The following is a 72,089-nucleotide window of genomic DNA, read 5'->3' as shown; positions in this document are numbered from 1 at the left end:
CTTCAAGATGCTTCTTGACCAAGATTTTCATTGTTGGCTTGTGTGATTGTCTATTTTTGCTTGAAACTCATTCAATAACAAATTAATTGGCTTTCTGCTCTCCAACTAGAATCAATTGACTCTATCCAAACTTCATGCTGACTCGGCAAGGCTGCTAGCATGACCAAGGACCAATCTCACCCCGGTCACTCCCTTCTCCCATCAGGCAAGAGGTACAGAAGTTTGAACACACATACCTCAAGATTCGGGCACAGATTCTTCCCAACTATTATCAGTCATCTGAACGGTCCTCTCATCAGCTAGAGTCCTGGCCTCCCATTTACCTCATTGGAGACCTTTGTTCTACCTTTAATCAGATTTTATCGGACTCCAATGTTATACCTTGCTTTGAATTTTGTGCCCATTATCCTTTATATGTTCGCTGTGGATGGGTTGATTGTATTAATGTATAGTCTTTTCTCTGACTGGATAGAGCACAAACAAAAGCTTTCCCCTAAAAAAAAATATGAAGAGGATAATAGTCGATACTTTCGAGGGAGTTGAAAAATTGTGGGCTATAAATATAAGAGAGCTAATAATAAATCTAATGAGGAATTAAGAAAGACGTTAACTAGAGGGTGTTTTGATGTGTAACTTACTGCCACTGGAGCAGTTGGAGTAAATAGCAGTGATGCTTTTAAGGGCAAAATGGTAGAGAAAGGAACATTTCCCCAAACTCCAGCCTCTACCATCAAGAAAGACAAGGGAAACTTGCAGATGTGAAGATTACTACTTGCAAGTTCCCCATCCAAAATTAAACCTAAAAGACAGGTACATGGGTAGGAAGTGTTTAGAGGAATATGTTCAAAACGCTGGTAGATGGGACTAGTGTAGATGGGGCATCTTAGTCGGCACGGGCATGTTGGGCTGAATGGCCAGTTTCTGTGCTGTATGACTAAGTGCCACATCATACTGACATGGAACTACACCAATATTGCTTTACTCAGTCTACAAAGTGGAAGTTATTATTGAGCACCAAGGGAGTCCTCACACCAGAAGGACTGCTGCAGTTCAAGCCGTTGTCTCATTATGACCACCTTGAAGGCAATTAAGGATAGGCAATAAAAGTTGTCATTGCCAGCAAAACCAATATGAATAAATACAATAAAGAAAGAAATACAAATCCGCAAAGACCAGTCAGGTTTAATGACCCATTTTGTTCTCTAAATTCTCTGTTGCAATTCCATTTTGCTACCATATGAAACTCATTCTTGCTAAAAATGATCTTATTTCCATGTATTCACTGTCTGTATAAACCATATATTAACAAAGGTCAAATGAGTGATTTTCGCTTGTCAAGGATGTAATTTGCATTTTACACGTTCCACTTCAGTGAATGGTTTAACATACCGTAGGTTGTAAATTATTGTGCGAAACCATGGAAAAGCCATGCATGGTGTTCGTGGCTTTTAACAGACAGTTAATGTAAAAAGACTGCAATTCATCAGTAAACTTCAATACATTCAAAACTCCGCTGCCCGTCTACTCACCCACTCCCCGATCCGTGACCATATCACCCCCGTCCTTTACAAACTCCACTGGCTCCCCATCCCCCAGAGAATCCAGTACAAAATCCTCCTCATGACCTACAAAGCCCTCCATAACCTGGCCCCATCCTACCTGACTGACCTCCTCCACAGGCACACTCCCACCTGCACCCTCTGCTCTGCTGCTGCCAATCTCCTATCCCCCCCCCTCCGGACCAAACTCAGATCCTGGGGGGACAGGGCTTTCTCCATCGCTGCTCCCACCCTATGGAACTCACTACCCCAAACCGTCAGAGACTCCTCCTCACTTACCACATTCAAAACATCACTGAAGTCTCACCTGTTCAGTACTGCCTTCAACCACTGAAGGTCACCTCACCTTCTGTCTCCTTTCTCTGTTCGTTTACTTATTTATCTATTTATTCACTTCCCTATGTTCTTTAAATCCCTGTAAAGCGTCTTTGAGTGTATGAAAAGCGCTATATAAATGTAATGCATTAAATGTTGGAACATACCACAAAAGTCAAAAGGTGAGCTGGGTCCCTTCACTTACAAGATTTGCACTTGTGGGAACTCTGGATGCTTCAAATATCCTGAGTGTCCTAAATGTGCAAGAGGTTTGTATAGGAAGATACTGGTTTAAACCGAAGATAGACGCAAAAAGCTGGAGTAACTCAGCGGGCCAGACAGCATCTCTGGTCAGCCAGAAATCTCCCAACACCATTCTTCTGCCTTATCCCCATCTCAAGCAACAGGTGATATTTCGGGTCGAGACCCTTCTTCAGTCTGAAGAAGGGTTTCTACGTGAAACATCATCTATTTCTTTTCTCCAGATATTCTGAGTTATTCCATCTTTTTGTGTCTATAATATGCAAGAGGTTGGTTGAAATCAAAAATCAAAAAATTCACACAGGCACTGGAAATATGAAATAAAAACAAATAAGGCTGGATCTAGTCAGCAAGTCAAATTGAATCTATAGAGACAAACAGAGAACCATAACCAGGAAAAGTTATAATTAATTAGTGTTCGATTTCACTCTGAGCTTAGTTTTTTTTCCTCTCCTACTTTATTCCAATGATCAATATTTTCTGACTAAACACACGGCCAGGATTCGATATTGAATTCATTCATTTCAGTTACCAAAACCTTCAGCTTGTGTTTGACTTTACCAGTTCTGTAGACAGGTTATCAACCTGAAGAAGGGGTTTGACCCGAAACATTACTCATTCCTTCTCTCCAGAGACGCTGCCTGTACCTCTGAGTTCATGTTCATACGTGAAAGGAGCAGAATTAGGCCATTCGGCCCATCAAGTCTACTCTGCCATTCAATCATGGCTGATCCATCTTTCCCTCCTAACCCCATTCTTCTGCCTTCTCCCCATAACCCCTGACACCCAGCATTTTGTGTCTGTAATCAACCCGTAAGGTTGATTCAGACTCTTTTTCTCTGTGGATGCTGGTTGACCTGCTGGGCATTTCCAATTTTCTCAGGTCTCCAAACCTGAAGTATTTTATATCTCATAGTTCCCCCCTGTTTTATTTTTCCCTCTCACCTCTGTCCTCGTTCCAATTACGCCTCTTCCAAACAGACTATTTTCCATTGTCAAGCTTCACTACCTTTGCTCAACTGTCTCCAGCATTGCAGCGTCTTTCACTCGCTCTTCGCCTCCACTCTATTGCAGATAATCCCTTTTTTCATGCGATCGCTGTCCCTTTACAGAATCTCAAGTTCTAGCTTATTCAACATGATGAGAGATCGCCAACCTGTAGTCTTCACTCGGTTTCTCTTTCCATTGAAGCTGCCCCACCACTTGAATACATTGAGCACTTTAACAAACATATAACTTATAACTATGCCACTGCATCCCTGTGTGGTACCTCAGCGGCACGGAGGCAGAAAGGAAAGCTCTACAGTGGGTAGTCCATAGAGCTCAGAGGGCCATCGGAACACAGCTACCAGACTTGGAGGGCATCTACAACACACGATGCCTCAGAAAAGCCACCAGCATCCACAAAGACTCTTCACACCCCTGCAACAGTCTGTTCGAACTCCTTCCATCGGGCAGACGATACAAGGCCTTCTACGCCCGCACCTCCAGACTCAGGAACAGCTTCATCCCCAGGGCCATAGCTGCTATGAACCGGTCCTGCTGAGCCGGATGGCCACAACGCATAGATCAACTTGCACTTTACCCTGTCTAAAAACTGTTACAATTGTTTCATTTCATTGGGTTGCTGTTAATTACTTAAATTATTGCATCATATGGGAGGCGCATTCCCAATCTCGTTGTACCCCTGGGTACAATGACAATAAAGATATATTGTATTGTATTGTATTGTATTGTACTGCACCCCCATGAATTGGAATCAAGTATTTAACAACAAAATGGCCACAGGGTAGAAAGCTACTGATTAGATATAGGGGAGGGGCTGAGTAGATGGGATGATCTTACAGAGAGCCAGAGATAAGGTAGGAAACAGGCAAAAAAGGGACAGCGTAGGATTAAGGTGAAGGTCAGGGTGTACTGCATCACCTCCCCTTCTTCCTATTCATCCCATATCTCTGATGCCAAACTCTCTGAACTGTTCCTTCCCCGAACAGTATCTCATTCTCCCTCACACTTCCATTTCCTTCACATCCCCGCTCCACAACTTCCCTATCCTCCATCTTCTTCCAAATTCCCAATATCCACTTCTAAGGCACAAAATCATTTCTCATTGAAAGCAAATGTTTATTTCGTTTATTGTTGTGTACCGAGGTACAGTGAAAAGCTTCATCGCTGCATGCGATCCAGTCAAAGAAAAGACAATACATGATTATAATCAAGCCATCCACAGTGTATAGATACAGGGTTGCACTAACATTTAGTGCAAGATAAAGTTCAATTAAAGACAGTTCAAAAGTGTCCAATGGGGTAGAAGGGGGATCAGAACTTTTGTACTTCTTGCCGATGGGAGAGAGGAGACGAGGGAGTGACCGGGATGAGATTGGTCCTTGTTTACGCTGACTGAGGCAGTCTGAAGGAGGATCCCAAACCAAAACATCACTTATCCATGACGTCCAGAGCTGTTGCCTGACCCACTGAGTTACTCCAAAACTTTGTGTCTGTTTTTTGTAAACCAGCATCTGCAGTTCTTTGTGTCTTTGTCTTGATTAGCAGGCTGCTTGGTAAGTGACTTGCATACAGTATTGCCCAGAAGTGTGGAGGATTTAACATTTCTCTGAAGGGAATGTGAAGCTCATGTTTCATTCACTAGTTCATCCATCACAACTGAAGTAGAATATAATAGTCTATAACCAGTACAGAGGGAGGGAAAAAATACTTTCAAGAATGGTACTTCCTAATGTTTGAGTCCTGGAACCTAAAATGATCTCTATTACCCTGTAAGTTTCCTTGACTTTAATCTCTCCAGGTGCTTTCTTTTCTATAATTGTGCATGCATTCTTTTGATGGTTATTGTTAAACCTGGAGTAAGCACCAGAGACATTGTTATTGCCTGTCGTAAATACAGGTGCCTATTGAGAATGGGAGCAATGTCACCCCATGCCTTTGACAAGCACTCTGCAGTGAATATCAAAGGCTGCCTCAATTGCATTGATCAAGCTTATCAGATTATGTCAGGTTATTTGCAATTAGTTCACCGGTTTGCAGTTCAATCAGCTGCAAGCAGTGCAGAAGCGCTTTCTCTTCTTAACTCAGTGATATTCAAAGCCTGCTGTGACAAATATCCTTATAAATCTGGGGAAAAAAATTAATAGAAAGCGATTTTGTATTTGACTTATAAATGGTTAGATTTGTTCTGCCTATCTTCTCTGACCCTTTGATGTGTTTGCATGTCAGAGAAAGCCTCACGGGGAACTTAATTATATTATTTCAAAAGGAAAGGGAGGCACCTGCCCTGGCAGTTCTGAATACATTATTCATCACAAAGCAATAGCTGAGGTTTTTAATATCCAAGTGCTTCATTTCCTATGGTATATGTCGATGGCATTCAAACTATTGTACAGAATACATCCAAGAGGATACATTTTCCATTGTAACATTATCCCAATTTTTATCTTGTTTCATTGTCCGGAATAGGATAAAAATATCAAGAAAATCTTGACTGGAATGGACTCGAACAACATGTGTAGGAAAAAACTGCAGATGCTGGTTTAAATTGAAGATAGACACAAAATGCTGGAGAAACTCAGCAGGATAGGCAGCATCTCTGGAGAGAAAGAATGGGTGACATTTCGGGTCGAAGAAGGGTCACCCATTCCTTCTCTCCAGAGATGCTGCCTGTCCCACTGAGATACTCCAGCATTTTGTGCCTATCTTCGGACTATAACAACATGTCTGTATCATTCACATGGGCTGGGTATAAATCTTCATGTGCAAATGATATGTGATTTCCACCTCACTGAAACGCGAGCCGTCCCTATCATGAACTCTAGATAGTTTCTCTTTGTCATTCTCAATGACGGTGCTCTACGTGGTAGATTAGGTTGTGGAGCTATCAGAACAAATTGGCCGGCAACCTCTGTGTCTCATCTGTGCTAATCTCCAGGGAAGCAACTGATGAATACTTTTACTCTCCAGTTGTCATGTAATGACGTTGTTAGGTTTATCATCATCAATGTGCCCAGAATAATTTGCGATGTGCACAGAGAAATGAATATCTAAATCAGGTCGTGTTCATTTTAGATGCACAGGCTTTGTGTTTATTTCAACTACTGCTACATTATACTTCAAGCTGAGGCCCTTTCTTCCTTTCGTAAGATAACGTACAAGGTCTCATGGCATCGTATGCAGAAGACTGCCCGAATCATGACCAATATATAACCAGCATCACACACAATGATTATATAGTCATTTTGTTTGGTGGAGCTTGCTCTGTACAAATAGCCTGCTGCGATCCCTGATATTACAACAGCAACTACATTTAATTGGCTGTAAAATTCTGAAAATATGAAAGGCATTACATTATTATGATTCAGCTCATTCTGTTTTTTAATGTTTCATTACATTCAAATGATTCCAAGTATGAATTCAACAAGCCCTTTGACAATGGAAATTTCACAAGTCAAATATAATTCTCTCTGCACTCAATGTGCGCAGGTGCAAAACGGCAGTAGAAGGATAGTGATCGTGATTTGGATACAATGCTAGTGATCACATAGACTGAAGGCACAGTAGATCATTGCCAATACCTAGGGGCGCCACAAAGAAATAACTCCCAGATGCTGGGAAGGCAAATGTGGGTAAATTTAAAATGAAATACAGTTGGGTAGTGTGACTAAAGAAGTAAAAAAAATGTTAAGCATTCCACAGAATCTTGATTAAGGAACATTTTTTACAACAAAGCATTTCTGAGAAATGATAACCAAGAATCTTGATCAAATATTTTACTACATGCGAGTATGAAGAAGTATACTTTCATAAGACATGTAAAAGTATAAAGCAGAGCATTTTGAATTGGTAGAGAGGTTTATGAAATATTATAAACAACTCAAAGAGATAAGGGCTTGATAGCTGATGAACGTTTGGGTATGCATGGGAGCGGGTAAGATCACCCCTGACCCCTCTCACCCTGGCCAAAAACTCTTTGAAGCACTTCCCTCTGGAAGGCGATTCCGGACTGTCAAAACCGCCACAGCCAGACATAAAAACAGCTTTTTTTCCCACGAGCAGGAGCTCTACTCAATAGCCAAGTCTCCACAGCCAGACATAAAGACAGCTTTTTTTCCACGAGCAGGAGCGCTACTCAATAGCCTCCTTATGCTCTGGTATTTTATTTCATTCTTCACATGTATAAATTGTAATGTTTTATTTTTAATTGTCCACTGTATATCGCGTTATTACTTGCGAGCAAAGCACCAAGGCAAATTCCTTGTATGTATATATATTTGGCTATAACATTTATTCAATACAATTCAATTCAATTCAAAACGTAAGTTTGTGGATCTAAAAGTGAATCAATCTAAAACCTCAGTAATATTACATATGTGCTGCCTGTTTTGGAATACACACATTAGGAGAACTATCGTGATGTTGAACAAAGTATAAATGCAAAAAGGAATCATGAAAATATGTATGGGATAGAAATATATTCCATGCTGTTAATGCTAACACATGTGTACTAACATGCATGCTCTGAATTCTATTTCTGAAATTTGCTTCCATTAATGCCAACTTCATTACTCTTCGTCTGCACTTTTAAAGTGTTGAAGGTTAATCACTAATATTCTTTTCTCTATAAGACAGAGCCCCAGTGTCATCAATATTTCCAGAAAAGTATGCTCACTCACGTCCGTACTGTTCGATATCTCAGATCCTTAACAATTTGGACAATTTACCCAATCGCAAAACCATTGGGACAGGCTGCATCTTTATAAAAAAAAGCATCCAGATCTAAAATGTATCTCTCAGACATCGTGTTTCGTGCTGAGTTTAGAACAGAAAGAAAGGCAGCAACACTACCGCCGGGCCACTGTGCCACACTAATATTTGACAGTGTGGTACTTATGGTACTTCTCCTTGCCAAGTTCTGCAGGTGTACAGTAGAGATCATATTAAGATCATATCTTAATGCCCAGGTATGAAGTAGATTACACAAAGTGGTGGATACCGCTCAGTTCACCATCATCAAGTAGGAGAGGCTGCCTCAAAAAGGCAGCCAGCATCATTAAAAGATCCACACCACCCCGGCCATGGTCTTATTACACTCCTACCATCAGATGGAAGATATGGAAGGCTGGAAACCTTGACCTCCAGGTGCAAGAATAGCTTCTTACCAACAACCATCAGCTTCTTGAACTCTACAAAACACGAACTAAATTTGCGGCACGGTAGCGCAGCGGTAGAGTTGCTGCTTTACAGCGAATGCAGCGCCGGAGACTCAGGTTCGATCCTGACTACGGGTGCTGCACTGTAAGGAGTTTGTATGTTCTCCCCGTGACCTGCGTGGGTTTTCTCCGAGATCTTCAGTTTCCTCCCACACTCCAAAGACGTACAGGTATGCAGGTTAATTGGCTGGGTAAAAATGTAAAAATTGTCCCTAGTGGGTGTAGGATAGTGTTAATGTACGGGAATCACTGGGCGGCACGGACTTGGAGGGCCGAAAAGGCCTGTTTCCGGCTGTATATATATGATATGATATGATAAATTATGAACTGTAAACTGTCTTGGTTGTACGAGGAGGATTTGGATTCTTTTCAATAGTATTGCAGTTATTAATTTATTACATTTTCTTTTTGTTTATTATGCATCATCTATGAGTATTGTGTTCACAGGCCTGTAATGCTGCTACAAGTAAGAATTTCATTGTTCCATTGTCAATTAAACACTCTTGATTCTTGACAGTATTTATCTATAAACTAAAACTCTCGTTTGTTCGCTTGATTCTGAACTAGAGCCAAAATGGTACATGAGAGTGTGTCAATTTTAGGCCCACCTTACTCGCAATCATCCCATGGATGAGACGGTGGGAGGAAGGGTGGGAGGGAGGGAGGGGGAGAGGGGGGGAGGTGGGAGCGGGGGGAGGGCAGGGGGAGGGGAGGGGAGGGGGGCAAGGAGGAGGGAGGGGTGGGAGTGAGGGGGAGAGGGGAGGGGGAAGGGGGAGAGGGGGAGGAGAGGGTGCTGCACCAATGCAGGAGTGATTTGGGCCCAACGGGTCCACTTGGTCTAGTATTGATATAAAGACTGAAGTCCGGTGCTAAAAAAATTAACTGCTGTAGGTGAAACCACAAGTTTGTTTCCCTTAGACCTTCTATCATGTTCACTGAACTAAAATAATTGGTAATTATTTTTGAAAATGCAATTATGCATTTTGGTTGAAATGATGGCTTTGTGCAGGAATGGATGCTTTTTATTTCTATCTGGAGAGTGAATCCGTGGAGGTCTCATGGAAAGATTCTAAAAGGCAATTTTAAAAGAACTAACAAGTTTGGTAAAACAAAAAAAAATGAGGGTGCAGGAAATTTAAAGTAAAATTACCCAGATACAGCGCGGAAACAGGCCTTTCCGCCCACCGAGTCCGCGCCGACCAGCGATCCCCCCGTACAATTGGCCACATGCACTAGGAACACTTTTACAACTTACCAAAGCCAATTAAGCTACAAACCTATACGTTTTCGGATTGTGGGAGGAAACCGGAGCACCCGGAGAAAACCCACGTGGTCACAGGGAGAACTTACAAACTCCATGCAGACAGCACCCCTAGTCAGGAATGAACCCGGGCGGCACGGTAGCGCAGCGGTAGAGTTGCTGCTTTACAGCGAATGCAGCGCCAGAGACTCAGGTTCGATCCTGACTACGGGTGCTGCACTGTAAGGAGTTTGTACGTTCTCCCCGTGACCTGCGTGGGTTTTCTCCGAGATCTTCGGTTTCCTCCCACACTCCAAAGACGTACAGGTATGTAGGTTAATTGGCTGGGTAAATGTAAAAATTGTTCCTAGTGGGTGTAGGATAGTGTTAATGTACGGGGATCGCTGGGCGGCACAGACTTGGAGGGCCGAAAAGGCCTGTTTCCGGCTGTATATATATGATATGATATGATAAGGCAGCAACTCTACCATTGCAACATTGTGCTGCCATCTGTGGAGATGGAATCAGTTGATGCTCCAGGTCAATTACTTTTCATCAGAATTGGAAAAATTAGAAATGCAATGTTTTTAAACACGAGAAAAGGCTGAAGTAGGGGTATTTCAAAAGGCCCAGACACATGGCAAATTACAGAATAACGTCTGACTGATTGAAGTTTAGGATGATTTCAAAAATGTTATAGTCAGGGTTGGCCTCTCTAAACATGCTGCTCTGGTAACCTTAATCCAGGAACGGGAGTGCAAATCATTTAAGCTGGAGCATATGGGAACCTTTTAGATAGAAGTACATTGGGTAACTATAACAAATAACCGTATGAACGTTGAATTTTAGATAACTCCAACTATCCTGCCCCTCCCCCCCTTTTCTCCTCCACACCTCCACCACTCTTTCCCCCTCCTTCCCTCTCCTGCACCTTATCTGGGCTTCCGCCGATTTCTCCCCCTAACCCACCCACCCACCCCCCCTCCATTGCTACTTTCTTCCCCCTGCCTTCACAATCTGCAACTCTTCTAACTTGTCTCACACCTTCAGTTCTTATCTTTGTTGCGATCATCTGCCTGTCAAAAGCCCCCCCCTTCACCTGTGTCAACCTATTACCTACCACGCCTTGTTCTGCCTCTCTCCTTTTTCCAGCTTTCTTCTGCCTCCTACAATCAATCTGAAGAAGTGCCTTGACCCAAAAATGGCACCTATCCATGTTCTCCGGTGATGCTGTCTGACCCACTGACATAAAAGTCCAACGCTTTGTGTCCTTTTGTGCATTAACCGGCATCTATGGTTCTTTGTTTCTACATTTAAAACTACCTGGGGGTAGAGGTGACCGGGTCACATGTCTCCATTAAGGAAGGAGAATTGGGAAGATTGCCAAGGTGAGCATCTTTACACCTTGCCTATTTTTATCAATGGGCCTCAGGGTGAAAGCAAAGAGTGGGGATAAATGGGTCCCTTTCGGAATGGCAGGCAGGCAGTGACCAGTGGGGTACCGCAAGGTTCGGTGCTGGGACCCCAGCTATTTACGATATACATTAATGACTTAGACGAAGGGATTAAAAGTACCATTAGCAAATTTGCAGATGATACTAAGTTGGGGGGTAGTGTGAATTGTGAGGAAGATGCAATAAGGCTGCAGGGTGACTTGGACAGGTTGTGTGAGTGGGCGGATACATGGCAGATGCAGTTTAATGTAGATAAGTGTGAGGTTATTCACTTTGGAAGCAAGAATAGAAAGGCAGATTATTATCTGAATGGTGTCAAGTTAGGAGGAGGGGGAGTTCAACGAGATCTGGGTGTCCTAGTGCATCAGTCAATGAAAGGAAGCATGCAGGTACAGCAGGCAGTGAAGAAAGCCAATGGAATGTTGGCCTTCGTAACAAGAGGAGTTGAGTATAGGAGCAAAGAGGTCCTTCTACAGTTGTACCGGGCCCTGGTGAGACCGCACCTGGAGTACTGTGTGCAGTTTTGGTCTCCAAATTTGAGGAAGGGTATTCTTGCTATGGAGGGCGTGCAGCGTAGGTTCACTAGGTTAATTCCCGGAATGGCGGGACTGTCGTATGTTGAAAGGCTGGAGCGATTGGGCTTGTATACACTGGAATTTAGAAGGATGAGGGGGGATCTTATTGAAACATATAAGATAATTAGGGGATTGGACACATTAGAGGCAGATAACATGTTCCCAATGTTGGGGGAGTCCAGAACAAGGGGCCACAGTTTAAGAATAAGGGGTAGGCCATTTAGAACGGAGATGAGGAAGAACTTTTTCAGTCAGAGGGTGGTGAAGGTGTGGAATTCTCTGCCTCAGAAGGCAGTGGAGGCCAGTTCGTTGGATGCTTTCAAGAGAGAGCTGGATAGAGCTCTTAAGGATAGCGGAGTTAGGGGGTATGGGGAAAAGGCAGGAACGGGGTACTGATTGAGAGTGATCAGCCATGATCGCATTGAATGGCGGTGCTGGCTCGAAGGGCTGAATGGCCTACTCCTGCACCTATTGTCTATTGTCTATTGTCTATAAGAGTCTGCAATCACCTTGGTGCTGCTTCTCTGAGGCAGCTGACAAAGCCCACGGGAACCTCTCTTTGGTTAACACATACATTTACACGTCGGCATCTGTGCATTGCTCACTTTGTCACTAAGTACGCCTCTTGTGTCACACACATAACATCCTGCTAGCAAACTGTGCACCGCACATCCACGGACCTGCACAAGGTGCCAAGTAACTAGGAGGTCATTGGGTGACATTGTCTCTCCTCCTTTCAAATTCCAGCGTTTGTTTATTCCAATTCTACCCAGCCAGAGAGTGCCACACACAAAAAGATGAGGCCAAATACATACTGACAGCTATCACCCATTAACTGCCAACGAGAAGACTGCCACAGGCCAGTTGGGGATATAAGGATGTAGTTGTCAATTAAGTTGCAAGGGGCATAAATGATGTTGCACATAAGTAACTGTTGTGCGAAGATAAGAATGCACCTGTTGAGTGTTCGGGGAGCACCTACCCATAGGGAGCCCCCAGAGACTGACCTGACTATCTGTGAAGTGCCAGAAGCTGTTTGAAATCTGTCTTTTGAGAATTGAGGTCTGTGCCACCTGATAAGAGCATTTTCAAAAATGTGCATCATTCAGCCAGTTGTTTCTTTCCTCCAGATTTCAGACGTGAATATTTCACTAACTTTAAGTCCCGGCGATATGACTGTAACTTACATTAGTCACACTAATGAAATTCTAGCTACTGCAATAAAAACAATCTAGCAATATTTTTTTGGAACATATTTTAGAGCTGGACATATCATTTAAACATTGTTAATTTGCTTTTATAATAATTGAAAAGCATTAAAATAATTGATGCGATATTAAGAAAACGGATTTGAATACCTTGTGCAGTAAATTGCAGTAAACGGTGGCGCAGCGGCAGAGTTGCTGCCTTACAGTGCTTGCAGCGCCGGAGACCCGGGTTCAATCCCGACTATGGATGCTGTCGATATGGAGTTTGTACGTTCTCCCGGTGACTGTGTTGGTTTTCTCCCAGATCTTTGGTTTCCTCCCACACTCCAAAGACGTACAAGTTTGTAGGTTAATTGGCTTGGTATTAGTGTAAATGTTCCCTAGGATAATGTTAGGATAGTGTTACTGTGCGGGGATCTCTGGTTGGTGTGGACTCTGTGGACCGAAGGGCATGTTTCCGAGCTGTATCTCCGACATCTCCCTTCCGTTTCTGGACATCACCATCTCCATCACAGGAGACAGACTAGTGACTGACATCTACTATAAACCCACTGACTTGCACAGCTATCTGGATTACACTTCTTCCCACCCTGTCTCCTGCAAAAGGTATATCCCCATCTCCCAATTCCTCCGTCTACGCCGCATCTGCACCCGGGATGAAGTGTTTCACACTAGGTAATCAGAGATGTCCTCATTCTTCAGGAAACGGGGCTTCCCCTCTTCCATTATAGATGAGGCTCTTACTAGGGCCTCTTTTACATCCCACAGCTCCGCTCTTGCTCCCCCTCCCCCCTTTCATAACAAGGACAGAATCCCCCTCATTCTCACCTTCCACCCCATCAGCCAGCGTATCCAACAAATCATCCTCCAACATTTCCGTCACCTACAACGGGACCCCACCACTGGCCACATCTTCCCATCCCCTCCCATTCCTGCATTACGCAGAGACCGTTCCCTCCGTAACTCCCTGGGCCACTCATCCCTTGCTACCCAAACCACCCCATCCCCAGGCACTTTCCCCTGCAACAGCAGGAGATGCAACACCTGTCCCTTTACCTCCCCCCTCAACTCCATCCAAGGACCCAAACAGTCTTTCCACTGCTCTAGATGTCAACTTCTTTACATCGGCGAAACCAAACGCAGGCTCGGCGATCGTTTCGCTCAACACCTTCGCTCAGTCCGCCTTAACCAACCTGATCTCCCAGTGGCTGAGCACTTCAACTCCTCCTCCCACTCCCAGTCTGACCTTTCTGTCATGGGCCTCCTCCAGTGCCATAGTGAGGTCCACCGGAAATTGGAGGAATAGCACCTCATATTTCGCTTGGGCAGCTTGCAGCCCAGCGGTATGAACATTGACTTCTCCAACTTTAGATAGTTCGTCTGTTCCTCTGTTCCTCTCTTCCCCTCCCCCTTCTCCCTCTATCTTCCTGTCTCCACCTATATCCTTCCTTTGTCCCACCCCCCTGACATCAGTCTGAAGAAGGGTCTCAACCCGACAGTCACCCATTCCTTCTCTCCTGAGATGCTGCCTGACCTGTTGAGTTACTCCAGCATTTTGTGAAATAAATACCTTCGATTTGTACCAGCATCTGCAGTTATTTTCTTAAACTACAGCTGAAGCACTTACAAACCTTGAGCCATTTATCTCTGAACGAAAGATCTCATTATTGAAGGTTGCACAAATGTTCTGTGCTATTTGCACAGTAAATGCACAGGTTAAAAATGTAGAATCTATATACTAAAACTCTTATTTATTTGTTTGTTTGCTCCTGAACTAAAGCCAAAACGGTACACGATAGTGCGACAATTTTAGGCCCACCTTATTCACCGTCGTCCCTTTGGTGCTAATGGAAGGAGTTTCATTGAAATCGGTGTTATATATTTAAAGTTATTCACATTTTAAAGTTTAAATCTATCTCTCGGGAGGGGGAGGGAGGATAAGGGGGGGTTGAGGGGGATGGTGAGGGGAAGGGGGAGGGGAAGGGGGAGGGGAAGGGGGAGGGGAAGGGGGAGGGGAAGGGGGAGGGGAAGGGGGAGGGGAAGGGGGAGGGGAAGGGGGAGGGGAAGGGGGAGGGGAAGGGGAGGGGAAGGGGGAGGGGAAGGGGGAGGGGGAGGGGGAGGGGAAGGGGGAGGGGAAGGGGAGGGGAAGGGGAGGGGAGGGGGGAGGGGAAGGGGGAGGGGAAGGGGGAGGGGAAGGGGGAGGGGAAGGGAAGGGAAGGGAAGGGGAGGGGAAGGGGAAGGGGAAGGGGAAGGGGAAGGGAAGGGAAGGGAAGGGAAGGGAAGGGAAGGGAAGGGAAGGGAAGGGAAGGGAAGGGAAGGGAAGGGAAGGGAAGGGAAGGGAAGGGAAGGGAAGGGGGAGGAGAGGGTGCTGCACCAATGCAGGAGAGGTTTGGGCCCTACGGGTCCACTTGGTCTAGTATTAACATAAAGAGTGAAGTCCGGTGCTAAAACAATTAACTGCTGCAGGTGAAGCCACAAGTTTGTTTCCCTCTGCCAGTGGAACAATGTCCTTTCAGTTTTATGATGTTGGGCAGCACACAAAAAACTGTCCCATGCAACATGCCGTTTATTATCAGGTCCCCTGATTTCAGACGAACTGTGAAACAAAATTGTTATTTCCAGTTTCTAGAAGTACTCGTGCTGCACTTGGCCATTAATTCTGTAATTATTTGCACCTTCTCGTGGAAACTGAAGCAATGACCTTAACTCTAATTAAGTTTAATTAGCTATCTAATTTGTTTCATCACTTTTGTTTAAAGCCCAAGGTGTAGGGGAATTTGATGAGGGAGAGATATTCAACTTTATGTAGGATGGAAAGTAAGTAGCAGCAATAATTAATGCGGATGTTCTCTGGACAAACTTAAATTGGATTCATGTTAAGTTGGGCAAGTGAAACTCAGATGAAAGGGGCTGACCTAAAATGTTAACTCTGATTTTTGTCTGAGAGTGATGGCCTGACTGACCTGTTATGTTTTACCAGCATTTTCTGCTCTCGTTTTGTGGAAGAAGGTCCTTGTATCTTGTTGTGACAGAAGGACGAGGGCCATTGCTCTGAAATGCTGTTCCTCTCTTCAAATGTCATGCTCAGCTTCTGACTATATCCAGCAATTTATGATTTTTACACAAAGAGGTCATGAGTTTTTTTTTGGTCAAGTCTAAGAGCATCAAGAGTTCAAGAGTGTTTATTTGTCATATGCACTCAATGTGAACCGGGGTAATTACATTCTTACTTGCTGCAGCTTTAGAACCATAGAAACATAGAAAATAGGTGCAGGAGTAGGCCATACGGCCCTATGAGCCAGCACCATCACCCCAATATGATCATGGCTGATCATCCAAAATCAGTACCCCATTCCTGTTTTCTCCCCACATCCCTTGATTCCGTTAGCCCTCAGAGTTATATCTAACTCCATCCAATGAATTGGCCTCCACTGCCCTCTGTGGCAGAGAATTCCACACATTCACAACTCTCTGCTTGAAAAAGGTTTTCCTCATCTCAGTCCTAAATGGCTTACCCCTTATACTTACACTGTGACCCCTGGTTCTGGACCCCCCAATATCAGGAGCATTTTTCCTGCATCGAGCCTGTCCAATCCCTTATTAATTTTATATATTTCTATAAGATCCCCTCTCATCCTTCTAAATTCCAATGAATATAAGCCCAATCGACCCATTCTTTCATAGTTTCTTTACAGGAACATTAGATGCAAAAACAACAACAATTAATATACAGTAAATTATTAGTTATTCTAAGTAAACCTGACCATGATAGTGTAAACCTACAGAAGGTGGCAGTGCAAAGTCCATAGTGGTTCAGTGATGAGGTAGGTTTGCGCAGGATGGTTCAAGAATCTATTCTTCATGAATTCTTAATGATAGCAGAGTCAGGGGTTATGGGGAGAGGGCACGAACGGGGTATTGATTGTGGATGATCAGCCGTGATCACATTGAATGGCGGTGCTGGCTCAAAGGGCCGAATGGCCTACTCCTGCACCTATTGTCTATTGACTATAATTGATGGAAAGAAACTGCTCTTGATCCTAAAATTAACAGGTCCCAGGTTTCTGCACCTTCTTCTCAATGGAAGCAGCCCTAAGAGCCCATGGCTAGCATGTTGTAGGTCTTCAATATTGGATTTCTTCTTGAGGAACACTTTCTGTAGATCCCTTTAATGGTGAGGACTTCAGTACCTGTGATGGACAAGCTGCAACGTCCACCACTTTCTGCAGCCTCCTTCATTCCCGAGCTTTGTAATTACCAAACCAGGCCATGCAGTTAGTATGTTCTCCAACAGAACTTGTAGATGTTTGATAGAACATTACCCTCAGTAATGACTCAAGCCCACTTCAACTCGCCTACTGTCATAACCGCATCAGTATTCAGTGACATGCTGAATCTCCTAAAGCTGCTGGGGAGGTGGAGGTGTTGGCTTGCTTTCTTCAGATGTCACTAATGTGCTCAGCCCAGGACAGTTCATCGGAGAAGTACATGCTCAGGAACTTGAACCTGTTAACGCTTCCACTGCTGTCCCACCAATGAAGCCAGGTGCATGGTCACTCAGCTTTCCCTTCCTGACGTCAATAATCAGCCCCTTGGTCTTGCTAGTGCATCGAGCAAGATTATTTTTCTTTCACCACTCAACCAGATTATCAATGAGAATGCCAAGTGATCCAGTTACAAAGAGAGAAGCAGAGATCCAGCTCTCTGAGTTAAACAATGCGTTCGGAATTGATGTTGATGTTGAATGCCGAGCCACAGTCGACATACGTGTACCTATTGTTCAAGCGAATAGTGGAGAGCCAACACAATCACATTTGCTGTGGATCTGTTGTGGAGGTATGTGAACTGAAGTGAATCCAGGTCATGTTTGAGGCAGGAGTTGATTGCCTCTCAAAGAACTTCATCACCACCGACATGAGTACCACCATTTCAATATCCATTGAGGTATGTCACTTTGCTCTTCTCAGACATTGATATTATGGATGTTTTTTTAAAGCAGGTAAATCAGTCTGAAGAAAGGTCCAGACTCGAAACGTCATCTATCCATGTTTTCCAGAGATGCTTCCTGATCCGTTGAGGGTCCTGCACTTCACAAATACTCCAGCCAGTTGGTTCACACAAGTTTTGAGAATGTGGCTAGGTACACCATCAGAGCCCGATGCTTTCTGAGAGTTCACTCTCTTGAAGGATCTTCTGATGTCGGCCTCGGAGACTGAGATCACAGGGTTGTCAGGAGCTGTGGTGGCTTGTGAAGGCACACCATGATTTGTCTTTTGAAGAGAGTATGGAAGATATTGAGCTGATCTGGGAGTGATGCATTACTGTCACCTGAGCTGTCACTAGGATCAAAACGTAAGGAAAGGACTGTCATGATGTTTGACAGTGGTTTGAAGTTAGGAAAGTGGTGGCAGCGTCTGGGATGGCTGCTGAATTACAATAGTGGAAAGACTCCTGGAGTGTATGATCATTGTTAAATTACTGCCAGGGTGTCAAGTGTTGGGAGTTTATACACCAGAATAACAGAAGCAGAATGTAGAGGAAGTGGCGGAAGGAGTGGGGCAACAACAAGGCAATAAGTGAAATGCTGAGCATTTCTTTTTCTAGAGTCAAGATTTGCTTGAGGGCCAAAAATATAACCTGACATGTTTTAGTATGAATCCAAATAAGGACTAGTTTATAAAGATGGATAAAGCCATTTAAGAGAGGAAATTTGCCTGAGACTATCAGTGCAAGGAATCCCTCCCTTGATATTATTGATACAAAGTACTGGAGTAACTCAGCGGGTCAGGCCACATAGAGAACATGGATAGGTGACATTTAGGATCAGGACCCTTCTGACTGATTGTCAGGAGGGAGTGAAGAAAGTTGAAAGAAAGGAGGGGGTGGACAAAGCCTGGTAAGTGATACAGGTGGGGGATGGGGATTTGATAGACAGATGGTTGGATAAAGGCTAGGGATATAAAGACTTTAAACCTCATCTATCCATGTTCTCCAGAGATGCTGCCTGACCCGATGAGTAATTCCAACATATTCCAGCTTTTTGTAAACTAGCATATGCAGTTCATTGTTTCTACATTCTTTGATATTATTGATGCTTGATCATCAAAGCCTAGTTCTTAACTTGAAGAACTATGAGGCAGGTAAACCTCCACAGTACACTGAAACTGCATAAAACATAGTCACATTTTTCTTGGTGAAATGCTTTGCGAATACGATCAATAGCACCAGTTAAAGTCAAGTCAAGTCAAGTCAAGTCAATTTTATTTGTATAGCACATTTAAAAACAACCCACGTTGACCAAAGTGCTGTACATTTGATTAGGTTCCAATAGAAAAAAAAATGAAAACATACAGTAGTACGCAAACAGTTCACAGCGCCTCCTCAATGAGCCTCAAACGCTAGGGAGTAGAAATATGTTTTGAGCCTGGACTTAAAGGAGTCGATGGAGGGGGCAGTTCTGATCGGGAGAGGGATGCTGTTCCACAGTCTAGGAGCTGCAACCGCAAAAGCGCGGTCACCCCTGAGTTTAAGCCTAGACCGCGGGATAGTGAATAGCCCCAAGTCGGCCGATCTGAGGGACCTGGAGTTAGAGAGGGGGGTTAGAAGATTTTTGATGTAGGGGGGGGGAGTGTCCATTTAGGGCTTTATACGTGAATAGGAGGAGCTTGAAGTTGATTCTGTACCGTACAGGGAGCCAGTGGAGAGAGGCCAGAATCGGGGTGATGTGGTCCCTTTTACGGGTACCCGTCAGGAGTCTCGCTGCGGCGTTTTGGACCAGTTGCAGGCGGGACAGGGAAGATTGGCTGATCCCAGTGTATAGGGAGTTGCAGTAGTCTAGGCAGGAGGAAATGAAAGCGTGAATTATTTTTTCTGTGTCGTCGAATTTGAGGAAAGGTTTGATTTTAGCTATGGTTCGAAGTTGGAAGAAGCTGGCTTTTACCACAGCGTTGACTTGCTTATCAAATTTTAATGCAGAGTCAAATATCATGCCGAGGTTTTTGACATGCGGTTTGACTAGGCAGGATAGGCTTCCAAGACTGCCTGTTATCAATTTGATGGAGTCGGGGGGGGCCGAATAGGATGACCTCAGACTTGCTCTCATTTAATTGGAGGAAGTTCTGTGCCATCCAACATTTTATGTCCTCAAGGCAGTGTGAGAGGCTGTTTAAATTTGACTGGTTGTTGGGTTTCAGGGGGAGGTAAAGCTGAGTGTCATCGGCATAGCAGTGGAAAGAAATGCCGTGCCTTTGAATGATTTGGCCAAGGGGGAGCATGTATAGAGAGAAGAGAATGGGGCCTAGGATGGAGCCTTGTGGAACTCCGCAGGAGAGGCTAGCTGGAGCAGAGGAATAACTGCCTATGTTGATGGCGAAACTCCTATCTTTGAGGTACGAAGCGAACCAGCTCAGGGCAGTGCCATCAATGCCAACCGCGTACCGGAGACGGTCAATAAGGATGGTGTGGTCCACTGTATCGAATGCTGCGCTGAGGTCGAGAAGGAGCAGGATTGCACAGTCGCCGGTGTCGATGGCGAGAAGCAGGTCGTTGTGTACCTTCAACAAGGCAGACTCTGTGCTGTGGTGGGCTCTGAAACCTGACTGGAAACTTTCCAGGATGGTGTTTTGGTGCAGGTAGGGCACTAATTGGTTAAGGATTGCCTTTTCAAGGACTTTTGACAGGAATGGCAGTTTGGAAATGGGTCTGTAGTTGCTAGGCAAGGTGGGGTCTAGGTTAGGTTTTTTCAGTAGGGGCTGGACCACCGCGTGCTTGAAACTGGTTGGAACAGTGCCAGTGGCCAGAGAACTGTTGATAATAGAGAGGATGCTGGGACCAGCTATTGCAATGACATCCTTCAGAAGGGCAGTGGGGGCAGGATCAAGGGGGCAGGTTGCAGGTTTCATAGTGGAGACAAGCTTTGCAAGGGAGGATAGAGTGACGGGTTGGAAGCAGTCCAATTTAGATGAACAGACTAGTGCGACAGCTAGGTCACGGGTGGGAGGGGAAATGTTCATTCTAATATTCTCAACTTTGTTGGTGAAAAATTTAGCGAATTCTTCGCACTTAGCAGGGGACCCAACTAAGCTGGTACTGGGGGCGGGACATATGACAGAGGTAATTGTTCTAAATAGGACCTTGGAGTTATGAGAGTTTTTCGAAATAAGGTCGGAGAAGTATTGTGCTCTAGCAGACTTTACTGCTTCCTGGTATTTGAGAAGATTGTTTCTCAGAATTTCGAATGAAATTTGAAGCTTGTCACATTTCCATCTCCTTTCTGATTTTCTGCACTCCCTTCTTAGGGCTTTGGTGGTGTCATTGAGCCACGGCCGACCTTTGGGCTTAGGCTTTTTCATTTTAAGGGGTCATTTCAGTTAAAGAGGTGTGTGATCCAGTGGGAAGGAACAGAAAACAAATTCATTGCTGCTGAAATTTTTTAAGGTTACGTCTTTATAAATAGTTGTATGCTTTGAATTAACTATCCTATTGGGGGCATTTGGTGATGATGAATTGGAGAAATTAGGGATGGAAATGTCCTATTTCATTTTTTTATAGCAGGGATAAGCCAAGCTTTGATAACTGAAGAAGTATCAGGGTTGCATAACGATTATGAAGAGGGTGGGTATGATTCGAGGCGATTTTACTGATGTTCCTGATTTTAATGAGAACTAGCCGTGCGTGGACACCCGTTGGGCCCAAATTCTCCAGCGGGCCTGGCAACCCCCGTTGGGTCCAAACCTCTCCTGTGGTCACGGCAACCCTCCGTGCAAACCTCTCCTGCGGGCCAGGCAACCCCCGTCATGCCCAAACCTCTCCTGCGGGCCTGGCAAACCCCATTGGGTCCAAACCTCTCCTGCGGGCCCGGTAGCCCTCCCCCAACTGATGACCCGTGGACCTGTTGCCGGCTGAGGAGTCTCCCCCGGGGCCGGGGGCAGGTGAGGGGGGAGAGGAAAGGGGAGAGGGAGCCATTCACCCCGGCCCCGGCGACCAGCAGCAGGAGAGTTCTCCTCACCCTCCCCTCATTGGCCGCCTCACCTGTAACTCGGGTGGGTCCCGCCCCCTCCGAGCGGCAACCCTCCTCTCCCAACTGCACATGTGCGGATCCGGTGGCCATCTTACATAAGTATTAGATCAATGGGCCCCAACTGTGCAGGCGCAGACCCATTTGTTCTGCACACGCGCGGTTCCAGCAGCCATCTTACATGTATTAGATCAACAGGCTCTAACTGCGCAGGCGCAGACGCATTGGGTTCTCATTGTGACGTCGAACACACGGACCCATTGGCTTCCATTGTGACATCGAACACGGCTGACGGGCAGGGTAAGTGGAAAAGGGATTTATTAAAGTTTAAAAGGTGATTTTTAAAGTTTAAAAAGTGAAGAACGTTTAAAATATAATAACCATTTGAACAGCAGGCCAATGGTGAGTAAGGTGGGCCTAAAATTGTTGCGCTATCGTGTACCGTTTTGGCTGTATATTGGGTACGCGCAAACAAATATATGAATATACGAATATACAAGATGAGACTTTTAGTCTCATAGACTTTTATAGACTTTAGATTTTTATAGATATACACTTACCTGAGAAATACAATGTGCACAGAATTACTCCCAGATAATACTCCCTACCAGGAGCTCTAAATAGCATGAATTATGTCTCTCCAGTTTACCCTTTCATTAGACCTCTTTGCAATCTTTACCAACTGCTTCGTAATTTATTTCCAATTGCACTTGGGTAATAACACTTGGTATGACTTAAAATTCCTTAATTAAAAGCACATTTTCATCACTATTCCAAGAATGCTCTTTGGGTCATTTCCATCCCTAGTTAAAAGGGATTTATCATTCAGCAAGCCATCTTTACCGTTGTTTGCCTTAAATGGTATCACAACTCGAGGCTCCAAATACCTTCATTTTAACGCCATAACAATTGATTGGAAGTTGATGCACATGGAGGGAAGAGCAGTCTGGAAAAGTTACTTGGCAAAGGTTGCAGCATATCATGAAGAAAATCTATTTTGAAGATTCAAAGTGAACCAAATCTTCAAATGCAGACGTTCATAATATTTTGTCACTAATGACTAACATGGCAGTCTTTCCACCGTGCACAGTTTGTAATAATGTTAACATTCAGGATTTATTTTTCCCCTCACTGCAAGTGTGAAATATTTCGGAATGAGTTTAATCTTTCTTGCCAGGGCTAATTTAAAGATCCTTCAAAAATTAGAGCTTGGGGATATAATTTACTGCTTTAGATCAAACAAACGCTATATAAAACAGATTACTATTAATCTTCTTATACAGCTGAGTAAATTCCATATTCATGAAACCAAATTTCTTAAACATAATATAGCTGTTTTTTTTTGTCATAGACAAATTTTATGCAAGCTATCAAGAAGATTAAAGCATTGTATGCATTAAAAAGAACTTTAACATTATAATATTTCTCGTAACTCTTACAGAGATTTCTGAGGTGTGTGTAACTGTTAATGGCCAGGGAAACTGCAGTTCTGATGCAATATCATGTGGTTATATCTTATAACATTGCAGTAAAAGGGTTGGTCCAAGTCAGCATGGATTTAAGAAGGGGAATTCCTGCTTGACTAATCTTCTGGAAATTTTTGAGAACGTGACAAGCAAAATGGACGAAGGAGAGCCAGTGGATGTAATGTCTCTAGACTTTCATAAAGCCCTTGATAAGGTCCCACACAGGAGATTAGTGGGCAAAATTAGAGCACATGGTATTGGGGGTAGGGTATTGACATGGAAAGAGAATTGGTTGGCAGACAGGAAATAAAGAGGAGGAATAAATGGGTCCCTTTCAGAATGGCAGGCAGTGGCGAGTGGAGTGCAGCTCAGTGCTGGGGCTGCAACTTTTTACTATATATATTAATGATTTAGATGATGGAATTAAAAATAATACTAGCAAATTTGCAGATGGCACAAAGCTGGGTGGCAGTGTGAACTGTGAAGAGGACGCTAAGAGGTTGCAGGGTGACTTGAACAGGTTGAGTGAGTGGGTAGATGCATGGCAGATGCAGTATAATGTAGATAAATGTGAGGTTATCCACTTTGTCAGCAAGAATAAGGAGGCAGATTATTATCTCAATGGTGTCAGATTAGGAAAAAAGGAAGTGCAACGAAACTTGGGTGTCCTTCTTCACTAGTCATTGAAAGTAAACATGCAGGTACAGCGGGCAGTGAAGAAAGTTAATGACATGTTGGCCTTCATAACGAGAGGATTTGAGTATAGGATTAAAGAGGTCCTTCTGCAGTGGAACAGGGCCCTGGCGAGACCACATCTGGAGTATTGTGTACAGTTTTGGTCTCCTAATTTGAGGAAGGACATCCTTGCTATTGAGGCAGTGCAACGTAGGATCACAAGGTTAATCCCTGGGATGGCGGGACTGTCATATGAGGAAAGATTGGAAAGACTGGGCTTGTATTCACTGGAATTTAGAAAGGGGATCTTATAGAAACGTATAAAATTATAAAAGGACCAGACAAGCTAGGTGCAGGAAAAATGCTCCCAATGTTGGGGGAGTCCAGAACCAAGGAACACAGTCTAAGAATAAAGGGGAGGCCTTTTAAAACTGAGATGAGAAAAAACTTTTTCACCCAGAGAGTGGTGAATTTGTGGAATTCTCTGTCACAGAAGGCAGTGGAGGCCAATTCACTGGATGAATTTAAAAGAGAGTTAGATGGAGTTCTAAGGGCTAATGGAATCAAGGGATATGGGGAGAAGGCAGGCACAGGTTACTGATCAGCCATGGTCACAATGAATGGCGGTGCTGGCTCTAAGGGCCAAATGGCCTCCTCCTGCACCTTTTTTCTATGTTTAACTTTGTTAAAGACTGATTGTTATTAATAAAGAAACTATTCCTGAGTATGGTCGTTTGCAGCTTCAAGCTTCTGTATCTTTTGCCTAACAGGAGTGGTGAGTAGGAGTGACCAGGGTGGGACCAGCCTTTGATTATGTTGGCTGCTCTTCCAAAGCATCGTGAAGTGTAGTTAGATTAGTGAGTCTGGTCTGTGTGATGGATTGAGCGACATCGACAACTCTGCAATTTCTCGTGGTCTTGCACAGAATTGCGGCCAAACCAGGCTGTGATGGGAACCGGCAGTATGCTTTCCATGGTGCATCTGTAGAAGTTTGTGAGAGTCATTGCAGACATGCCAAATTTTCCCAGTCTCCTAAGGAAGTAAAAACGTTGGCGTGCCTTCTTGGCTGCCACTTCAATGTGGGTGGTTCACGACCAGGTTTTAGGATTTCAATTCCAGTGGCCTTGATATCTTTAGTTCAGATAGGGCCTGGTTCACCTCAGCTTGGTCAGCAGTGGTGGCAAGGTAGGTCTGATTGGCTGCTGTGGGATGGAGCCCAGTGCTGGTTCAGCTTGTTAGAGTAGCCTAAGGTTTCCTTGCAAATGGCAATCACCACAGCTTCAGGGAGAGCCACGGACTGTGACTGCTATGCACTTATACGTTGAGAATTGTCAGGGGTATAGAGATGGATGTTTTTTACAGCGTGGAAGAAACCAAATTTAAAAAACAGCTGTCAATGAATTGTCGGGGAGTTTGTGAGGAGCCAGATTCTTGGGATCTTTAAACGAATCTCAGAGATTATGGCGAGAAGGCAGGAGAATGGGGTTTGGAAGGAAAGATAGAACAACCATGATTCAATGTCAAGTCAAGTCAAGTTTATTTGTCACATACACATACACGATGTGCAGTGAAATGAAAGTGGCAATGCCTGCGGATTGTGCACAAAAAAGAATTACAGTTACAAGCATATAAATAAAGTTAATAAGTTACTATAGTGTAGACAAAAATTTAGTCTCTGGAGTTATAAAAGTTGACAGTCCTGATGGCCTGTGGGAAGAAACTCCGTCTCATCCTCTCCGTTTTCACAGCGTGACAGCGGAGGCGTTTGGCTGACCGTAGCATCTGGAACAGTCCGTTACTGGGGTGGCAGGGGTCCCTCATAATCTTGCTTGCTCTGGACCTGCACCTCCTGATGTATAAGTCCTGCAGGGGGACGAGTGTAGTTCCCATGGTGCGTTCTGCCGAACGCACTACTCTCTGCAGGGCCATCCTGTCCTGGGCAGAGCTGTTCCCAAACCAGACTGTAATGTTGCCGGACAGGATGCTCTCTACAGCCCCAGAGTAGAAGCAATGAAGGATCCTCAGAGACACTCTGAATTTCCTCAGCTGCCTAAGGTGGTAAAGGCGCTGCTTTGCCTTACCCACCAGTGCGGCAATGTGTGATGCCCATGTCAGATCCTCTGTGATGTGGACTCCCAAGTATTTAAAACTGCTCACCCTATCCACTTATCTCCAGTGGCGTGACCCATTTATCTCCAGTGGCGTGTACGTCCTTGGATGTTTAGCCCTTCTAAAGTCCACAATCAGCTCCTTCGTTTTAGTGATATTAAAGAGGAGGCTATTGTCCTGACACCAGAGTGCCAGATCAACCACCTCCTCCCGGTAGGCCTTCTCATCGTTGTTGGAGATCCGGCCCACCACCACAGTGTCATCATCAAACTTGATGATGGAGTTTGAGCTAAACCTGGCCCCACAGTCATGTGTGTACAGGGAGTACAGTAGGGGGCTAAGGACGCAACCCTGGGGGGATCCTATATAACCATATAACCATATAACAACTACAGCACGGAAACAGGCCCGTTCGGCCCTACCAGTCCACGCCGACCACTCTCCCTGACCTAGTCTCATCTACCTGCTCTCAGACCATAACCCTCCAATCCCCTCTTATCCATATACCTATCCAATTTACTCTTAAATAATAAAATCGAGCCTGCCTCCACCACTTCCACCGGAAGCCCATTCCATACAGCCACCACCCTCTGAGTAAAGAAGTTACCCCTCATGTTACCCCTAAACTTTTGCCCCTCAATTCTGAAGCTATGTCCCCTTGTTGGAATCTTCCCCACTCTCAAAGGGAAAAGCCTACCCACGTCAACTCTGTCCATCCCTCTTAAAATTTTTAAAAACCTCTATCAAGTCCCCCCTTAGCCTTCTACGCTCCAAAGAATAAAGACCCAACCTGTTCAACCTCTCTCTGTAGCTTAAGTGCTGAAACCCAGGCAACATTCTAGTAAATCTCCTCTGTACCCTCTCCATTTTGTCGACATCCTTCCTATAATTTGGCGACCAGAACTGCACACCATACTCCAGATTCGGCCTCACCAATGCCCTGTACAATTTCAACATTACATCCCAACTTCTATACTCGATGCTCTGATTTATAAAGGCAAGCATACCAAACGCCTTCTTCACCACCCTATCCACAAGAGATTCCACCTTCAGGGAACAATGCACAGTTATTCCCAGATCCCTCTGTTCCACAACATTCCTCAATTCCCTACCATTTACCCTGTACGTCCTATTTTGATTTGTCCTACCAAAATGCAGCACCTCACACTTATCAGCATTAAACTCCATCTGCCATCTTTCAGCCCACCCTTCCAAAAGGCCCAAGTCTCTCTGTAGACTTTGAAACTCTACTTCATTATTAACTACACCACCTATCTTAGTATCATCTGCATATTTACTAATCCAATTTGCCACACCATCATCCAGATCATTAATGTAAATGACAAACAACAGTGGACCCAACACAGATCCTTGGGGTACTCCACTAGACACTGGCCTCCAACCTGACATACAATTGTCAACCATTACCCTCTGGTATCTCCCATTCAGCCATTGTTGAATCCATCTTGCAACCTCACTATTAATACCCAACGATTTAACCTTCTTAATCAACCTTCCATGTGGAACCTTGTCAAATGCCTTACTGAAGTCCATATGGACAACATCCACAGCCTTGCCCTTATCAATTTCCCTGGTAACCTCTTCAAAAAATTCAAGAAGATTAGTCAAGCATGACCTTCCAGGCACAAATCCATGTTGACTGTTTCTAATCAGGCCTTGTTTATCCAAATAATTATATATATTGTCCCTAAGTATGTTCAGGGTGAGGGAGCTAGATGTGTGTTGATGGGCCGAATGGTCTAATTCTACTCCTATTCCTTATGACCTTGTGAACATGGACCACCATGCCGCAATGCTTTTGTTGACGATGTTTTGGGGCCAGGTTGTGTGATGTGTGAGTTCAGTGGATTGTTACCGCCTTGAAACTGCGGCACCTCTTGTAAGACTGTTGTTGCAGTCCTGGTGAACACTGACTGCGAACAACAGATGTTTGTGTTCACTTGTCGCTTGAGTGAATAAAAGAGCTCGAGATGAACCCACTGTGCACGACATCTATCACCGTGTTTCAGGGTCTGGGTCATTATAGCTGACTCTAATGTTTGAGCATCTATATTTAATGGTCACTTCTTTCTGTGCAGGATGAGAAGGGTGAGAGCAGGCAGGTCTGCCACGCTGAGTGGTACACAGGTCAGCAAGATCCAAAGAAAAACCAGCTGAGACCCACTACTAACTGGAAGGAACTGACATGGAAATAAATGAATTCTGACTCCGTGCTGATATGGAGCTCGATGAGGTGTGACCGACTGATGATTGGTACAGGATCCATTATGGCAGGCACCTGACTTATTGATGGAGAAGCTTAAAAAAATGGATGCTATATACAAAAGCAATCCCTCTCTATTTTTTGGGGGGCTGGATAGGATCTGTGTGTACATTGATTTTTATATATTTTTCAATAAAAAGAGATATTCTTTGAAGAATTTCATCAGAGAAGGTTTGTGTGGCTGAAAGAACCTAAAGTGGTTGAACCTAGATGGTCTAATATTGAAAGAACTTCAATTCTTGCTGAAATATAGATTTTACAGCAGAAATTGAAAGGCTGGGTTCTTCAGCATTATCAGGCAATGTTAATTTGTATGAAATTATTTTAATTTTTTTTCCAATTTTAAGCACAGTGGCGCAGCGGTAGAGTTGCTGTCTTACAATGCCTGAGGCTCCAGTTCGATCGTAACTACGGCAGGTGTCTGTACAGAGTTTGTACGTTCTCCCTGTGACTGCGTGGGCTTTCTCCGGGTGCTCCGGTTTCCTCCCACACCCCAAAGACGTGCAGGTTTGTAAGTTAATTTGGCTTTGGTAAAATTGTAAAATTGTCGCTAGTGTGTAGAATAGTATTAGGGTAAGTGGTAATCGCTGGTCGGTGCAGCCCCAGTGGGCCGAAGCACCTGTATCTACGCTGTATCTCTAAAGTCGAAATGCAGTTTTGATTATGTAATATTAGTCTTTCAATAAGATTCCGCAATTTGCTTCTATTCCCGACTTTGAAAAGAACAGAAAAAAAATAAATCCTGATGAATGTATCTTTCTTGTTCCATTCAGAACACGCCATTAAGCTGGAAAGGGTGCAGAGAAGATTTTTGGGGGTGTTGCCAGGATTCACGAGCCTGTGTTCTAGGGAGAGGTTGCAAAATCTCCTCAAGGTCTGCCTACTTTGGAGTTCTCTTCTTCTTCTGCTGCAAGCCCCCCCTCGTTGTTCCCCCTCTGTGATTCCTGCTCCTCGCCAGCTCTACGGCAGTCTGAAGAAAGGTCCCGATCGGAAACGTAGTGAGATGATTTTTTAGGAGCAGGGAGGTCCTACTGTGGTTGTACAGGGCTTTGGTGAGACCACACCTGGAGTATTGTTTGCAGTTTTGGTCTCCTAATTTGAGGAAGGACATTCTTGCTATTGCGGGAGTGCAGCGTAGGTTCACCAGGTTAATTCCCGGAATGGCGGGACTGACTAATGATGAAATAATGGGACGACTGGGCTTGTGTTCACTGGAACTTAGAAGGATGAGAGGGGATCTTATAGAAACATATAAAATTCTTAAGGGATTGTACAGGCTGGATGCAGGAAAGTTGTCCCCATGTCGGGGGAGTCCAGAACCAGGTGTCATGGTTTAAGAATATGGGGTAGGCCATTTAGGACTGAGATGAGGACAAACTTTTTCACCCAGAGAGTTGTAAATCTGTGGAATTCTCAGAAGGCAGTGGAGGCCAATTCACTGAATCAAGGGATATGGGAAAAAAAGTAGGAACGGGGTACTGATTTTGGATGATCAGCCATGATCATATTTAATGGTGGTGCTGGCTTGAAAGGCCGAAAGGTCTACTCCTGCACCTATTTTATATGTTTCTATGTCACCCATCCTTTTTCCCCTGATCTGCTGAGTTGCTCCAGCACATTGGTTCTATCTGCAAGGGGAACTCAGTTTGAGCAGCAATTGTGGGGGGAAGGGAGGGGGGGGGAGGAGGGGGATAAAATAAATGCCATCATTTCGGGTTGAAACTCAGCATCCGGTGTCTGATTTTGACCCGTAATGTTGACAGTTCCTTACCTCCTACAGATGTTGCTTGAACTTTTATGTTCTGCCAGCAAATTGTATCTTGTCTCCTGGAAGAGGAAGGTGAGTCACTAATAATTGCATTGAGATCTCATGAGCCTAATGGGTTTCAAATTGTCTGTTTGGTTAGACACCCAGGTAGAGGGAAAGGAGATGAAACATGAGATATGAATTGTTGTCTATAGCTATTCTGTGGGCACAGAGAGAGAGTTAGCACCTCTGAATAGGTGTTACAACTCAAGGAATGAATTCTCTCACACCTCTACTTCCTGTCACAACATGACTTGGTGTAGGGAACCTAAGCCAGACACAACATGCTGGAGTAATTCAGCGGCTCAGGCTGCATCTCTGGAGAAAAGCAATAGGTGACGTATTGGGTCGAGACCCTTCTTCATACTGAGGGTCAGGGGAAAGGGGAACGAGAGAGATAGATGGTACTTAGGGCAATTGAATGGAAGATATGCAGAAAGCAAAGATGATCAATGAAATGCAGAGCCCTCAATGGTTGACTGCGGTAGTGAGTCTGGGTTAAAACGTGGTCATAGAGCCAGAGAGCAGGAGGAATCATCTTCGGGGATCAGTAGTGTGAGGAAATTACTTCAAAGTGGTTGCAGGAATACTTCTTTGCCTTGGTGTCATGGAAAGGTCATTGCAACATGAACTGAGAGGAGAAAAAAAAACAAAGGAAAAAGTTAGTAACAAACAATTTGAAAAGATTTTCACAGGAAAGACTAATGATCCGAAATTGTTCAAATCCATATGTCCCTCATCAATAAGCAATTGGCACAGCTCCTCATTTTATCATTCTCTGATTAAGCAGCATATTCTCCCCAGACATGCTCATGGTAGATAAAAAGTAGCAAAGATGTTGCAGCTATTATTGAAATATTAGACCATTAAATGTATACAGAGATGCAAGGCATCTGGAAATTATGAGAATTATGGATTTAAAAAAGTAATTTAGACAATTAATTCCCTTCAAGTGGGAACACTGTATCCTAGAGAGACTTAAATCCTGAATATGCATAAAACCATGAAAAGATAAACCTTCCTTAAATATCATGCCAAAAACAGAGCAATAAATTATAATGGCATTGCAAGTCATTTGCACATCAAGTAAATAGACTGATGTTTGCAAATTGCAACGATAATTTGCATCAACTGAATGAAAACGAAGAATAACGGTCCTAAAAAAACCCTCTTTACAGCTATTGGCATAGCTCATTCAACTTTGAAATTAGTGGCTGGCTATGGCCAAAGATAGAGATCCAGAACATGTGGTATTTGTCATCGATATGATACACGTTTCTAAAGTAATTATACCAGTGGTGGAGTCTCAGGTCATTGTGAGGGTTTGGAGCAAGGGGCTGCCTTACAAGCATTCCTTGGATAGGATTTGTGAAAAAGATTCTAACCTGAGATGATATGATTGAGCTGTTTCCAAAACGAGCTGATGATACCCTATATCCATCCTTTCAAGAGGATGCAAAGAAAGGATTGGATATGAAAGCATTTCCTTGTTAATTTACATGTTTTTGAATGTGCGTAGGGTTAGTCTTGGGAAACTGACATAAAATGGGCCCAGGCTTAGGAAAAAGTGTTTTCTCAGTCGGCAAAGGGGGGGGATTGATGCATTTTCTTATTCTCCAACCTATACCCAATCGATATTCCAAGTTAGGCACAAAATGCTGGAGCAACTCAGCGAGACAGGCAGCTTCTCTGGAGAGAAGGAAGGGGTGAGGTTTTGGATTGAGACCCTTCTTCAGACTCAAGGCTCTGAAGAAGGGTCTCGACCTGAAATGTCACCCATTCCTTCTCTCCAGAGATGCTGCCTGTCTCGCTGAGTAGCTCCAGCCTTTTGTGTCTAACTTCAGTTTAAACCAGCATCTGCAGTTCCTTCCTACACAATATTTGAAGTTTGCCTCTCTTAGTCTCCCTCATCTCCACATTGGAATGTTTCCAGATCAAGGATGAGGTCCTCGCCTTTAATACCTCATTCTCACCATTGTGAAAGAATCACTTGTTAGGATTCGTGAGTAATCCCCTCCTGATACACATCTCTATGTGACATAGAGAGAGGATATTTGATTTAGCAAGCCTATGCTGGCTCATAGAGCAATCCTAAACTGAAATCCAAACCAATTTTTCCCTGTAGCCTTTCATGTGTGGACAACTTCCCCCAGATTCTTGTGGGGGGCATGGTAACACAGCGATAGAGTTGCTGCCTTACCAGCACAAGAGGCCCCGGTTCGATCCTAATTACTGGTGCTGTCTGTACGGATTTTGTACATTCTCCCCGTGACTGCATGAGCTTTCTCTGGATGCTCCGGTTTCCTCTCACATTCCATGGACTTACAAGTTTGTGGGCTAATTGGCTTTGGTAAAAATTGTAAATTGCCCCTAGTGTGTAGAATAGTGCCAGTGTGTGGGTGATCACTGGTTGGCGCAGACACGGTGGAACGGGGGCTTGTTTCCACGCTGTTTCTTTATTACTAAAGAAACTAAACTAAAACTAAATTCTACCACACTATATACTGGGAAGCAATTTACAGTTGCCTATTAAACTACCAACTTGCATAACTTTGGGGATTGAGGGGAAATTGGAGTACCAAGAAGAAATCCAGGTGTTTACAGAGAATGTGCAAACTTCACATACAGCAGACAGGATCACAGGCCCGGAATTGGGCCAGGAATGTTGGTGCTCTGAGAGAGCAGTTCTACTCGCTGTGTCACTGTGCCACCCACCATTGGTGGCCAAGTATGCCAGCCAAGTTTCAGGCAGAGTTCCTCAGACAACGCGCACAGCATGGAGTAGAAACGCTTGGCGGTTCCCATCACAGCTTTAGACCTACTGTCCAAAATATCAAGTTTAATTGATGTTGCATAGAATAAATAATGAAGTGGTTCACTATGTGGTTAAAATATGCATTTCCTTGTGAGACCCCTTCAGAGTCTTTCCCCGAAACATCACCCATTCGTTCGCTCCAGGGATGCTGCCTGTCCTACAGAGTTACTCCAGGTTTTTGTGTCTAACTTAGGTTTAAACCAGCATCTGCAGTTCCTTCCTACACAATACCTCATTGGAGACCCTCAGACTATCATTAATAGGACTTAACTTTGCACTAAACGTTATTCCCTTTATCATGTATTTGCATACTGTGGATTATAATCATGCTGAATTGTAATCACGTATGGTCTATCTGCTGACTGGTTAGCACGCAACAAAAGCTCTTCATTGTTCCTCGGTACTGTGACAATAAACTGAACTAAATACCAACATCAAATAATAGCAAAACAACATTTTAATTTTAAGAGTTAACTCACAGAATAATTTCATAAACTGTTGATGGTAATTTCTATTTAACACATGGTACCCAAATTCCCCTTGGACTTTGTGCAGTACAAGCATTATTTTATACCTGTGATTTAAGTGGTTTCTAAACAAACAGGTATTTAGAAATGTTTGCAAAGCAATTAAAAAGAAATAAATGAAATATCACATTTACATAAGTATTCAGACCCTTTGCTGTGACACTCAAAATTGAGCTGATGTTCATCCTGTTTCCATTGATTATCTTTGAGATGTTTCTACAACTTGATTGGAGTCCACCAGTGGTAAATTAAATTGATTGGACATGATTTGGAAAGGCACACACCTGTCTATATAAGGTCCCACAGTTGACAGTGCATGTCAGAGCAAAAACCAAGCCATGAAGACAAAGGAATTGTCCGTAGACCTCTGAGACAGGATTGTGTCGAGACACAGATCTGGGGAAGGGTATAAAACAATTTTTGCAGCATTGCAGGTCCCGAAGAGCACAGTGGCCTCCCTCATTCTTCAATGGAAGAACTTTGGAACCACCAGGACTCTTCATAGAGCTGGCTGCCCAGCCAAACTGAGCAATCGGGGGAGAAAGGCCTTGGTCAGGGAGGTGACCAAGAATCCGATGGTCACTCTGACAGAGCTCCAGAGTTCCTCTGTGAAGATGGGAGAACCTTCCAGAAGGACAACTATATCCGCAGCACTCCACCAATCAGGCCTTTATGGTAGAGTGGCCAGACGGAAGCCACTCCTCAGTAAAAGGCACATGACAGCCTGCTTGGAGTTTGCCAAAAGGGACCTAAAGGACTCTCAGACCATGAGAAACAAGATTCTCTGGTCTGATGAAACCAAGATTGAACTCTTTGGCCTGAATGCCAAGCGGCACCACTCATCACCTGGCCAATACCATACGTACGGTGAAGCATGGTGGTGGCAGCATCATGCTGTAGGGATGTTTTTCAGCGGCAGGAACTGGGAGACTAGTCAGGATCAAGGGAAAGATGAACAGAGCAAAGTACAGAGAGATCTTTGATGAAAACCTGTTCCAGAGTGTTCTGGACCTCAGACTGGGGTGAAGGTTCACCTTCCAACAGGACAATGACCCTAAGCACATAGCCAAGACAATACAAGAGTGGCTTCGTGACAAGTCTGTGATGTCCTTGGGTGTCCCAGCCAGAGCCCAGATTTGAACCCGATTGAACATCTCTGGAGGGACCTGAAAATAACTGTGCATCAACGCTCCCCATCTAACCTGACAGAGCTTGAGAGGATCTGCAGCGAAGAATGGGAGAAATTACCCAAATACAGGTGTGCCAAGCTTGTAGCGTCATACCCAAGAGGACTTAAGGCTGTAGTCGCTGCCAAAGGTGCCTCAACAAAGTACTGAGTAAAGGGTCTGAATACTTATGTAAATGTGATATTTCAGTTATTTCTTTTTAATTACCTTGCAAAAATTTCTAAACACCTGTTTTCATTTTTTAATTATGGGGTATTGTGTGTAGATTGATGATTAAAAAAATGAATTTAATCCATTTTAAAATAAGGCTGTAACGTAGCAAAATGTGGAAAAAGTGAAGTGGTCTGAATACTTTCTGAATGCACTGTAGAATCTGAAGTCCCCGAGATTAAAGCCTTTATAGCCCTGAAAGACACGGATGAGTAGAACGCAGCCCTTGTTTGATCTATCTTTTTTTTGTAGTCTCATATTCAGCTAATAAAGAGCTTATCAGCTTCCCTTGTTGAGCACTTGCTGATTGTTAGCATTTTAATATTGCGATCAGAATATTTCTTTGATTTCTCGAAAACCCTACTGTAAACCAAATTGTTTTAGAATATATAAACAAATCTCTTCTGGTGTCTCTCTTTGCTGTTGTTTTATGATTGCTTTGTTTGGGTAATGTGTTCCATATTTGGCTCAGCTTCCTATGTGTCTCCCTTTAATCATTTCTTTCCCTCTTGGTTTATTGATCTTTTGTCTAAGCCTACGATTTTATTTATCCTTTCTCTCTGCCTTGCATTCATAATTACTGTACGGCAGGGTTCCTCGTCTCTACTAAGAAATGCACATCTTGGGAATCTTTGATCTTGTTAACAACATTTCTTGCGGCTGGAGTGCCAGCTAATGATCTTACTAATAGCTTGCAAGTTTAAAACTCATGCCTCTGCATTTTAAAATCAAATTTGACCATGTTTCAAACCCGTCTTGCCTCTACCTTCCATCTTAACCATATTGTGTGCCTTGAAGTCACTTTCTTGTCACACAATATTATTTTACTGCTCCCTTTTCTAAGCAATGCATTGTTATCTTTACTTTTTAAATTAATTTCAGTACGCTTCAACTTAGAATTACGAGAACGATCAGTTGACCGAATGGAGCCAGAACAACCACCTTGCTCTCAACTTCCTTAGAGTATTGAGGAGATTCAGTATGTGAATACTCTCTTGAATTTGTACAGGTGTACAGCAGAGGGCATATTGATGTGTCATGGCCTGGTTCAGCAAATTGAATGTCCAGAAATGAAGACAATTGGAAAAAATGGAGAACACTGCCCAGTCAATTACGGGTACTGATCTCCCCACCATCGAATGGATCCACAGGAGTCATTGCCTCAAAGGCAGCTAGCATCGTCAGAGACCCACAACATGCTCTCATTTCACTCCTGCTATTGGGAAGAAGGTTATAGGAGCTTGAAAACTGTAACATCCCGGTTCAGGAGCAGCCTCTTCCCAACAACCATCAGGCTTATTAAACACCACAACCTCCGACTAAGCTCAGAACTACATAGACTTTGGAGCATTGTTTTTGTCTTTGACCTATTATTGTTTGGTTTTTACATTCTGACCGCATTGTTGTTTATTGCGATGTTTACAGCGTACAATGTTTTATATAACCGTATCTGTTGTGCTACTGCAAGTAAGAGTTTCATTGTTCCGTTTCAGGACATATGACAATAAAACACTTTGAAAATTAATACTTAATAATTAACGTTACATCTAATATCTTAACATTAGCAAAACAACTAACAAAAGTTATATTCCAATACTGGTTTGCTAAAACCAGACCTTGGTTGGAAGAAAATAACTTGCATTGTTATCCTGTATTGATCGCAGTTTAAACTTATAAGCAGGATGGCTGAAGCCAAATCAGAGAAGATCACCTTTAAATATATTGATGGAACTCCAATAATGTCATGAAAGCCTGCTCCCCTATTTTAAGTAGAGGTCTGAGCAAGGGAGCAGAATTGACTTCCCCATAAGGGCAAATCTTCCAAGATCAATTTTACAGGCATATAAGAAAATAACTGCAGATGCTGGTACAAATCGATTTATTCACAAAATGCTGGAGTAACTCAGCAGGTCAGGCAGCATCTCGGGAGAGAAGGAATGGGTGACATTTCGGGTCGAGACCCTTCTTCAGACTGATGTCGGGGGTGGGACAAAGGAAGGATATAGGTGGAGACAGGAAGATAGAGGGTGATCTGGGAAGGAGGAGGGGAAGGGAGGGACAGAGGAGCTATCTGAAGTTGGAGAAGTCGACGTTCATACCACCGGGCCGCAAACTGCCCAGGCGAAATATGAGGTGCTGCTCCTCCAATTTCCGGCGGGCCTCACTATGGCACTGGAGGAGGCCCATGACAGAGAGGTCAGACTGGGAATGGGAGGGGGAGTTAAAGTGCTGGGCCACCGGGAGATCAGTTGCGTTAATGCGGACCGAGCGCAGGTGTTCAGCGAAGCGATCGCCGAGCCTGCGCTTGGTTTCGCCGATATAGATAAGTTGACATCTAGAGCAGCGGATGCAATAGATGAGGTTGGAGGAGGTGCAGGTGAACCTCTGTCTCACCTGGAAAGAATGTTTGGGCCACAGGCAGGTCTGTCTACCATAAATAAAATCTGAAAACATTGGAAACAGCCAGGGATCATCTGTGGAATGAGAAACAGACTTAACATTTCCAGTTGAAACCATTCTGGTGAGGAATCCCTGGCCTGAAATGTTATCCCATTTTTGCATCCATTCCCTACACACGAGGGACAATTTACAGAGCCAATTAACCGACAAACCTGCATGCCTTTGGGATGTGGAAGGAAACCGAAGCACTTGGAAGAAATCCAAGCAGTCACAGGGAGAACGTGAAGCTCCACACACAGCACCTGAGGTCGGGGCGCCACAGTAGTGCAGCGGTAGAGTTGTTGCCTTATAGCGCCAGAGAACCTGGTTCGATCCTGAATGCGGGTGCTGTGTGCACAGAATTTGCATGTTCTCCCTGTGACTGCATGGGATTTCTCCGTGTGCTCCGGTTTCCTGCCATGCTCCAAAGACGTACAGGTTTGCAAGTTAATTAGCTTCTGTAAATTGTAAATGATACCTAATGTGTAGGATAATGCTAGTGTTGGGCCGATCGCTGGTCAGTGTGGAGTCAGAGGGCCGAAGAGCCTGTTTCCGTGCTGCATCTCTAAAGTCTAAAGTCAGGATCCAACTCAATTCTTTGGTACTATGAGGCTCCAGCACTATCAGCTGTGTCACTGTGCTATCAAAATCTTAACTTTGTCACTCTGCAGATGCTGCCTGTTCCGCTGAGTATTTTTCAGTCATAATTATTTTGCATTTCCAGCATCTGCGGGGATTTGTTTGATTTTCATTCACTGTTCATTATAAAAGCTTGAGGGCCAAGATGGAGAGGGAATGGTGAGATTTTTTTCTGGAGTACATTGCAGGGATATTTACTGTGAAAAGGGTTCGACATCACGCAGTGCTGCTAGGCTGAAACATCTTGCAGTGGCTCTTGTCTTCAGCTGAGTAACATCACTGATACTCAAGGCTATCAATATCTTTTTTTGTCCAGCTTTATTTATGCAGCAGTTAAAAGTCAGGAAAGTAAAGAAGAGAACACTTTCATGACATTTACACGAGGTCCAACCCTGAATACAATGCCGGTCATCTAAAGAGACGTTAAACCAACTTATTTTTTGCCTCATTGTCTCAAATCTATATTAGAGTCGTCGAGTCACACAACGTGGAAACAGGCCCTTTGGTCCAACTTGTCCACACCGGCCAACATGTCCCAGCCACAATAGTGCCACCTGCCCATATCCCTCTAAACCTGTCCTATTCATGTACCTGTCTAACGGTTTCTTAAATGTTGCTAAAGTCCCCGCCTCAACTACCTCCTCTGGCAGCTTGTTCCATACGCCCACCACCCTTTGTGTTGAAATTATCTTGTAGGAATAATGAAGGAAACAGATGCTCTAGCAGTTTCATTAACTTTCATTGACTTCTGACCCAATTTCCAAATGGTGAAGAACATATCAAAGTTGTCATGAAGACTGCTTGGGTTGATAAATCGATATGCTTTTTAAAAAAAAAAATCATTTCACTGCACATTTATGTGTATGTGACAAATAAATTGACTATTGACTATTGACTATTGACTATTGATGCTGCAATAAGAAAAGTTCAATATCAAAGATAATCAAGGATTAAAGAGACTAGTCGGAAGGAGTGGCTGGCTTTGGACGTAACTGACTGTGTTGACATTTTCCTGTTTTATCTTTGAGCCTGATATGATTCATAATTGTGGAGACAGAACTGTTACTTGCCGATGCTTTATTGATGATAGACACAAAAAGCTGGAGTAACTCAGCAGGACAGGCAGCATCTGTGGAGAGAAGGAATGGGTGACGTTTCGGGTCAAGACCCTTCTTCAGACTGCTTAGGGATAAGGGAGACGAGAGATATAGATGGCGATGTGGAGAGATAAAGAACAAAGAATGAAAGATATGCAAAAAAGTAATGATGATAAAGGAAACAGACCGTTCTAAGCTGTTTGTAGGGTGAAAACCCGAAGCTAGTGCGACTTGGGTGGGGGAAGGATAGAGAGAGAGGGAATGCCGGGGCTACCTGAAGTGAGAAAAATCAATATTCATACCATTGGGCTGTAAGCTGCCCAAGCGAAATTTAAGATGCTGTTCCTCCAATTTGAATTTAGCCTCACTCTGACAATAGAGGAGACCGAGGACAGAAAGGTCTATGTAGGAATGGGAAAGAGAATTAAAGTGTCCAGCAACCGGGAGATCAGGTAGGTTCAGGCAGGCTGAGCGAAGGTGTTCCACGAACCGATCAGCCAGTTCTGCGTTTGGTCTCTCCGATGTATAAGAGTGCACATCTTGAACAACGGACATAGTAGATGAGGTTGGAGGAGGTGCAAGCGAACCTCTGCCTAACCTGAATGGACTGTCGAGGTCCCTGGACAGAGTCGAAACAGAGGAGGAACTGTGACAGGTGCTGCATCTTCTTCGGTTGCAGGGGAAGGTACCTGGGGAGGGGGTGGTTTGGGTGGGAAGGGATGAGCTAATCAGGGAACGGAAGGCAGAAAGGGGTGGAGATGGGAAAATGTGGCTAGTGGTGGGATCTATCACTGACTGTGAAGGTTTTTCATACCGACGGCTGCAAGGATACATAGATACCAAGTCGTTTGAAGCACAGCTATCAGAAATGTAATATTACAACTACGCAAATCCACTGATCCAGTTAATGCTTCAACCCTGCAGGTGACTGTACACTGGAGATAAGATGATGAATTAGATTGGCTCAATGAAGGTCAGTGACAATAACTGAAGCACAACTACAGCGCAAAGCTGTTTGAATGTTCTGTTGACAATGCTATTGCATGGTGATGTGCTGATTCTAGTAGTGTCTGGAGCGATAAAGTAAAGCATCTCAAATCTAGTATTAAATCTGATGCATCCATCTTGAAAACACAGAAATATTTTTCCTTGTTTGATATGGTGGTGGAACTGGAATGGGATTTTTAACTCCTGTGCAAAAATCCATTTGTTTCGCTGATGTCTTTTAGGGAAGAAAATCTGTCACCCAATCCAGATCTGCTCTGTATATGATGGTACTTGTGAGCAATAACGTAAGTTGCTAAATTTCGGTCTAATATCCAGTAATGAGTAATCTAGTATCAGCAAGAACAAAGAGTTAGCATCAATAATAAAACAATGAAAATAACATCTACCTCAATAATTATTTTAAGGGAAAGAAATCTGCCATATTATATATACAGTGTATACAGGAAGGAACTGCAGACGGTGGTTTACACCAAAGATAGACACAAAAAGCTGGAGTAACTCAGCGGGTCAGGCAGCATCTCTGGGGAAAAGGAATAGGTGACGTTTCGGGTCGAGATCCTTCGTCGGAATGCATAATGATTCTTCAGAATCATTGTATATATGATTCCATATCCACTTACCTGCTTTCCAACAGAGGCTAACACGCCACCTGTATCAAGGGTATTCTGGAAATGCAAGAGTCGGTTATTCTGTTCACACACAGCACAAGCTTCTTTAAACAGCAGTGATAATCACCAGAATAATTTCAGTAATGTAGGTTGAGGGCCAGAATACTCGTTGTATCATTAAAATGTACTTGCGAAAAAAAAGGCAACGTTAGGACAATAGGATAAGGATTAGGCAGCTGGCACGTCAAGCCTACCTTGTCATAGCAGTCAAATAATTGTACAGCATGCAAACAGGCCTTTTGGCCCGTCAAATTAAATAAATATACTATAATCAATCACAAGGTACAGATGTAAAATAGAAAATACCACCTTTTTTTCATTTTTCATTTGACATTACATGCTTGTTTCATGCTTACAAAGGTAGCTTCTCTTGTTTTCATGATATCCTTTCCTTTTGGGGGAAAAAATAGCTCTATTTCTCCCACTTATCTACTTCAGTGCCCACCGAAAGGTTTGATCAATAGGACAAGAGAGTACGAATATATCGCAGCCAAATAAATTGTTCAACAATCACAGGGAGAAGAAAAGGACAAGATTAAGGGTGTTAATGACAAAAGTAGGGATAACCAAATCAAAACTGGAAAAAGGTTGCAGTGTCCATTAAGTAATAAATTATTTGATATCTAATGCAATCTAATAAGTCTAATTAAAAGAAAACAGGATTTGATTCCTAATTATTTTTTTTAAATCTGGAATGATGTTTATTAATAAGGCTTCACCTGATGCCACCTTCTGAAGTTATTTTCTTCCATTATTAAAAACCTGATGGATATGTTTACTAACTACTGTGACTGTTAGACAATAGACAATAGACAATAGGTGCAGGAGTAGGCCATTCAGCCCTTCGAGCCAGCACCGCCATTCAATGCGATCATGGCTGATCACTATCAATCAGTACCCCGTTCCTGCCTTCTCCCCATACCCCCTCACTCCGCTATCCTTAAGAGCTCTATCCAGCTCTCTCTTGAAAGCATCCAACGAACTGGCCTCCACTGCCTTCTGAGGCAGAGAATTCCACACCTTCACCACCCTCTGACTGAAAAAGTTCTTCCTCATCTCCGTTCTAAATGGCCTACCCCTTATTCTCAAACTGTGGCCCCTTGTTCTGGACTCCCCCAACATTGGGAACATGTTATCTGCCTCTAATGTGTCCAATCCCCTAATTATCTTATATGTTTCAATAAGATCCCCCCTCATCCTTCTAAATTCCAGTGTATACAAGCCCAATCGCTCCAGCCTTTCAACATACGACAGTCCCGCCATTCCGGGAATTAATCTAGTGAACCTACGCTGCACGCCATCCATAGCAAGAATATCCTTCCTCAAATTTGGAGACCAAAACTGCACACAGTACTCCAGGTGCGGTCTCACCAGGGCCCGGTACAACTGTAGAAGGACCTCTTTGCTCCTATACTCAACTCCTCTTGTTACGAAGGCCAACATTCCATTGGCTTTCTTCACTGCCTGCTGAACCTGCATGCTTCCTTTCATTGACTGATGCACTAGGACACCCAGATCTCGTTGAACGCCCCCTCCTCCTAACTTGACACCATTCAGATAATAATATGCCTTTCTATTCTTACTTCCAAAGTGAATAACCTCACACTTATCTACATTAAACTGCATCTGCCATGTATCCGCCCACTCACACAACCTGTCCAGGTCACCCTGCAGCCTTATTGCATCTTCCTCACAATTCACACTACCCCCCAACTTAGTATCATCTGCAAATTTGCTAATGGTACTTTTAATCCCTTCGTCTAAGTCATTAATGTATATCGTAAATAGCTGGGGTCCCAGCACCGAACCTTGCGGTACCCCACTGGTCACTGCCTGCCATTCCGAAAGGGACCCATTTATCCCCACTCTTTGCTTTCTGTCTGTTAACCAATTTTCTATCCATGTCAGTACCCTACCCCCAATACCATGTGCCCTAATTTTGCCCACTAATCTCCTATGTGGGACCTTGTCGAAGGCTTTCTGAAAGTCGAGGTACACCACATCCACTGACTCTCCCTTGTCAATTTTCCTAGTTACATCCTCAAAAAATTCCAGTAGATTTGTCAAGCATGATTTCCCCTTCGTAAATCCATGCTGACTCGGAATGATCCCGTTACTGCTATCCAAATGCTCAGCAATTTCGTCTTTTATAATTGACTCCAGCATTTTCCCCACCACTGATGTCAGACTAACTGGTCTATAATTACCCGTTTTCTCTCTCCCTCCTTTCTTAAAAAGTGGGATAACATTTGCTATTCTCCAATCCACAGGAACTGATCCTGAATCTATAGAACATTGAAAAATGATCTCCAATGCTTCCACTATTTCTAGAGCCACCTCCTTAAGTACTCTGGGATGCAGACCATCAGGCCCTGGGGATTTATCAGCCTTCAGTCCCATCAGTCTACCCAAAACCATTTCCTGCCTAATGTGGATTTCCTTCAGTTCCTCCATCACCCTAGGTTCTCCAGCCCCTAGAACATTTGGGAGATTGTGTGTATCTTCCTCAGTGAAGACAGATCCAAAGTAACGGTTTAACTCGTCTGCCATTTCTTTGTTCCCCATAATAAATTCCCCTGCTTCTGTCTTCAAGGGACCCACATTTGCCTTGACTATTTTTTTCCTCTTCACGTACCTAAAAAAACTTTTGCTATCCTCCTTTATATTATTGGCTAGTTTACCCTCGTACCTCATCTTTTCTCCTCGTATTGCCTTTTTAGTTAACTTTTGTTGCTCTTTAAAAGAGTCCCAATCCTCTGTCTTCCCACTCTTCTTTGCTATGTTATACTTCCTCTCCTTAATTTTTATGCTGTCCCTGACTTCCCTTGTCAGCCACAGGTGTCTCTTACTCCCCTTAGAGTCTTTCCACCTCTTTGGAATAAATTGATCCTGCAACCTCTGCATTATTCCCAGGAATACCTGCCATTGCTGTTCTACCGTCTTCCCTGCTAGGGCCTCCTTCCAATCAATTTTGGCCAGCTCCCGCCTCATGCCTCTGTAATCCCCTTTGCTATACTGCAATACCGACACTTCCGATTTTCCCTTCTGCCTTTCCATTTGCAGAGTAAAACTTATCATGTTGTGATCACTGCCTCCTAATGGCTCTTTTACCTCTAGTCCCCTTATCAGATCAGGATCATTACACAACACTAAATCCAGAATTGCCTTCTCCCTGGTAGGCTCCAGTACAAGCTGTTCTAAGAATCCATCTCGAAGGCACTCTACAAACTCTCTTTCCTGGGGTCCATTTCCAACCTGATTTTCCCAGTCTACCTGCATGTTGAAATCTCCCATAACCACCGTAGCATTACATTTTTGACACGCCAATTTTATCTCCTGATTTAACTTGCACCCCAAGTCGAGGCTACTGTTTGGGGGCCTATAGATAACTCCCATTAGGGTCTTTTTACCCTTACAATTTCTCATTTCTATCCATACTGATTCAACATCTCCTGATTCTATGTCACCCCTTGCAAGGGAATGAATATCATTCCTTACCATCAGAGCAACCCCACCCCCTCTGCCCACCTGTCTGTCTTTTCTATACGTTGTGTACCCCTGAATATTCAGTTCCCAGCCCTGGTCCTCTTGTAGCCATGTCTCAGTGATCCCTACAACATCATACTTGCCCATGACTAACTGAGCCTCAAGCTCATCCACTTTATTTTTTATACTACGCGCATTTAAGTACAACACTTTAACTTCTGTATTTACCTCCCCTCTCACATCGTTCACAATTGGCCCTGCCCTTAATTTCTTTTCCGCTCTAGAACTTCTGTTCCCATTCTTCCGAGAGTCTTTTGCAATATCTCCTGTATTCCCTTTTACCTCATCTTCATATTCACAATTTGTTAACCCCTCCCCCCCACTACTTAGTTTAAAGCCACAGGTGTCACACTAGCAAACCTGCCTGCCAGAATGTTTGTCCCCCTGCTGTTAAGATGCAACCCGTCCCTTTTGTACAAGTCACCCCTAGCCCAGAAGAGATCCCAGTGGTCCAGAAATCTAAATCCCTGCTCTCTGCACCAGTCCCTTGGTACCGAATGACAAATAAAGCTCTGTATCTGTATCTGTATCTCCTGCCTTAACAGTCAACAGAGCTTTATTTGTCATCAACAGAGCTTTATTTGTCATTCGGTACCAAGGTACCGAACAAAACTACATAGCAGTCACACAAAAAAGAAAAAGAACACAAGACACATGACCCCAACACAAACATCCATCACAGTGACTCCAAACACCCCCTCACTGTGATGGAGGCAACAAAACTTCCACTCTCTTCCCCATGCCCACGGACAGACAGCTCGTCCCCGACCGACCTGCACAGTCCCCGCAAGGGGATGGCCCGTGGCCGAGCCGCACCGGGCGCTGAAACGTCTCGCGGCCGAGCCGGGCGATGGAAGGCCCCGCGGCCGAGCCGCACCGGGCGATGTTAAGTCCCGCGGCCGAGCCGCACCAGCGATGAAAAGTCCCGCGGCCGAGCCGCACCGGGCACTGTTAAGTCCAGCGGCCGAGCCGCACCGGGCGATGTTAGGTCCCGCGGCCGAGCCATGCCGGGCGATGGAAGGCCCCGCGGCCGAGCTGCACCCCGCGCCGTGAGGAAGAGACCTAAAAGAGAAAGGTTTCCCCCATCCCCCCACCCACACCACCACCCCCCCCACCCACACCACCACCCCCCCACCCACACCACCACCCCCCACATATACACAAACAAAAAACCAAAAAAAACCATCCCAACACCGACACACAACAAAAAAAAAAGGAAAAAAGACGAACAGACTGCTAGCGAGCCGCAGCCGTTAGGCGCCGCCACTTCCGCATAACCTCTGACACCTGCACTAATCAAGAATCTATCTATCTTCATTTGCAGACACTGCCAGCCGTGTGACCTGCGTGGGCTTTCTCCGGGATCTCTGGTTTCCTCCAATACTCCAAAGACGTAGAGGTTTGTAGGTTAATTTAAAATGTCCCTAGTGTGTGGAGGATAGCGCGAGTGTGTGCGGGTCACTGGTCTGTTCGGACTCGGTGGGCCAAAGCTGTATCCGTGTTTCCGCGCTGTATCTCTAAACTGAGCTGAGGAAACTAAACCATGCATACCCAGACTGCTTTGCAAGCATCAGTCCATCCTCAGTGATAGTGGTTAACCAGAGATTTAACGATAACCTATGAACAAGATTGGATAAGTTTGCAAAGATGATTGCTAGCTCCCTAGGCAGTTCAACAACATGAGATTATCAGGCTTGCTGCTGAAAATATTTTCTGTGAGCAGCCTGATCTGTATTGTACAAAACAGAAGTGTTTGGCTTCATCTTTATCCTACGTTCACCCTGACCATATTGCTGGACTGACTGCAGCTGTGTGTGCACTTTGCCAAACTGTCCTGCCAAATAATTGTGCTATTTTGGCTGGAGGTTTCACAGAATTTGGATTTAAAACCATCACATCAGCATCTGGCCCAGTTATCGCAAAGGAGTTTTTCTCTCACAAAGATTCAGCTCCATTCATCTCATATGCAAAGTCTTATCTCAGGGTTACGGTTAGGGTTAGCGTTAGGGTGGCAGTCAGGAAGCAGCATGTGAGGCTGGGAAAGCACATCTCGGACCCACAGACCCTCAGCATAGGAGCAAGGCTGCGCACTCTCCCCTCTCCTTTACTCTCTCTACACCAACAACTGCACCTCCACAGACTCCTCTGTCAAGCTTCTCAGGTTTGCGGATGACACGACCCTGATTGCACTGATCCAGGATGGGGAAGAATCTGCCTACAGACAGGAAGTGACACAGCTGACATCCTGGTGCCTTCGTAACAACCTGGAGCTCAATACTCTTAAGACAGTGGAACTGATTGTAGACTTTAGGAGTCCCTCCCCTCCCCCCACTCACCATCACCATCACCAACACCACAGTCACATCTGTGGAGTCATTTAAGTTCCTTGGAACCATCATCTCCAAGGACCTTAAATGGGGAGCCACCATCGACTCCACAGTCAAAAAGGCCCAACAGAGGATATACTTCCAGCGGCAGCTGAGGAAACATAATTGGCCACAGGCAATGATGGTCCAATTCTATACTGCCATCGTAGAGTCTGTCCTCACCTCACAACATCCGGAGGCTGCAATGAATCATTCGATCAGCTGAGAAGGTTGTTGGCTGCAACCTTCCCCCCATTGATGAACTGTAAAATACAAAAGGGCCAGGAAGCGAGCGGGCAAGATCATCTCTGACCCCACTCACCCTGGCCAAAAACTCTTTGAAGCACTCCCCACTGGAAGGCGACTCTGGACTGTCAAAGACACCATAGCCAGACGTAAAAACAGATTTTTTCCAAGAGTAGTAGCCCCACTCAATAACCAAAAGTCTATAGTCTCTTTTTGCTCTGGTTTATTTCACTCACATGTTTAAACTGTAATGTTGTTTTCTTAATGTTTTAATGTTTTATGCTTTATTCGTAATTGTTTACTATATGTCCGTGTTGTTACTTGCGAGCGGAGCACCGAGGCACATTCCTTGTATGTGTACATACTTGGCCAATAAACTTATTCATTCATTCAAAATGGCCGCATTACGATTTTTCTGAGCTAGACATTTGGAGACTTGTGGCTAAGTGGGATACATAAAAAAGACTTCATATTCCTTTTGTGAAGCATTTTAAAATCCGCCTTGCCTTCATTTTAGCGATAATACTATTTTGTATATTATTTATCATTTTATGATTTGAAACCAATTTAATTAACTGTTCTGATGGGATTTAAACATGCTCCAAAGCCAATAATCCAGGCTTCGAGTACTATTACAACAACATCGCCAGACAGTTATCCCCCCCACTCCCCTGCACCTGCTCCTAAAAAGGATGGTGCCAGGATGTCATGTACCATTGGCCAACTAAAGCTGGCTGTTGTGTGTCAAGTGAAACTGAAGTTTGTTAGAGGCGATTGCAAATTCAAACCTGTCTTCTGAGGTACAAATTTAATTTGGGTTACCACGAGCAACCTGACACAATTGCTACCAGATGAAAGGTGAAGACTCTGTGTTCAGTGGACAAATGTACATGTGATAATGCAGCAAACTATTGGTCTGTTAATGAATCTCATAGAGTTTAGAGGTTTTTTCTGGCTGCAGCTCTGTGACTGAATTATCAGTGGGGACTGTTAACATTCTGGACCGTAAATCCTTCTCGAAGTGTCACATTTAACAAGGTACAGTGAAAAGCTTTTGTTGCATGCTAACCAGTCAATGGAAATACATGATTACAATTGAGCCTTCCACAGTGTATAGATACATGATAAAGGGAATGACGTGAATAACGTTCAGTGCAAGTGAACATCCAGCAAAGTCCGATCAAACATAGTTTGAAGGTCTCCAATGAGGTAAATAGTAGCTCAGGACTGCTCTCCAGTTGTTGGTATGTAATAAGTAATAACCAAATACACCTCAATATGTACCCTTGCATTACCCTGAAGGTGACTTTAAGAGTATTTTCATTCTAAACCTTTCACTCCATCCAGTGGAACAATGACGTGGCAGTAGTAAAATTAATTTTGCACAGAGAAAGTACCCTTTTCCACAGATGACCTGTTAATGTTTACTTTAATTAATTTACTGTATAATGTGATATCTTTAACAGTACAAACATACATTTATGAGCTGCATCTATAACCCCCAAATGTACTGTAATTCTGATGTTACATATTAAATATGTTCATATCTACAGTCATAAAGAGGAAATCAGGGAAATCTGGTCCATGCCCTTAGAATTGGCTGTGTGTGTGCTCTTTTTAGGGAAAGTCTTCATATTACCAAACAAATCATTTCCAAGCAGTAATCCACCACAGGATCATTCCGTGGGTTCAGGGAGCTCATTAGTTTCAGCAAAATACGGCTTATGGATAGTTTTATCATTCAGCAAAGATTTGTATCAGTATAATTGTTTTTATATTTATCTTAACATGTGTTCTTTCATGTGTTGCACACAGCCTTGGCTATACATACATAGAGTGCAATGGGCTTTCTGGATATATTGACTTTAGGGTAAGGCAATGGATATTCATGAGACGGTGGTTAGACTCCAAAGGAATAAATTACAAGGAGAGAAGAAACAAACAAGGACAACATTCTTGGCAAATTTAAAAAGTTTGGGGATGATTTGATTGAAGCTTTCAAGATAGGTGGGGAACTGGGGAACGGATAGAAAATCATCTACCCGCTGAGAATTGGGGCATAGTCTAAAAATATGAGTCAGCACATTGAGAGGTGATGTTCGCACACATTCCCACAGATAGAGTAAGATAGATGATTGCAGTTTTCTGTTGCAATTACCAATTTTCCCAAGTCAGTTATTAATTTTAAATTTGCAGTTCATGGATTTTTGTTAACAGAGTAATGATGGATATGAGAAGTAGGTAAATTCAATTACATTGTAAATCATCCGTAACCATATTGAAAGATTCTATGCATTCCTGCTCCCATGTTCCAGTGTGAACCGCAACAGTTTGATACCTGGATTTTTTTTTTCTTAATATTTAGTTTAGTTCCCAGATACAGCACGGAAACAGGCCTTTTGGCCCATCGAGTCTGCACTGACCAGCGATTCCCGCACCTTGACACTACCCTACACACACTATGGATGATTTTATATGTATACCAAGCCAATTAACTTGCAAATTTATATGTCTTTGGAGAGTGAGAAGAAACTGAAGATCTCGGAGAAAACTCGCGCAGTTCACTAGGAGAACGTACAAATTCCGTCCAGACAAGCACCCGTAGTCAGGATCGAACTCGGGTCTCTGGCGCTGGAAGGCAGTAGCTCTACCGCTATGCCACCGTGCCACCCTGTTGCTATATTGTTTGAGTGTTGCCAGTTTATAATCAATAACGTTGTTCAAAAAGAATGCTTATTATCAAATTATACTTGAGTCCTAGCGAGCCGTTCGGAAAGAATTGGGCAATATTTGGGTTTAATTGTTATTATTCTACATGAATACTAGAGATAGAATGGTCTCTTTCTGAAGGCTTGTTTTTTTCATTTATGCATATGCTCATTCTTATTTAAGATTGATCAACAACGATCAAGATGGAAAAGCTAAAGCTATTTTGACCAATATCCATAAATTTGTTTTAGCACATTTCATTCATTGATTTAGTTATTTGTTTCTTCCCAAATGTTATCAGGCAACTGCACCGTCCACTCTCCAACTAGACAGCAGTCCTAACCTCCCATCTACCTCATTGGAGACCTTAACTATATTTTGTTAGTTTTGAGAAACAGCGCAGAAACAGGCCCTTCGGCCCACCGAGACTGTGCCGACCAGTGGTCCCCGCACATTAACATTACCTTCCACACACGAAGGACAATTTACACTTATACCAGGCCAATTTACCTACAAACCTGTACGTCTTTGGAGTGTGGGAAGAAACCAAAGATCTCGGAGAAAACCCACATGGTCATAGGGAGAATGTTCAAACTCCGTACAGACAACATCTGCAGTTGGGATTGAACCTGGGTCTCCGGCGCTTCAAGCGCTGTAAGGCAGCAACTCTACTGCTGCGCCACTGTGCCGCCACAGATTTATCGGACTTTATCTTGCATGTTACACCTTTTACCCTGTACACTGTGGAGAGCTTGATTGTAATCATATATAGTCTTTTTGCTGACTGGGTAGCATTCAACAAAACCGATTTCTCTGTACCTCGGTACATTGGACAATACTAAACTAAACTAAATTAAACTAATCACTGGGCTCTTGAGGGAGTTACTGCAAACTGAGTAGTAACATAATTCTAATGAAGAAATGGGCTGCCAACCCTCCAAGATTGTGCTGTAGTCTCCAGAAAATAACTATGGGTCCTCTTGGAGACTACTTGCAGCAACCTTGAGGAAAAATTGCAAGGGGATTAAAACAGTTCACAGCTAACTGCCTCCTTTACAGTGAGTTGCCAGATTCTCTAAAACCACTGTGACATTACAACATCATTTTGTTTCAATGAACAAATGAAGTCAATGATGTATCAATCATTTTTCATTCTTAGATGTTATCACTGCCAGAAAATGTGAATCATCTAAATATCACAATGTACTGATTATTATACATTTGCAAGCGCATAAATCAAGAGAAATTGCTGGGGAGTCAATGAAATGAATGGTGGATAGCAACTCATAAATACCCAGTTAGTTAGCTAATGTGTTGACTCACTGGTTGGATGTTTAGATGATTTTGAGTGTATGTTGATGTAAAATCCATTTACGATGTGGGGAAAATATTTGAGTGTATTTCTTGCTTCATTCCTGTCGCAATAATGTGAATTTAATGCCTGGCTATTCCAAATCAATTGAATTATGTTCTGCTTTGAATTATTTGGGTGATGGCATTTACAAGTCATTTTTCACAGAGCTATTTATAATGAAAGACTGTACACTAGAACTCAATAAAACTGAAAATCAGAGGTTCTCTGCATAAAGCAGTGGACTCCAGTTTTAGACTCAATAGGCAAGTTGTAAATCTACCCAACTGACTTTTCAAATAATACCTAGAAACTCGCAGAGAATGCAAACAGATACTTGTACCTGTCAGTTAAGATGTGATGCCATCTACCATAACACTTTCACAAACTTCAAAATTGGAGATTTATTTTGAAATTGTGGCCTTAGATCAGATGGGGCAGAGAATTTTTGGTGAGGATCACTGTTTATTGCATAGGTTGATGCAAACAGTCATTCCATGGAGATAGGAATTTCTTGAACCTGTAGTCAGTCCATTGGTCAATACAAACTCAATCTGCAAATGGAATAGTTTGCCCTGGGTGTATGATCGACCTCAATTGATTACAGGAAATACCAGAATCAGTGCTATAATGATGAGAAATCGGTTCTCCTCTGGAATGGTGGTGTATTTCTGTCTAACATGCCGTTAGAGATTGGATCCTTAATTCGTGCATTTGTGATTTAGTATCTGGTTTGAGATGGAAAACAAAAATGAATTACGAAAAGAGAGAGTCGCCAACTTAACACAATTAATCTGATGATTTATTTGTAATGAATTTAATTCCAAAGCATCCACCTGTCACAAATCAATTAGACAATAGACAATAGACAATAGGTGCAGGAGGAGGCCATTCGGCCCTTCGAGCCAGCACCACCATTCAATGTGATCATGGCTGATCATTCTCAATCAGTACCCTGTTCCTAGCTTCTCCCCATAACCCCCTGACTCCGCTATCCTTAAGAGCTCTATCCAGCTCTCTCTTGAATGCATTCAGAGAATTGGCCTCCACTGCCTTCTGAGGCAGAGAATTCCACAAATTCACAACTCTCTGACTGAAAAAGTTTTTCCTCATCTCAGTTCTAAATGGCCTACCCCTTATTCTTAAACTGTGGCCCCTTGTTCTGGACTCCCCCAACATTGGGAACATGTTTCCTGCCTCTAACGTGTCCAACCCCTTAATAATCTTATACGTTTCGATAAGATCTCCTCTCATCCTTCTAATAAATAACCTTGTAAGCAATTCTAATAAATATGAACTACAAATCGTACAGGTTTCCCCTGAAAGCACAGTTTCTTACACTCGAACCTACAAATAGTTTCTTGTTTGCTCTTTAGAAGCAATCATTGTACAGCTCGCAAACAACAAAGATTAGGTTTTCGAACTGATGGATATGTTGAAAGTGAATGCATATACTGCTGCATCGTGTATGAACAATGAATTCAGTGTTCTGAAGTAAGAGGCATAAATAATCTGGGATGTGAACTTTTGAGTTTTGGTGCATTATTTCAGGTGAAAAGCAATTATGCCTCCCACTTTCTCAAAATATTTATCTCGGGGAATAATCCATATGAGTAATGGAATGTCATTTAGCCAACAGCATTTTGTAGCAGAGAGAGTAATGGGAGAGCCAACTATTTTTCAAGCAAGGTAAAGCTTGTGTAAACACACAGTTCAGGTAATATTACATACAGTGAGAAAGTATGCACTGTTGTAATTATACTGTAAGTGCCCTATCTGATTAAACCATAATTATAGCAATTTAACATTGAATGACCTTGTAAGCAACTTCCTATGGAAACTAATGCAAGGAGGAAGCCTGTGTACGTAACCTTAGCTCTTCATGTATTGTTCGTTCTACTGTATGAATAAGTGGCCTATTATTATCCAAATGAATCAGTGAGTCTTTTTCATACAGTAACTAATTAAAATGTAAAATGCCTAATGTTATTTAAATGGGTACAGCATTTTCAGATTGCTGTGATCCTTGCCGCAGTAAAATTAATCTTAATATTTTTTCCACTAACATACACACATCTCCATAATGATCATTAGCATGGTCATGACTTCTTCAATTAGCTTAGTTCACTTTTGTGCAAAAATTGTGAAATGAATTTGTAGCAAAACATGAGGTGCCGTTCCTTCAATTAAAGTTCTGAGCTTGGTGATCATTTCGCTGAACACCTCTGCTCAGTCCGCCTTAACCTATCTGATCTCCCGGTTGCTCAGCACTTTAACTCCCCCTCCCAGTTCTCTAACTTCAAATGGCCCTTGCTTTCCCTCTCGCTCCATCCCTTCCCCCTCCCCAGTTCTCCCACCAGTCTTACTGTCTCCGACTACATTCTATCTCTGTCCCACTCACTCCCCTGACATCAGTCTGAAGAAGGGTCTCGACCCGCAACATCACCCATCCCTTCTCTCCAGAGATGCTGCCTGTCCCACTGAGTTCCTCCAGCATTTTGTGTCTAGCTTCGATTTAAACCAGCATCTGCAGTTCCTCATCCCCATTTGTAAGATGTTATTTTCAATGCCAGAGAGACTTTTTAGAAATGAGTTAAAGGGTATCTGGGAAACAAGGAATTCAGTTTTCAGTTCAATTTAGTTTATTGTCACGTGCAGTGAAAAGCTTCTGTTGCTAATTGCTAATAACCAGCTAATTGCAGATGCTAGAATATTGAGCGAAACACCAAGTGCTGGAGTAACTCAACCAGGGCCGTCTTAATGCATGGGCCTGATGGGCACTTGCCCGGGGCCCCACGAGCATAGGGGCCCCATGCTGATCTGTGTATGTTAAGTGACTTGCAATAAATAATTACTACTTTAAAAATGTAGGTTCAATAAGTGCTTTTTTCACAACATTTTCGGTCACTAAGTGCTTCTCACAGCGATCTGTAAGTGCTTTTCGCAACAATGTAGCACCCTAAGTCCATCGCTAAGTGCTTTTCGGTAAGTGCTTTTCGCCGGCACGACGGGGGGGGGGGGGGGCTGGTAGGGAAAGGGGGGTGGGGGAGAGTACGGTAGGGGCCCCAGTACACTGCTTTGCCCGGGGGCCCATAATGTTGTAAAAACGGCCCTGAACTCAACGCATCAGGCAATAACTCTGGAGGACATGCATAGGCAATGTTTTGGGTTGGTACCCATCTTCAGTCTGAACAAATGCTCCCTGGCCCACTGAATTACTCCAGCATTTTGTGTTTTATTAAAGGGGATTAGAATGGACCTTGTTCACCAGATCTTGTTGACTAATGTCAAGGGTTCTGAAAGGAAGATCTTGTATTCAGCTATCTGTATTTTCTCCCTTAGATGGATAAAATCTCGGGAATGCAGCGGCGTAGTCTCCGGAGCATAAGGCTGTAGATTTACTTCACTGGTTCTGAACTGAGATTGACTGTCCTTTTACCTCCACAGATGCTGCCTGATCCATTGACTTTCTCCAGCTGTTCTTTTTTTTCTTCTCCTAAATTAGACCCTATTGACTGTAAAGAGGACTGTAGCTCAATGAATTAGGAGGTAAAGTTTAAAGATACAGCGCGGAAACAGGCCCTTTGGCCCACCGGGTCCGCACCGACCGCCGATCCCCGCACATTAACACTATCCTAAACCTACTAGGGACAATTTTTACATTTACCAAGCCAATTAACCTACAAACCTGTACGTCTTTATCAGCCTGTTGTTGAACCCCAGCTACAACTGACAGAAATCAGAACAGAATTCCAGATCAGGATTTGCTGGACTTCTTCCAAATCCTTTTCATTGGAAATGGTCAATATGTCTCAAAATATAAAACCCTGTCACTTTTACCCCTCCCTTTAGACATCGATTCCTTTTCCGATTAATGTATTTACGATGATTCTCTTCTTCAACACCCGCATCCATTTCTGGCACAACTCATATTGCCTCTGTTTACTCTGGCATTTTTCCCTTCCTCTCTGTCAGTTCTGGTAATTTCAGCCCTCTGCCCTCCTCCATTGTCATTTTCAATTTTATCCTTGTTTCTTCTTTGAAATGCTATCTACATTTTCTACCTTTGGTCCTAAGCCACTTCCTCCACTTTAATACCAAGCTCCCAGTCTCAGCCTCTTTCATCTCTGCATAATCATCATCCATTCATTCTCCTTCTATACCTGGCTCTTCTTTTCCTGCCTTCTTAATGTGTTCCATCCTGGACTTTCATTGCAAGTTGTTGTCTGTTCACATCTCATCAATTCTCTCGCTTTCATTGCCATTCAATTTCTCCCTTAACTTTGCCATCCTTTCATCGACTTGTCCCTTCACTTCCGTTCATTTACCTTTGCCCTGAAGTTTGGCAAATATTAGAGCCAATCCCCATATCCTCTCTCTATTACTCTATTGTTGCAAGAGATTCCCCACAATCACGCAAACAACCTCCTGCCACAGCCTGCAGAGGCTGCATTGCTAGCTGTCACTCCAAAAGGCAGTGAAGGCCAATTCACTGGATGTTTTCAAGAGAGAGTTAGATTTAACTCTTAGGGCTAAAGGAATCAAGGGATATGGGGAAGAAGCAGGAATGGGGTACTGATGTTAGATGATCAGCCATGATCATATTCCATGGCGGTGTGAGATGCAAATGTGAGTGCTCACAATCACGATGCTCGAGACAATCTAGAGAAACAAGTATTTTATTTGCAAGTCTGCAGAGTTGGGTGCCTTCCCTCTCAAGACACACCGAGGTCGGGAAAATCCCTTCTTTTTATTCACTTCACTTTACAATTGTCACACCTTAAATTCCTCCCCTCTGGACTCCTTCCAATCGGAGCACTGATGCGCACAATCTAACGACACCGCCCCTGTTGCCTCCCACATCATACATCGCATGTGCATTTAAATGAGGCATCTTGTCATGCGGGGCGTTTTTGCAATATTCATTTATCTTACTAGGCAGGCGCAATACAGAGTAGTTCATGCCCTCTCCCCTAGTGCTCTGGTCATCTTGCCCTCTCTCCTAGTTCTTTGGATATCTTGCCCTTATCCTCGGAATGTCACTATTTATTCTTTGGATATCTTGCCCTCTTTCCTAGTTCTTTGGATATCTTGCCCTTATCCTTGGAATGTCACCAGTTCCTTGGATATCTTGCCCTTATCCTCGGAATGTCACTATTTATTCTTGCGGTTCTTATCTAGCCGAGCACAGTCGGGTCAGCTATTTCTCATGGTCCTTAGTTTAAATCAATTAACCCTTTTTACTTCTCTCTCACAGCGGTGTTTATCTCGGAGGGCCGAATGGCCCACTCCTGCACCTATTTTTCTATGTTCTATATCCTGCTTCTATGTCTGTATGGAGTTTATACATTCCACCTGTGATCGTGTCGTTTTTCTCTGAGTGCTCCGGTCTCCTCCCACACTCCAAAGATGTGTAGGTTGTAGGATAATTGGCTTTGGTAAAATTGCAAATTGTGCCTAGTGTGCAGGATAGTGCTAGTGTATGATTTGATCGGCTGGTCGGCATGAACTGGGTGGGTGTAGGGCCTGTTTCCGCACTGTTCAATAAGTTCAATAAATACTACAGGTTAGTGTTCATAGTGATGAATCAAGTCTGATCATTCGAGGAAGCCATGCTCAAAGAGCTTTGGATCCCAAGTGTTTGCATGACTGTGTTAGGCTCTGGCTACTGTGGAGATCGTTATTATATTTGTTTTCTCTTGGTCCATGGTCAATGTTTCTCAAAATAATGTTGTCACTCACTGTTGACCTACATCTGGCCCAGATTTCTTTCTTTGGCAAAACACCATGTATGGGGACATGATGTTCTCACCTTTGAAAACAACATTTTGTGTGTAAACCTAAATATTGATTGTTTGAGCTTTACCAGATCTACCACCAAGAAGTTCAAGAGAAGCCGGGATGTGGAAACACTACCACCTGCAGGTACTCCTTCAAGAATCATACCAATTTGATAATATATCGCTGCACTTTAACTGCTGAGTCTAAATCTTGTAACTCCTCATCCAAAAGCAAGGTTGGAAAACCTTCACCAGAAAACCTCACTGATTCAAGATGGTGGCACCATTGTTTATCCATGGGCAATTTGAGATGGGAAGGGTCTCGACCAGAAATGTCACCTCTTCCCTTTCTCCCGAGATGCTGCCTGTCCGCTGAGTTACTCCAGCTTTTTGTGTCTATCTTTGGAATGGGCAATATATGCTTGCCTTGATCACGGTGCTTATATTCTGTAAAATTGTTTTAAAGTGAAACAAGTATCATACATCATCTAAGCTACTGAAATTAACGTCTGGTATTTGAAAAGTGAGAGACTTGGCTGCCTCATCCTTTGCTCTACAATAAGGATCATGTGCACAGTATCTGGACTCATGCACGTTGAGCTTATTGTGTTCTTTGATCTCCAACATTACCATCAGTTTATTATTCCGATATGATACGTGAAGTTCCGTTCTCAGTCTCCTTCCTTGATTTCTTGGAAATCACATTACAAGCTCAATCCTGAATGTTCCTTCTTCAATGTGAATAGTTTTGCACCAGAGATTCCCAGGAGTAAGTGGGCATGTTGTATCATTTGAAAGAAGCTATTTGCACACCCTTGAATCTTTTTCTCTGTCTGCCTGGTAATTTCCTCCCATGATATAATTCAGAACAAAGTGCCAGTTTCAGGAACCTGGTTTTGGGCATGTGAAAGTGTAGCCTGCATATAGTAGTTGATGCATTATAAATAGGGTCGGTGCTGGGGATGTTGGCCTGAGAAAGGATATGTGCACTGGATTCCTTCCAGTGAATTTGTGAGAAAATGGCAGTGTTGATGCCATTTTTCAAAGTTTTGAGATGCCTGTTGTTGTTGTTGTTCAGGTTTCGGAAACACAGGAAGATAGGGATCATGGATTTTATACCATCTCTGAGGTTTTGCTCTTCAAATACCATTTACATAAATCAATAGGGGTGGCACAGTGGCACAGCAGTAAAATTGCTGCTTTACAGCAACAGAGACCCAGGTTCGATCCTGACCACGGGTGCTGTCTGTACGAAGTTTGAACGTTCTCCCTGTGACGGTATGAGTTTTCTCCGGGTGCTTCTGTTTCTTTCCACAATGCAAGGTTGTACAGGTTTGTAGGTTAATTAGCTTCTCTAAATTGAAAAATATCTCTAGTATGTAGGATGATGCTAGTGTATGGGGTGACCACTGGTTAGCACGGACTCGGTGGGCTGAAGGACTTGTTTCCGCTGTAGTGAGTCCAAACGAGCGATATTATCCAAAGACTATTGTCGGTAAAACCCGTGACAAACGCAACGTACTTACTCGTGGACTAATACTAACTTCGCTCCCTAATCTAATCTCTACTCTAGTTTGGCGCCAGGCACTCAAATACCTCGCGCTCCCGCACCACGTGACCCGTAAACCAATCCGAGGGTTCTAGACTATCTGGCCAATCCGTATGTCCCTACATGACCCCCCCCAGATCCCTCGAAACCATACCTCACGGGCGCCCGAACCTCCCGCCCGGAACGTGTACGGAGGGGGGAAACCGATACCCCCAGCGTGACAGGAGGCGGGGTGGACGCCGCCGCTGGAGGCGATGGGGGGTCCACTGGAGCGGATGGTGCAGGTGACGGGGGGCACTTGATCGGCAACGGCGGCCCGGGCCCAACCATAGGCGGCGGAAGCCCGAGAGGTGGCAAACAGGGCGCCGCTGGCGGGACCAGTGCAGCGGCCACCGGCCGGCCCCGGCGCGGAGGCTGAGCCACCGACACGGGGAGGTCCTGGTCCAAATGGACAGGCTTGAGCCGGGATACCGAAACGAGCTCCTGGCGATTTCCCACCTGCATGGTGAAGGTGACAGTCCCTCTTTTCAGCACCTGGAACGGGCCCTGGTAAACCGGCTGAAGAGGGGGGCGGTGGGAATCTTTCCGAAGAAACACGAAATCACAGCCCCGCAAGTCAGACGGAACGTGAACTGCTGTGCTTCCGTGACTGGAGGTCGGGACTGGAGCCAGAGAACCCACCCGTGCCCGGAGGGAGCCCAAAACTGACGTGACGGATGGCGGCAAGGCGGGAGTGGAAGGGAGAATGTCACCCGGCACCCGCAGGGGCGAACCGTAGACGAGCTCGGCCGAGGATGTGCCCAGCTCAGCCTTTGGGGCCGTACGAATGCCGAGGAGGACCCAAGGCAACTGGTCAGCCCAATCGTAGCCGGTCAGGCGAGCACAGAGGGACGCCTTCGGCTGCCGATGGAAGCGCTCAACCATCCCGTTGGCTTGGGGATGATAGGCGGTGGGCTGCTGTAAGCGAGACCCATACAGCTGCGCCAGCGCGGCCCAGAGGGACGAGGTGAACTGGGCCTCCCGATCCGTGGTGATGATAGCCGGGACGCCGAAACGGGCCACCCAATGCAACGCCAGGGCCCGTGCACAGGAGGCCGCCGACAACAGGAGCGCCTCCGGCCAACGCGTGAACTGATCAACCACCGTCAGCAAATGAGTATAACCCCTAGAATAGGGCAATGGACCCACCAAATCCACATGGATGTGGAAAAAACGGACGGGGGAACCTCGAATCTCTGGTATGGAGGCTGGACATGGCGATGAACTTTGGAGGTCTGGCACGGAATGCAGGCGCGTGCCCAGGCCGCCACCTGCTTCCGCAGGCCATGCCAGACAAACCGGTCAGCCACCATGGCAGAAGTCGCCCTGATGGACGGATGTGCCAGGCCATGAATGGCCTCAAAAACCTTACGCCGCAGGGCGTCAGGCACCACCGGGCGAGGGCGTGGAAGGGAAACGTCACACCACAACTTGGTACCTGTGGGGCCACACGCCACCTGCTCCAAACGCAGTCCCGAGGCTGTGGAGGCGTACACCCCGGCAGTCCCTTCCAGGCGCTGAGCCTCCGCTAGCTCCTGGAAATCCACCTGTTTACCTACCACGGCTACAGAGGGAATGGCCGGCTGGGACAGGGCATCAGCAACAGCATTAAGCCTACCCGCAATATGACGGACATCGGTGGTAAACTCCGAAATCAGGGTGAGGTGCCGCTGCTGGCGAGCCGACCACGGATCAGAAACCTTAGCAAATGCGAATGTCAGAGGTTTGTGATCCGTGTAGGCCACAAAAGAACGGCCCTCCAAAAAATAACGGAAGTGGCGGACTGCTAAATAAAGGGCCAGGAGCTCCCTATCAAACGCACTATACTTGAGCTCCACTCGAGAGAGCTGCCTGCTGAAAAACGCCAGGGGCTGCCAGTGACCGTCGACCTGCTGCTCCAAAACTCCACCCACCGCCACGTCTGAGGCGTCCACCGTCAGAGCCGTGGGGGCGGAGGAGCTCGGGTGTACGAGCATGGGGGCATTGGCGAGGGCCTGTTTGACCGCAACAAAAGCCGTCTCTGCAGTTGCGGACCATACCAACTCAGCGGGGTTACCCGCGAGGCATTGAAAAAGGGGGCGCATGACCCGAGCTGCTGCAGGTACGAACCGATGATAAAAGTTCACCATGCCCACGAATTCCTGCAAGCCCTTGATGGTAGTAGGGCGTGGAAAAGAGCGGACCGCGTCCACCTTAGCTGGCAAAGAGGTGGCTCCGGCCGATGTAACCCGGTGACCCATAAAATCCACCGCTGACAGGCCGAATTGGCATTTGTCCGGATGGAGAATCAGGCCGTGGTCTTGCAGCCTCTGGAACACCGTGCGGAGGTGAAATAAGTGCTCCTGGACCGAACGGCTGGCAATCAAAATATCATCAAGGTAAATAAACACAAACGGCAACCCTCGACCCACCCGTTCCATCAGACGCTGGAATGACGAGCAGCATTTTTAAGGCCAAAAGGCATACGCAACCACTCAAACAACCCAAACGGAGTAATGGTAGCCGTCTTTGGAATGTCCGGCGGGCGGACCGGGATCTGATGATATCCCCGCACCAAATCGATTTTTGAAAAAATTGTAGCCCCCTCCAGGCTGGCTGAGCAGTCCTGTATGTGCGGAATCGGGTAGCGGTCCGGCCGTGTTGCCGCGTTGAGTCGACGGAAATCCCCACATGGTCTCCACCCCCCAGACGCTTTGGAAACCATATGCAAGGGGGAGGCCCACGGACTACTCGAAGGCCGAATAATTCCCAGCCTCTCTAAGTTTAGGAACTCCTCTCGAGCCATGGCCAGCTTGTCGGGTGGGAGGCGCCATGCCCGGGCAAAAACCGGCGGCCCCTCGGTCGGGATGAAATGAACGACCCCGTGCTTCTCGGGCTGGGTGGGGCGGCGCTTGTAAGAGCCTCCGGCCCGGTACCCTGGGGCCGTACACCAGCCGAGGGTTGCAGGCCCCTCCCGCGGACGTCCATAGGAAACGCCCATAGGAAATCTGCACCCAAAATGGCCTGGCCCACATCCGCAACGATGAAATCCCAACGGTAAGTCCTGGACTCGAAGAACAGGGACATGGTCCTTTTACCGTAAGTGCGGATGGTGCTACCGTTCACTGCAATGAGGGGCGGGCCCTTCCCCCCGCTCGGACTTCGCGGTCATAGGGGGGCACAATACTCACGACCGCTCCCGTATCCACTAGAAAAACAATCCCGGTACCTTGGTCCGTCACGTAGAGGCGGCAATTACGGCCAATCGAGACTGCCTCTACATTCGATCGGCCCAGGCATTTCCCAGAAACGAACACGGGGCTCTGCAGCTTCGTGCCTCACTGCCCCACCGCTGATGGAAAGAGCACCAGCCACGCCTATCCGGCCCTGTTGTTCGAGCCCACTGCCAATGAACAGGCGCCGCAGCCCTCTCTTGGCGGGCCGACTGCGAAATAGCGGCCGATGTGTCGCTCTCCCGGCCGCTCCCCCGACTGCCGCTGGGCCTCGAGACCTCTTCAAAAGAGACGTCCGCCAACACCAACCTGACGTCCCCAGGTAGCTTCTCCCGAAAGGCCGCTTCGAACACTATGCACGGCTGATGGTCGCCCATCAAAGTCAGCATCTCGGACATCAACTCCGACGGCAGCCGCTGCCCTAGCTCTGGCAAATGGAGGAGCCTCAGAGCCCGCTGGTTCTGGGTCCAGCCGAAAGTCCTCAGCAGGAGCCTCTTGAGCCCCACATACTGCCCCGTTTGGGGTGGACTAGTCAGGTACTGACTGACCCGCGCAGCCACCTCCGCCTGCAGACAGCTCACCAGGTGATGGTACTTCTCCTGGTCTTCCTCCACCCTTTTAAGATGGAACTGCGATTCCGCCTGCACAAACCACAGGTGCGGCTGATGGGCCCAGAACGGCGGTAGATGAATCTCGCCCGCGCTCGCTCCCACCTGCGACATGCTGCTGCTTCGATTCTTACGTTCGAGGTCACCAATGTAGTGAGTCCAAACGAGCGATATTATCCAAAGACTTTATTGTCGGTAAAACCCGTGACAAACGCAACGTACTTACTCTTGGACTAACACCAACTTCGCTCCCTAATCTAATCTCTACTCTAGTTTGGCGCCAGGCACTCAAATACCTCGCGCTCCCGCACCACGTGACCCGTAAACCAATCCGAGGGTTCTAGACTATCTGGCCAATCCGTATGTCCCTACACCGCGCTGTATCTCTAAAGTCTAAAATCTATCAAAGGTTGTGCTTAAAAAATGAAAGCAAAGCTGAATTTCACAACAAAGTTTGAGTTGCAAGGAGCTGATAACTGAGATAATCCATTGTGACAGCAAAAAAATGTCAATGCCCTGCCTATTGACCTCAATCACTTTGACAGGTAGAACAAGTGATCTTTGTCCTCTTAGGCGAAGGAAAGGGTAGTAAGTCACCTTAATTTATACTAGTGATACTTCCTCAGGCACTGCATTTGTCCTGTTCTATGTGTGCAGCAAGCGAAGGCAGATGGAGGAGGTTCATTGTGATGGCGAAGGAAGAAAAAAACAAGAATTATTAACGGCATCACCATCTTTTGACCTGAGATAACTTTAACACTTTGGAAATTTAATTGCAATATTTCAGGCACATGATTGATTTTATAGATTACAATCTTGCTGAACCATTTAATCCAAAAACGTTGGTGCATATGCGCATATATTTGAAAGAAAGAATCATCGATAGCAGTTGCCATAGGAACAGGTTTTCCCTGATTGAAAGAACTGGTTCCAGGCTCTAACCTGCTGCCTGAGCTTCACCAGAGAAATCTGACGGTGGCTGATTATCCAAAGCATCTGGACCACTCTAAGGCTTAACAATTGTAGCAGGAGGTGTTTACATTTAAAAAAATCTTATTTTTTAACTGGTTGCCAAACATTTTAACTCCCCTTCCCATTCCCACACTGACCTTTCTGTCCTGGGCTTCCACCACTGTCAGAGTGAGACCGCATGCCATTTGGAGGAACAGCACCTCATATTTTGCTTGATAGACACAAAATGCTGGAGTAACTCAGCGGGACAGGCAGCATCTCTGGAGAGAAGGATCTTCAGACTGAAGAATAATAATAATAATAAATTTTATTTGTCATATGTAGGTTGGCACAGGGTCAATGGTACAATGAAATGTATTTGACAAGACAATGGGTCACCTCAGCAGTAATATTCCAAGGATAAATAAGATTAAAGAAATGACATTAGTAAGGTAAAAAGACAATATTAAAAATAGGTAAAAAGATAATATTAAAAATAATCAACATATATGATTTGAAATGTGTTTATGAGTTCAGAAACCTGATGGCCTGATGGTAGAAACTGTTCTTAAGTCTGGTAGTACGCGCAGCCATACTCCTGTATCGTCTGCCTGACGGTAACAAGGAGAACAGCCTGTGTGCTGGGTGGCTGTGGTCCTTGATGTTGCTGCATGCCTTCCACAGGCACCGCCCGTAGAAAATGTCCTGAATGGCCGGGAGACAGTTGCCAATGATGTGCTGTGCCATCTTCATCACTCTCTGTAGTGATTTGTGGCTGTGAGCAGAACAGTTCCCGTACCAGACTGTAATGCAGCCCGTCAGCCTCGTGATTTCAGATTTCCTCTTGGCTAAAAATAAATCAGACAGTCAGTGTCTTCAGATGTACATGTCCCTTTCTGCACCCTTAACTGGTCACTGCACACATCTAACCATTATGTGCTCACACATAATTGAAGGGTATTAATATGCACACTGTGCGTTCTTTTACAGTTGCCTAGTTTTCAGAGTGTCTTTGTGGCCAGAGATTGCCTAGACAGCTATCATTCCTCATGCAACAATGCATAGCTCTGATCGGCTATGCAATTGGTAAAAAAAAATATTGTCATTTTAAACACATAACCTGTGCTAATTATATGGTTGTATCAGGCTGAGAATTTGTGTACGAGCTGTCACTTCCATCCTGTCATACTTAATTGACCATAATGGCTTTGTCCTATCTGTTCTGAGCATTAATAAGACGTTGCCATTAGCACACATTTTATGCACAGACAGCCCAGGTTTTAACTCCTTTCAGTGATAAATTTCCAGAGAAATTCAAAGTCCATAGTAACAGTCAAATGTCTCAGTCAAATTTCCATTATAGAGCCAATAATCACTGTGTGACATTAATACAAGAGGATTAGCTGGTGCATTGACTTAGAACGAATTTTCTTGTGTAACCTGAGGGTCACATCAAACCAGGGCTGTTGAAGTGAATGTCATTGTTTTCTCCTGATCATTGTAGAAGGTAAGCAAAATAGGTTCAGATTGTCTCAGGCCATTCCTAGGAGATGTTACGGAAAGCACAGCTAAATGTAAATCTGAACACATTGACAGCCCTGTTCAATAATTTAAATTTAAATTTTAAAATCATTGAAAACATTAGCGACGCAGTGGTGCTGGTTTCCGACGGGCACGGTGAAAGACGCACCACACATCTCTGTCCTCCATACAGCTGGCAAGCTCTTTTTTTGTCTCAACATATGCGTCTTCCATCAACGTCTTCAGCATCATCTTGTTTGGTCGTCCCGGGTTCCGTCTTCCATGGGTGGGTTCCCGCAGCGCAACCTTGTTTGCTGGTATTTCTGGATGGCGGTGGCAATGACCAGCGAGCCTCATCCTTCTCGACCTGATCTTCATGGTCAGAAATGGGATCTCCCCATAGAGCTGTGCATGCTGATGTGGTCCCTACAACTGACATTTTGAACTTTTCTGAGCATTTGGGTGTAGATAACATCGAGAGACCTGGAGAGTGCTCGAGAGTGCTCGAGTGACAGTTCCTGCCTCACACCAGTACAATAATATCGTCTCCACAGTTGCATGGAAGAATCTCAGTTTGAGATGTTATTGAGGGCTTTCCATGCGAGCGCTTTCCGGAACTTGATGTCATTCTCCGAGCTCTGCATCCTCGCTCCCAGGTCTTCCACTTTCTTGAGAGATCCACTAGCTGGGCCGGACAGCCGCGCCTGTGCAGTTGGGGGAGGGTTGGCGTGCCCGGCAGTGGCGCGCCTGCGCAGCAGCGCCGGGAGGACCGGCGCCCGTCCTGGCATGACCCACGCCTGACCTTCCTCCCGTGATGCACCGCGGCGGTAGTGAGAAAGTCAAAGAAGATGGCTGCTGGCAGGACGAACATGGGGCAGCGCCCTGCGGCCGCTCTCCTGATGCTGGCCGCCGCGATGGCCGCCCGGGGCCGGGGTGAGTAGCTCCCTCTCCCCTTTACTCTCCCCCATCGCCCGCCCTCGGCCAAATGCTTCACATTACAATTTGTAGGTCCTTGGAAACAACAACATTCTGAGACAGTCCGAGTGCTCTTATTAAGGTTTGGAAACAATGAACTGGGATCTGTTCCATGGACTTAGGCTCATGGACTCTGACCTAACTAACTTAAATAGCTGCATGTGCTGGAAGAAAAGTACTTATTCCTTAATAGGATGTTCAATTGTTGGCAAAGCTGATATTTATTGTCCACCCCTAACCAATCCCAAACCAGTTAAGAGGCAATCACTTCAGTGAAAGTGGAGTCACACAAAGGGCAGGATAGGTGAGGAGGGTAGGTTTCATGGTTTGGTTCAAATGCAAGGGTTATTTAAGTATAAACTGGGATCTGGCCACAACAGCCCTGGATTTACCCTGGGATCTTGCTGTGTGCTTTTGGAGTGGGGGAGGAGAGGGTGATAGACCAATGCAGGAGAGATTTAGACCCAACGTGTCCACAGGTCGTCTAGTATTTCCTACAACTACATGGTTTCTGTAGTAGTCCAAAATATTTTTTATGAAGTTATGAAGTCAACATTAGTAATAGGAGAGGCAGGTTGACATCTACCTATGAGTAAGAATTTTCTATTTTAACTCTGAGTTTAATTTTCTAAAGTAATATAGGTATTAAAGATCACGAGAACTTTGAAACTGATGAATCCTCTCATTTGCAGAGTCTTTTCAGCTGCGACTGAATGCAGGTTAAAACAGGGACAGATGGCATGAAAGCTTCCTTTCTTAGGTGAAGACTAAGTCTCCAAGACACATGAAAACGGCCAGTTTTTAATTCAGTTCCCGAGGGGCGAAAGCATGTCAAACAAAACAGACTTAATCTGGACCTAATTAGCACTAATCTGCCAATCATGCTTTGGGAATGGGGGAAAAATAAGACGGATAAATGAGTGGAAATATGATCCCGATGTGGCCAAGGTGCCTTTTTATATTTGTACTATGTCACGGGTTACTTGATATTACCTTGGATAGACTCATTTTTTAACCCCTTGCATGGCGCACAGGGATTTCCTGTCTGTATCCTATTGCAACGATGTAATTCAAAATCATAACCAGCATATATACATTAGCAAACAATGTCAGACAGAAATACAGATGAGGACAGTTATGGCATGACATCAGATGATTTATTGAGAACCAGTTATAATTAAGTGCCAGGAGATTTGAACCCTTTAGCATACCAATGTGGGGTAATTAAAATCAATGCCACAGAAGGACTTTTTTAACTTGTTCGTTCTTTAAAGAGATTGATGTATATTTCTTTTACCAATACACTAAAAATGTTTATACTGGCACAAAATTCAGTAAGTGGTCAAAATGGCAAAATAGTCTCCTCCTGAGCACTAAACTTCTATGTTTTATGAGTAACTTTAATTCCTTTGTACCATGTGAGCATTTACTATTCATCCCTCATTACCTCTCGAATATAATGGCTGGATCATTTCAGAGGCTCATTAACATTGAATTACCTTGGTGGTTCTAGAGCCACATATCGGCCAGGCTAGATAAGGATAGAAGATTCCCTCCTTGAAAGGATATGTGATTTTTATAACAATTGCGATACCATTACTGATATGACCTTAGCTTTTATTCAAGATTTTTATTTAATTGATCGAATCAATGAGTCTCCCAGCTTTTTTGATAGGATTTAAATTCGTACCACCAGTTAGTTTAACAATCCAGTTTCCTCACTGCTTCTTCGTAGCCATACATAGGGATCATTTGTAAGGGTGTCATTTGTAAGGGTATTTGGGATATGCGTATCTTGTCTCCCATGTGTTACCCCCCTCCACTTGGTGGTTAAACAGCCAAACCTGCTTTGAATGACAAATAGCAACCCACCATCTCTGTCCTTCTCCTCAATAGTAATTGTTCACTATCAACACCCTTTGGCATCACCTTGCTCTGTTTAAAGTCATGTGAAACATAAATTGCCTGTTATCTAAATTAATTGTAGCGTCCTTGATGGGGACAACAGGGGACAAGATTTGGGCATGGAGCGAATCAAGGACAGAATACAAATAACAAGAGAGTTAGGGATTTACAAAGTGCGACAGTGTGTGTTTGCTTGGGCAGCTTACACCCCAGCGGTATGAATATTGACTTCTCTAACTTCAAGTAACCCTTGATTTCCCGACCCGAAACGTCACCCATCCTTTTTTTCCCCGAGATGTTGCCCGACCCACTGAGTTACTCCAGCATTTCGTGTCTATCCGCCTGAATGACATCCTGAATGACACCCCTTTGGGGTTTTGAAGAAAGAAAGACGATCATATTGAAACACATTGGATTCCTTCAGCAATTGATTGGGTGGGCACTGAGAAGCTGTTCCATCTAATGGAGGTATCAAAAACTAACAGGCACAGTTTCAAAATGAGAATTTGTCTTTCTTCTCCTATGTCAGGAACTGCCTTCCTGAGGGGCATAGATAAGGTGAATGCCATCAGCCTTTTCCCCCAGGGTAGGGGAATCAAAGCACTAAAGGGAATAGGTTTAAGGTCAAGAGGTTAAGATTTAATCGCGACCTTAGGAGCAACGTTTGCACACAGAGGGTGGTACGTATATGGAATGAGCTGCCAGAGGAAGTGGTTGAGCCATGTACAAGAACAACATTGAAGAGACATTTGGACAGCGCATGGGAAGCAATGGTTTAGAGGGATACGGATCGAACACGGGCAAATGAGATGGTGTAGATGGGCATCTTGGTCAGCATGGACATGCTGGGCCAAAGGCCCTGCTTCAGTGCTGTTGAAGTCGATGACTCTATGACTTAGGCAGCAAAGATCTGGCTCCACGTTTATTGATGTCAGGAATATATTTACATTATGTTTGAATCGCATTAAATTATTTGTTGAGAGGGAGAAAGCACAGATCTCCACACAAGAGTAAAATATTTTAAATTCTTTTGACAGTTCCACAAGACAATGTGTGGAAACATAACTGCTGCATACTGCTTCCATTTTAGAACATCTTTGTTCCTGGAAGTTCAAAAACCTAAGGGATACAAATATGAAGAGGAATCAATGAACAATTATCAAGATATCACAAAATGCTGGAGTAACTTAGCGGGCCAGGCACCATCTCAGTAGAGAAGGAACGGGTGACGTTTCGGGTCGAGACCCTTCTTCAGTCTGAAGAAGGGTCTCGACCCGAAACGTCACCCATTCCTTCTCTCCTGAGATGCTGCCTGGCCCACTGAGTTACTCCAGCATTTTGTGATACCTTCGATTTGTACCAGCATCTGCAGTTATTTTCCAACACAATTATCAAGATATAATACTGTAAACCACCCAGCTAAAGAAAGCTGGAGTTGGACTGTGCTACAAATTTTGACGTGCGAGTCCTGATGATGATGAGAGTGATATTTCAAGTCAAGTTTACTGTTACATGCACAACTACAGTAGGTATGGGCACAATGAAAAGCTTGCTTGCAGCAACAGCACAGGCACATAGACTCAGACAACAGGGTGGTGCAATGGTAGCATTGCGGCCTTACAGCGTCAGGGATCTGCGTTTGATCCTGACTACAGGTACTGTCTGGATGGAGACTGTACGTTCTCCCCATGACCTGCCTTGGATTTTCTCCGAGGTCTTCGGTTTCCTCCCACATTCAAAGTCGTACAGGTTTGTAGGTTAATTGCCTTAGTATAAATGTAAAATTGTCCCTACTGTGTGTGTAGGATAGTGTTATTGTACGGGGATCGCCGGTCAGTGCAGATTCGATGGGCCGAAGGGTCTGTTTCCACACTGTATCACTAAACTAAACTAAACTAGTTATTTGTATGTTTCTATCTAATGAATTTCCAGATGAAAATCCCATCATAAGGGTACACTCCTCAGCAATACCTTATTAAATCTTTTTGTAAGAGTTTATATTTGTGGCTTAAATAAAGTATTTAATGTCCCTTTAACATCTTCTGCCTCATTTTCAACTGATGCAGTGATTTTTTGCAGTGATATCATTAGGTTTTCCTGGCAACTGTGGCGACATTTTCAAAACAAAAATCCAGCTTTATATCTACAGCATGTCCATTTTCCACCAGATATATCTGTGCCCTCAATACCAAACAGGAGCTGCCATGATATATTGCGCTGTAATTGCAACCTCCCACCAGTGGTGACACTGTCACACCATCCCCAAATATTAAATCATATTTTATTTCTTCTTAAGATTCTGCATGGAAACAGGTACCGTCAGCCCACAGAGTCTATGCCGACCATCCATCGCCCATTTACACTATCTCTATGTTATTCCACTTTTGAATCCACTCCCCATATATTAGGGGCAAAAGTTACAGAGACCAATTAATCTACAAACCTAAAATCACTAATTTTATGCTACATCTTTATGCTACATTCTTTTGTAGCATAAAGATGCTACAAATAATTGACTTGACAACAATATGAATGCATTTCGTGCACATATTTTTATGAATAAAGTTGTACTTTTCAAATGGTGGCGCAGAGGTGGAGTTGCTGACTTACAGCGCCAGAGACCCGTGGTCGATCCTGACAGTGGGTGCTTGTCTGTACAGCGTTTGTACGTTCTCCCCGTGACCTGCGTGGGTTTTCTCTGAGATCTTCGGCTTTCTCCCACACTCACCAAGACGTACAGGTTTGTAGGTTAATTGGCTTGGTATAAATGAAAAGTTGTCCCTCGCGTGTGCAGGATAGCGTTAATGTGTGGGGATCGCTGGATGGCGCGGACTCAATGGGCTGAATGGCCTGTCCCCACACTGTATCTGTAAACTAAACTATACTAAACTAAGCACTCAATTTAGAGTGTATAGAATTCTCTGCTACTGAAGATACACAATTGTCTTTCATCTTATCAGCATGAGACGAGACTTTTGTTAAAATGGCCAGTGGCTAATGCTTTTATAATGCTTTTACTTGCAGGCACTAATTAAAATATACAGTATAAAGGAATGGATGCCAACCTTTACCTAGCATGTTGTTATGCCTTCATGATACTGAGAGTTAAGTAATGTCATCAATGGTGCTATGCCAATATTTACACTGCTAATGATAGCAGCCAAATATGATGATGATGCAGTCATGCTGCAAGCAATATTGTCTCTCATTTATCCCCAGTAATGTGGTATTAAACCTTAGTGCCAATGGAAAAAGGAAGACCAACATGTTAATGTGAAAATATTTCATCTATTGTGGAGTCAAGGTAATTCTAAATCAATTGCCATTGTTATAGACAAAGTAGGTTTTATCCCTCAGTTGCGTTTCCTTTCAAGCAAATATTTTTTTCAGAAACATGTCTATGAGTAAGATGGATATCTTTCAAATTTTCATGGTGCCGAATTCCTTCACATCATGACTAATTGGAAAACCAACAAAACCATGCAAGTAAATAATTAGCATCTTCCTCTACTTCCAATTCCTCCGTCTACGCCACATCTGCGCCAAGGTTGAGGCGTTTCATACTAGGGCATAAGAGATGTCCTCATTCTTTAGGAAACAGGGGTTCCCCTCTTCCATTATAGATGAGGCTCTCACTAGGGTCTCCTCTATATCCCGCAGCTCCGCTCTTGCTCCCCCTTTCCCCATTCGTAACTTAGAGTCCCCCTTCTCCTCGCCTTCCACCCCATCAGCCGTCGTATATAACAAATTATCCTCCAACATTTCCGCCACCTCCAACAGGATCCCACTACTGGTCACATCTTCCCATCTCCACCTAATTCTGGTTTCCGCAGAGACCGTTCCCTCCGTAACTCCCTGGTCCACTCGTCCCTTCCCACCCAAACCACCCCCTCCCCAGATACTTTCCCCTGCAACCGCAGGAGATGCTATGCCAATATTTACACCCTTTACCTCCCCCTCGATTCCATCCTAGGACCCAAACAGTCTTTCCAGGTGAGGCAGAGGTTCACCTGCACCTCCTCCAACCTCATCTATTGTATCCGCTGTTTCAGATGTCAACTTCTCTACATCGGCGAAAGCAAGCGCAGGCTCGGCGATCATTTCGCTCAACGCCTTCGCTCAGTCCGCCTTAACCAACCTGATCTCCCGGTGGCTCAGCACTAACTCCCCCTCCCATTCCCAATCTGACCTTTCTGTCCTGGGCCTCCTCCATTGTCATATTGAGGCCCAGTGCAAATTGGAGGAACAGCATCTCATATATCGCTTGGGCAGTTTACACCCCAAGGGTATGAACATTGATTTCTCTAACTTCAGATAGATCCTCTGTCCCTCTATTTCCCCTCCCCCTTCCCAGTTCTCCCACTAGCCTTCCTGTCTCCTACTACATCCTATTTTTGTCCTGCCCCCTCCCCCGACATCAGTCTGAAGAAGGGTCTCGACCCGAAACGTCACCCATTCCTTCTCTCCCGAGATGCTGCCTGACCCGCTGAGTTACTCCAGCATTTTGTGTCTACCTTCAACATATAACACTGCACTTTTCAAATAGTCAGT

At 44.5% G+C, this 72,089-nt stretch overlaps 1 long non-coding RNA gene across 1 annotated transcript; it reads right to left on the bottom strand.

Annotated features, from left to right (window-relative positions):
- Positions 1 to 28,548: 28,548 nt before the first annotated feature.
- Positions 28,549 to 63,925, bottom strand: LOC144596201 (uncharacterized). Its single transcript, XR_013547576.1, has 3 exons — positions 63,679 to 63,925; positions 63,296 to 63,439; positions 28,549 to 30,821 (listed from the first exon to the last, which is right to left on the bottom strand). It is a non-coding gene; the product is annotated as an uncharacterized LOC144596201 (long non-coding RNA).
- Between the last annotated feature and the right edge of the window lie 8,164 nt (positions 63,926 to 72,089).

Source organism: Rhinoraja longicauda, chromosome 8, assembly GCF_053455715.1.
Source record: "Rhinoraja longicauda isolate Sanriku21f chromosome 8, sRhiLon1.1, whole genome shotgun sequence".
NCBI lineage: Eukaryota > Metazoa > Chordata > Chondrichthyes > Rajiformes > Arhynchobatidae > Rhinoraja > Rhinoraja longicauda.
The sequence above is the reverse complement of the archived record's forward strand: the minus strand, read 5'-3'. Positions and strand labels throughout refer to the sequence as shown.